The sequence below is a fragment of the Ruditapes philippinarum genome, unplaced genomic scaffold (assembly GCF_026571515.1).
Source record: "Ruditapes philippinarum isolate M1 unplaced genomic scaffold, ASM2657151v2 ctg7908_1_1_1_1, whole genome shotgun sequence".
Lineage (NCBI taxonomy): Eukaryota > Metazoa > Mollusca > Bivalvia > Venerida > Veneridae > Ruditapes > Ruditapes philippinarum.
The window spans coordinates 5,012-77,100 of record NW_026863693.1 but is presented as its reverse complement, the minus strand read 5'-3'; the positions used below and the strand labels follow the sequence as shown (position 1 = coordinate 77,100).

General features: G+C 31.4%; 3 protein-coding genes across 3 annotated transcripts; 2 read left to right on the top strand and 1 right to left on the bottom strand.

Moving 5' to 3' along the window:
• The first annotated feature begins 19,783 nt into the window (after window positions 1-19,783).
• LOC132723040 (uncharacterized) lies at window positions 19,784-21,366 on the top strand. Its single transcript, XM_060707707.1, has 2 exons — window positions 19,784-20,256; window positions 20,919-21,366. Exons 1-2 carry the CDS (start codon window positions 19,809-19,811, stop codon window positions 21,347-21,349), a joined length of 879 nt encoding a protein of 292 aa, XP_060563690.1. The 5' UTR covers window positions 19,784-19,808; the 3' UTR covers window positions 21,350-21,366.
• A 4,499-nt stretch (window positions 21,367-25,865) lies between these two features.
• Window positions 25,866-27,489, top strand: LOC132723039 (complement C1q-like protein 2). The gene is made up of 2 exons (XM_060707706.1): window positions 25,866-26,367; window positions 27,030-27,489. The coding sequence occupies exons 1-2, from the start codon at window positions 25,887-25,889 to the stop codon at window positions 27,458-27,460; spliced, it is 912 nt and encodes a 303-aa protein (XP_060563689.1). The 5' UTR covers window positions 25,866-25,886; the 3' UTR covers window positions 27,461-27,489.
• A 6,669-nt stretch (window positions 27,490-34,158) lies between these two features.
• LOC132723041 (uncharacterized) lies at window positions 34,159-48,536 on the bottom strand. Its single transcript, XM_060707708.1, has 7 exons — window positions 48,491-48,536; window positions 48,003-48,116; window positions 38,612-38,743; window positions 37,740-37,768; window positions 37,002-37,572; window positions 36,562-36,746; window positions 34,159-35,506 (listed from the first exon to the last, which is right to left on the bottom strand). Exons 1-7 carry the CDS (start codon window positions 48,534-48,536, stop codon window positions 34,604-34,606), a joined length of 1,980 nt encoding a protein of 659 aa, XP_060563691.1. The 3' UTR covers window positions 34,159-34,603.
• Between the last annotated feature and the right edge of the window lie 23,553 nt (window positions 48,537-72,089).

The following is a 72,089-nucleotide window of genomic DNA, read 5'->3' as shown; positions in this document are numbered from 1 at the left end:
CACAGTAATTACCTGGCGCTTCATTAACTTTCGTAAAGGATTGGATAATCAGTCATATCTAACAATATGTCGATATGTTAAGTTCACACGTCAGTGAGGTAAGGTGTAATGGTATAGATGCCGGGCTAACGCTCTGAAGGTCTTTGGCTCGATTCCTAACCAAAACCATGTCATGAAGATACATTTCTTTTTAATTACAAGAATTAATTCAAAATTTTCTTACTACATCTGGTTTTAGGATACCTATAGGGTACTTTTTTATACAATTGAATCTTAAAGAGAATCATGGCAATTTCCAAATTATAATTTAAAAAAGTGGCTGATTCAGGATCCGAACATACAAATAAACTTACGCGAAAGACCTTTGGGGGACTTTATATTTCGACCTTTTTAGTGTTTTTTCGGTTGAATGGTAAGTAAGCGAAATAATGTCAAAACAAAGAAATATAACATATTTCTCGTTGTGTTGCTCTTTCACGTTAACTAGGAGTTAAATAAAACACTAAAACCTGATTTTTTGAAGAAATTTAAACTTAAAGTCTGAAAACAATATATTAAAACCAATGAACAGTATCAGATTATGTAGATGAGTTCATTTTGCCTACTTATAGTTACTGTACGGATATATTCTAAAATAGATTTCTCAAGACATTGTGTTCCTTAGTACTTAGTAGTTTCTATATAATATTCATCCAGATCTATTGAATAAGATTATACATAAATAAATTAGTGAAAATTTGACTCAAGACTACTTTGGATAACTAGGAAAATACCAAACGACCCCTGTAATATGAAAACTTATTTCTTGTTGAAATTTTACAATACCCCTCTGGAGTAAAACCCTGAATCCACATATGCAATATTTGTCTTCTATAAACAGAAACTTCTGGTGACCAAAATGACAGTGTTGTTTAAGCTAGAGTAGAGCATCATACTACTAATCTTGAGATCATATGTTCGAATTTCACCTCTAGTAGGATTCTCTTATAGCTATGTTCCATTCTTGTTGAACTTACATATTGAGCGATATACACCCAAGTTTTATATTTTTCCCAATCTGTGTTGTTATCAAACGCCCGTGCGTTTTGTTTTTTGTTTGTCTTTTTTGGAAATTTCTCTTTATTTTTGATTGAGTTAGCTTTGAATAAACATTGTTATAATGATAATAAAGGCTTAAATAATGTTAAGAAAATGTCCAATTAATTAAAAACCCCTTTCCAGCAGAGTCAGTTAAAACTAAACATTTTTTTTACATTTATATAAAAATTATGTCTCGTCTGCGACTTGGCTTTTGTTGCACAACGGAAGAGTTGATATTCCTCGGTATATTATTTCTTAGCTAGTAACATTCATTTATTTATGAATCTTATATTCATTTTAAATTGTGAAGACTAATTTTGACCCTATTAATCAGATTTTTGCAGCGAACCATTGCCTACATTTATAAACTATACAGTAGTATTGAACTTTTGTGTATTTGACCGTGAAAAAGAACATTTACAAAATATATCGCTTTAGAAAAAGATTTCTACTGTCTTATTTTATTCAGTATAGAAATAAATTGCATATTTCTGCAAACAATAACATATATCATTTACTATTATACGTAGTATTATTTATACATACAACACATAGATAAATATACAACGAGAACAATGTATAGCGTAAGACACGTCATGTCCCAATCCTTTTATTTTCTAACGCGTTGGTGAGCTTCTGAAAACTGGTGACATGCTTTAAAGTGCGTTAAAAACTGTTAAAGACAATAATTTAAGATGTTGTCTTTGTATTATCGTCATACAGATCATTTTAAAGCACATTTCCTTGATTATATCTCAAGTTAAGTAATGCTGAAACAAAAAAAGAATAACTAAAACAAAAAACTTGTTACAAAAGGTAATACTTCCAATCTTGATTACAATAGAGACATCTGGTTTTGTTTTGTTTTTTCTGTTTAATAGTATATAAGTTTTAAGTAATTTAATACAGTGTTAAAGTTATACCTCTGGCAATTTCTCCTACATTCAATGCATGTACTTGATATTATTTTCATATATATAGATAAAGACAACAGTAGTACAATTAAATGACCCTACATCGTTTAGATATCCCATAAATCCCTGGTTATAGCACAGAGCTATATTTGACCTTCGACCAAGGACCAAGCCGGGCTTTCAATAACGTTCTCAACGTCAAAATATCAGCACAAATTTGAGATTTTTCTCTAATCAGAAACTGAGATTAAGATTTTTATCAGTTTGAGAACGTTATTGAAAGCCGGGTCTGAAATCTAGCCGAGGTCTGCAATCCATTCTGCTACGATTACTAATACAGACAAAAAATCTGAAGCAGTAGACAGGTGTGATTTCTGACAAAATACTTATTTTCCTAATACTAAATTTAACAAACATTATTCCAATTGAATATCCCACAAAACAACTGCAACCCTGCTATTATTGGTTATCAAATACTCACTGTCTCTTCGCCAACAGCTTTTATACAGGTAAATTATTCTACTTAAGTATCTTTGTTGAACATTTTGTATACAATGTACAATTCTTTACAACATCTCATCAAATTGAAAAGGCAATTAAAAGAAAGTGTTAGTATAACTTTGATTAATTGTCTAATTAGCACAAGTATTTTGTTTTATCAATATTATTATTGGTCATGCGCTATCCTACCAAGTAAATACATGTAATATATACTTAAAACCTCCTACAATTCTTCTGTTATCATTATTAATAAAAAAAACATCCTCAACAACACTTTTCTTTTCAATTATTAAAAACCATTGAATAAAGATTATGATTATTATTATGAGGAATAACAGCTTGATCAACAGCATAATCATCATCATTACAATCAGTGTAGTTGCTCACTTTTACTTAAAATGTGATATTTTACAATAACAATGACCACTTTTATCATTATAAGAACCAGTTGTTGGATGTTATCATCATAATCACTGCAATTGCCATGCAGGGATAGACAATATACAGCTTGAGCTGTACTCAAACCAGGGACCATAGGAATTACTGTTATTAAACTTAACTCACTAGTCAGGGAGGCTTCACGTTTGTTCCCATTAATATAGTGAATAGTTCTAGATTCTGACACACTCCTGTACTTGGAATTTGTCCTGTCATATTGAAACAGAGAATGAACACAGTGACTCTGTAGTAGCATACATGATACAATCACGATCCCCCTTTATGTGTCAGAGAATAAAACTAGAAATGTGTCAAAAGGACACTCCACTGTTTTGTCAATCTTATGACTTTAGGTCAAATATTTTTTTGGGACACAAGTTTTAAACTAAAACTCTTTTGGGCAAGAATTTCACAAATACTGAATAAACCCGCAATGCCAACCAACATTTCTGTCTGTAAAGTTTCATGACTATAGCTCAAATACTTTTTGAGCTACACACGACCCAAGTTAAAAATTACATTTTTTACTAATTCAAGGGCAATAACTCTAGAAATAGTGGATAAGTCAACAGCGAAATAAGCTAAATACTTTTTTTCTGAGCTACGCACAACACAAGTTGCAAAAGTACAAAAAGTTTATGAAGTCAATTGCAATAACTCTGACAAAACAGAATAAATCCACAGTGCACAACTTCAAATGCTGATCAAGAATTCCTGTAAAGTTTCATGACCATAGGTCAAAAACTTTTTGAGCCATGTGCGACACAAATTAAAATTTGCAATTCAAGGACAGTTACTTTGACAAAACATAATAAATCCAGGTGCACAACATCACATACTGAGCAACATTCCTGTAAAATAACAAGAATAAAGATCAACAAGGCAAAGGCAACGTTCACAGGACGCCGCCCCCGGACACACCAAAGTGGACACAAAGGCGAAAGGAGCGGGACATGTAATGTGAATTAATATAAACAAAAACAGGCCCATAAGGGAATTAAAGGGAAAAGGGCTATACGGGTGTTATAAAGTATAGAATAAAAAGTATATGATAAAGTTTCATGACTCTAGGTCAAATACTTTCTGAGCTATCAATTATTCATCATGAATTATTTCAACTTTTGAGACACTTACCCTAAGTTTTGTGAGGAAGAGACGCAACATATTTACTATCATCATCAACAACATCATTGCAATCCACATCACTTTGCATTATATCACTATCATTTCTTCGTTGCAATCAACATACTTCCTCTTACCCTAACTTATCCCTTTGTATCATTAACAACGTATGGAAGGCTCTTTTTCTTTGAACAAGCTTAAGCATCTTCACCCTCTCCCTTATCTTGTACTCCTTGGAAAATCTATGGAAGGCATTTTTGAAAATATACCTTGCCCCTGAAATTAAATTCAAATTTTACCCCTTGCCTTGCACAATCTTGGAAAAGACATTTCCTGAAATAACCCCTTCCTCCCCCATCCCGATTAATTCTCTTTAAACGCCCCCAAACAAACACATACGTGTACACACACACACACACATACACACATCTATGGAAGGCATTTTTTATGTTTTCTCATGTTTTTATCGCCACATGAGCGTTGTTTGTGTCTTGTGGAGGCTTTAAAAAGTCGTCCCGTACATTCAATCAGAGATGTTATGCTTCCGATCCTTGAAGGTCGTTCAGCACGACATTATTGTTGTGTTTGGGATACTTTTAGTTTTCACTTTTCGGCATTTTTCTAGTTTGGTGGTTCCATTATTCCTACTTGAATAATGTTGAATCACCCTTAGGATATGTGGCCTGCTTTTTAAATTTCTCTTTTGACGTCTTATCTGTGATAAGCAGGCTTCATAAAGTTGTTTTTTATTGTTATAAAACACTCACGCAACATAAGCGTTCTAAAGAAAATTTGGTGGTATTTCGGTTCGTTTAAAAAATAATTTCCAGTCATCTTACACTTCCCTTAAAGAGAAATACCCGTGAGTCATAATATACGTAATCGGTTCAGATCGGAATATCCGTCCAAAGGGAACCCGTCCAATGGGCGGTAACGAGGCTTGCCGAGTTTCCGCACATGGACAGTTGCCGGGATTTGATATTCCGATCCGAACCGCAAAAATAATTGCGTCAGATATTTTTTCTTGCATGTTCTACCATATCCCATCATATCTTTATGATAATTTTTTACCTTAATAAAACAAATTTTCCTGCAAATCTATGTCATTGCACTGGTAACTATTTTCTTTCAACAGAGTACGAAATACAACTTCATTCATAACGGCGAAACTAGGTCATCCTAAACATGCAGATTCATTCATAAATACAACGTGTATAACACGCGACTCATCTGGCGCCCCTATGCCAGATGAAATTTCCGGCATGGGTAAAACTAACGGAAAGACCAGTCTGATATGCAAAAAAATGTAGCCTCCAGCCCTCCATAATTTATAGCTATCAATGTAAAAAGTGACGCTTTAAGAGAGGGTATCGCATCTTTTCGTACATTAGCCACTGCAGAAACAGGAGGGTCCGTGTCTGTAGATGTTATAGCACTTCAGTGTGCAATGGCGCTTTTCTTGCATAAAAATATACGTCTGATTTGTTAATTTCGTAATGTTTATCACGTGCTATTGCAAAATCATTTTGATGATGGAACTATTGAGTGTCAGTAAACGAAGTCATTTCTAAATAGCATCAAAATGGGGAAAACAGAATCCCTAAAGAGCGTTCAAAATAACACACAATTTGATAATGCCTGTTCATAGATCGTACTGGTAAGTGCAAGTAACCATCCACGCCCCCTATCACCGGCTTATGCAGAATTCAACATTTTAACACAAAACTGGTGAAATTCTGAATTTAAAAACATTCGCAGATGTGTTCATACAGCGGTAATCATGGAATCTGAAATATGTATTCATGGAACCTAAATTATGACACTTCCGCGCCATTCCATGAAAAGCGGCATATGGTCCCCAAGTAAAAGAAACGAAAAATAAAACAATTTTTTAGATCCTAAAGTTCCTTTTGTTATTCCCAAAGGTGTTGCAAATCTGTTGAGTCGGGTATTTCGTATTAACAACACGTTGTCGTTTATAAACTTTCAATTAAAATTTCTATTTGAATAAACTTCTATTACTTAATGTTTTTCTTGGAGCTTAACGACATTCACAAATATAATACAAATAAAAGAATGGCATGACAGTAAAAATGAACTAACACGAATAAAATTGAGTACGAAATAAATTGTTTTGTTTGTAGTTCTTATTTTGTTCTTCTTTAATTTTAAATAATCTTCTTCAGACTTTACAATTTTTTCTATTTAAAATACTTTGTATGTGACAACATATGCATATATGATTTTAATATCTCAAAAGTATAGTTTAATATATCAAAAAGACTCAATAATGGACTTCATATTATAATCCTTATGGTTTGGTTTTATTTCCATGTTTCCTAAGATACGATATACAAATAAAATAATTTTATTTAAGCCGATAATCTTGTTCAAAGATACTTCTTTAAAGATTTATTTCAAACGCAGTAGATTGAATTAGATGATTATATTTTCTGATTGAAAATAAGGAAATACAATACACAGAATTTCACGACAAACCTAACAACAAGTAGTTCTCAAAACAGCTTAAAACTAGCGATTTAAAAAAATATATTTTTATTTTGTTACAAGTATCCAACAAATTACAACGCATTCAAAGTTTAAAAGTAGCGTTGGTTTATAGAATTGTCAATATATGCACAATCACAAATTACGCGGATGAATATAACTTTTATCAATGAAAATGCTATTTTTAGCGATGTCGATTACCGAATACTTCAGAGCGTATTACAATAATAAATCTGACTGTCGAGTAGTGGAAAATTATTTATGTCTGACTGTTTTGGCGAGATTTTTGTGCCCCCACTTTAGTGGCGGGCATTTAGATTTACCCTTGTCCGTCCGTCCGTCCGTCCGTCCGTCCGAGCAAACATTTTGGGTTTAGGGGCTATATAACAGTAAAGAGAACAAAAGAGAACAATAGGTTCATTCCGTGATCAAAGGGTTTATGGGCTAGTAGCCCTTAAGTAACCCAAAAAAAATAACAAAGAAAATAGCCCCTAAACCCTAAATGTTGGAACGTCCGTCCGTCCTTCCGTCCGTCCGTCCGTGCGTTCACTTTTGTGTCGCACGTAACTCAAAAAGTATTTGACCTAGAGTCATGAAACTTTACAGGAATGTTGATCAGCATGTGTAGTTGTGCACCTGGGTATTTTCGTCAGGATATTTATTTGATTTTCAGAGTTATTGCCCTTGACTTAGTAAAATTTTGCAATTTTCAACTTGTGTCGCATGTAACTCAAAAAGTATTTGACCTAGAGTCATGAAACTTTACAGGAATGTTGATCAGCATGTGTAGTTGTGCACCTGAGTATTTTCGTTTGGATATTTTTAGTATTTTCAGAGTTATTGCCCTTGACTTAGTAAGATTTTGCAATTATCAACTTGTGTCGCAAGTAACTCAGAAAGTATTTGACATAGAGTCATGAAACTTTACAGAAATGTCGATCAGCATGTGTTGTTGTGCACCTGGATATTTTCGTCAGGATATTTTTAATATTTTCAGAGTTATTGCCCTTGACTTAGTAAAATTTTGCAATTTTCAACTTGTGACGCATGTAACTCAAAAAGTATTTGACCTAGAGTCATGAAACTTCACAGGAATATTGATCAGCATGTGCAGTTGTGCACCAGGTTTTTTCGTCTGGATTTATTTAGTATTTTCAGAGTTATTGCCATTGACTTGCAATTTTCAACTTGTGTCACAAGTTACTCAAAAAGGATTTGACATAGAGTCATTAAACCTTATGGGCAGGTTGCTCAGCATATTTAGATTTGCACTTGGGGTTTCGCTTGTGGATTTATCCAGTATTTGTAGAGTTATTTCCCTTGACTTAGTAAAAAGATGGCGCGGTGGGGGCACCCGTGTCCTATGGACACATTTCTAGTTCTAAATTATTTACATCAATGTTAAACAACAGGTTTATCGTGAACAAAAAAACTCAAAATTAATAAGGATTACAAACCCGAAATCAATGGAAACTCGAAAATTTGAATTACTTGATTTTATTCAGGCTTTCTTTGTTAAACTTCCCTGTGGTGCAGGGGTAACGCGCTCGTTCTGTTTTCGATAGGTCTGGTGTTCAAATCCTAGTCGAGGCAACTATTTTTTAAGTGTTTTTGTTAAGGAAGTAGCCATAATATGCAACGATAAAGTGTGATTGTCATAAAAATGAACATAAATGATTTTTTGATGCAACTCTAGTCATGCAAAATGTATGTATCAAACTCTGGTGCCTTGCAAGATGAATTATAGTACATAAAAATAAACTTATACAGGAAAATACATACAGATAAACAGTACGATTTCATACAGATATACATGTACAGTACGATTTAGATTGCAAAGATCAGAAAATACCACAGAGCTTGCAGCCCTTTGATTTTTAACTTGTCACGAGAAGTAATACAGAATTTAATTATCTTAAACGTACGAATATGTTTTTAACAACCTCGTTCACATCTGTGGACAAAGTGACATAATGATTTTTTATCAGCTTCAGGTCCACAAATGTGGAACCCCATTTAGTAATAAATCAAAATCATACAATCGTACAATTATGCATAACCATACAAATACACATCATATAGTAAATCATTAAACATTAAAAAAGGAGACATAAGATTTTCACATTACATTTTTAGTATTAATTTTGAAATTGATGATATATAAAAAAACGAAAGAAGAAAACAATGGTTTATAATTGAATTATATAATAATTATAAGCAGATGTATTTTGAGATAATTTTACTTTCATTTATATACAATTTATTTATTTATTTATTTTTATCCCTCGCCGAAAGGCGGCGGGGGATATAGAAACAGTCTCCGTCCGTCCGTCTGACCTTCCGTCCTTTCCATCCGTCCGCTCTCACGGGACGGTAATAATGTGACTAGAGGGACAATAGGTAACTGTTCTTTCTTTTTGATGTCATTCATTCCGTAATGCTTTAAGTGGCTATTTTCTTTTGTGTGGCTAAAAAGAACAATAGAGTAGCCACATTATTACTGTCCCGTTTGAACTTCCGTCCTTCCGTCCGACATTTTTGTCCAGAGCATATCTCAAAAAGTGTTTGAGGTATCAACTTGAAACTTCATAGGTGGATAGATCATATTGAGGAAGAGTGCATTGCACAAAAATGATAACTCTACCCTGCATAATTTTTCAGTTATTGCCCTTTGTAATTTTTCAAACTTCAGATATCAACTTAAAACTTCATAGGTGGATAAATCCCATTGAGGAGGAGTGCAGCACACAAGAATAATAACCTACCCTGCATTATTTTTCAGTTATTGCCCTTTGTTATTTTCAACCATCAGTATTCACATAGGTTTCAAGTCTGTAATCACTTCAGCCATCAGTTTTCATTACCAAAAGACCGCTTAAAATTGAATTATTCTGCTATACAAAATTTATATGTTCTTCCAATGAGCAAACACATTCGACGTGGGATTGCCATGTTGACAAGGCTTTTGGTCATCCCGTCCTCCAGAGTGTCCCCAGCAAGATATCCTAAACGAAAAGTGTATACGAAAAACAAATTAGGTCTTCCCTTGGGTAATTTAAAAGTATCATATAAAAGTATTATGTTATGTGTAGTTTACATATATGGTAAATAGACTATTGAACACCATGGACAAGGATTATCTCAAATATAATAAACCACATTCCATGTCTCCTAACATCACAGGATCTTTATATGTATTATTGCATAGATTAAATTTGTGTATAACTGCAAAAACAAACAAAAAACAAAACAAAATCTTGTAAAAGAAAGAAAATGACAATAATTCCATATACATTAGCATTGCTATGCTTCTAAAAAGCTACTATCAATTTCCTAACATATGTTAACTTATTTATTTCCCTTTATTAAAAGATAAGAAGAAGATATCCTTTATATGTATATTCTTATTGTGATGAAGCACTATTTCGGAATATAATTTATATAAAAACAAAATGGCAAAATGAAATATGGAGAATCCGGTTATCGATCCCGGTACCTCTCACAAACAAAGCGAGCGCTCTACTACTTGAGCTAATTCCCCATATACATATTCATAGCTGCACGTAAAGCTCGTTAATGTACATAAACGATGAATAAAGTAGAACAATTCCAATATTATATATTATCGTAGCACTCTCTCACTACTGGGGACAAATAATTATGGTAATTATTTGCATACTATATATTAAGTAGTTGATAAAAGGATACGTAATTGATAAAAACATACACTCGTTATTTGAAAATATATGTAATTACATGTACAAAGCACACAATCATATCTTTCATTTAAATGCCTCGGAAATGAATAAGTTTTTCATTTTGTAAAAAGGGCAAAGATGTGTTTTTATAATGTTTCAATAATTGATTTAGAACATGTGAGACGCAAATCATCTGAAAAAATGGTGTTGAATGTGAAACAATTCATGATATAGGTAGCCCAAATTAAAAAAAATGTATTTTAACTAAAACTGTACTTATTGCCAAAATGAAAAAGAAAGAAAAGGTGGCTCATAAATGTGGCCAATGAGTAACTTTTTAACATTGACATTGTAACAAGACACAAAAGATATAAAGCTATCGAAAAAATAAAATATACATGCAATAATATATTTTTTTAGACTTTAGACAATAGGCCTTTAAGAACAAATAGTTGTTTAAGAAAATGATACCTGTGTATTATAGAAGGCTTATCCTATCTTATATCAATGTACTGCAATTTGCTTTATGTATTATGTAAGGCTGTACGTGCTGCAGTTGCATTAAACGGTTCTTAGCAAAGTGGCGAAAAAGTAATGATATGAATATCACTTTGTAGAACGACAAAATAAGGACTAAAGATCGTCTTTGTTAAGCAAGATATGATTGGATATACTACAAAAGATGATCTTCGGAGGAAACCTTTAATTACCCAAATGAAATAGCTAATCCCGGGCGGATCGGATCCAGGGACTTTTCCGAACAACTGTTGTGACACTTGACCAGTAGATTTAATTATCCGTCCTATTTATATTTTTAATGCGTAAGTAACGCAATAGATTATGCAAAGAAGGAACGCGATATATTGAAGGTTTTGTCGACATTCTTTCTTCAATTAAAATATTTTCAAAAGTAGATATTATTCTCCGAATTAATTTCCAAATTTTTAATATTCATGATGAATAAATGAATTAATGTATTTGTTATTATTATTAAAAGTTATTCTTTCAATAGTGAACAACAATAGATTATATAGCATTTTGTTTGTTGTTGTGATGCTTTTGTTATTAGTGTTGTTCTTGTTGTTGTTGTTGTTGTTGTATTTGTTTTCCATTTTAACTTACATGTTTAATCCTCGGTAGTTTCAATTATTTTTCAGTTATTTTCCGACTTCACTATATAATTCAAACAAACAAACTAAAAACATTAATGTGGTCACGCAGTGCTTTACAAAGTTAAACGGGAAGTAACTGTTACATTCCTACCATCTCGATTCATTCTCGAGTTATCCGGATGCGTAATACATAGAGGATATTTGTTTGTTTGTGTGTAAGATAAAATAAAAATTACATCTTACACAACAAACAAACAAATTTTCTCTTTACTTTATGCTTAAAACAAGTTAAAAACGAAATTTCCTTAATACGCTAATATTGAAATCTGTTTTCCCCATTGTGAGCCTCAAAAAAGTCGAATTTCTCATTAAATACAAGAAGTCTTGGGGTGAAAAGAATTTGGACAATCAACGTTAAATGGCGGTGATATTATTCATTATACATTGTATTAATAAAAAATATGAATGATCGCTTGTTTTAATAATAAAAACAAACAATTCTGGTAGGAGAAAAAGTCAACCAGCCATCCATATTTTTGTTACTTACTGCGAATTTATATTAGACCTGGCTTTGTGAAATGTAAGCGGCCGCCATGTTTAAAAGTTGTGTATTGTATTTGATTCAGAGGGATTTCATTTGGATTTGTTAGTCATACACCTTTTTAAAAGAAAGAAAACTTATTTGAGGATTGTAACAGACAATAAATAAGTGTGGACAGATGTGTAAACATTCAAACAAAGGCTAGGAAATTGGAAAACTTGGAGGCTTAGGAACGCTGGGTGGTCACTTATTTTTCGGGCTGATGGCTGTCATTGCTTTTCAAGTTAACTTTCCATAAAGCATACGGCAGTTATTGCTCGTAGGATACTTAAATATGCCCAAATGTCATCAAGAGCAGTTTTGCATGTGGAAGGAATGTATTTTTCAGACTGTAAAAATGAGACAAAAAATTAAAGAGACGACTTGGTGATTGGTAATTTGAATGAATAGAAGTAAGTTTTCTTCTTTTTATTACTTTCAACATTTAAGTTATTTATCAATTTCAGCTTTGCTTTTCTTTAAACAGCCGGACATTGTCAGAATTGTCAGCAAAAATAAAATTGAGTTACCACATGGGGAAAATCTTTAAAAGTAGTTTCGTCATTGAAAAGTAGGAAATTGTATTGTGATAATTTTCACTGTGAAATTATCAAATATAATTTTCATGGATAAATCAGTGATCCATTGGAAAGCATAAATTAAATGTATGTTATGTATACACTCATTGATAACCTCGTGATTTTGGGTTATCTTAAACAGGTTAAAATGCTGGTTGAACATTTCCATTGCTTATATTAAAAGTTCATTTTGACACAAGTGATAAAGTCATCTCAAAAAACATTAAACAATAACTGATGACGTTAACATATATAAATGTTTGTGAATTGATATGATTATTTTACGGCTCTTTAATTAAGAAAGTGTTTAATGACGCAAGGTGAATATTTCAAAATATGAATGTTATATAATTATGTTTCTAAATCCTATTTTTTACATTTAAGCTATATTTATCTAAACTTACGATTTCAAATGTCTTCAGATTAAAAAATGGCATGCCTAAATATATTTTTACTTCATCCTCTTTCAACCAAATCATTGCTGTCATAAAACACTGAAACTACGTATTACTTGAACTATAATATTCCTGAATCATATTTTGATAATTACATCATTTTCTATATTTATGATGGGATAATGTATATATAAACAGTCAAAGAGCAAACTTGGCGGTTTGACAGTGAAAATGTCTATAGTTGACAGCAATATGTTACGCATAAATAAGACAGGTTGATTATAGAAAGTTTTTGTCTTATGAAGTTAAAACAGCATTTTTTTATAAATAGATAAAATTATTGAACCAAACACGGAGCATTCATATTGTTTCAAAAACATTTTAGACAGTATCTCGCTTTAAATCTGATAAAAAAACAGTTCAAAAATGATAAATTTGACCCTTTTGTCCACATTCTTTCTTGAATCATATTAGGAAAATCATATAATGCAATGACTAAAATAAATTATGAAACATTTTCATAATATCAAATGTAGATGTTATTCTCCGAATAAATTTCGAAAATTTTAATATTCATGAAAAATAATCAAATTAATGTATTTATAATTAATTATTATTTTCATTGTTGTTGTTATTATTATATTATTATTATTATTTCTATTATTATTACTATTATTATTATTATTGTTGTTGTATTATTATTATTATTGTTGTTGTTGTTATTGTTATTGTTGTTGTTGCTTTCCTTTTTACCTTACAGGTTTTAATCTCTTTAGTGTCAATTATTTTCAGTTATTTTCCGACTTCTCTATATAATTCAAAGAAACATGTTCACACAGTGCTTTACAACGTTGAACGGGAAGTTAATGTTATATTTCTTCCACCTTTATTCATTTTCGAGTTGTCGGGATTCGTAATACATGTATGTTATGTGTACACTCATTGATAACCTTGTGATTTTGGGTTATCTTAATCAGGTTAAAAATCATGGTTGAACATTTCCATTGCTGATAAAAGTTCATCTTCATCTTAACAAACATTAAAACAATAACTGATGACGTTAGCATATATAAATGTTGGTGAATTAGTATGATTATATTTAGGGCTCTTTTATAAAACAGTGTTTAAGGACGCAAGGTGAAGTCATTGTTTACACACATGAAATACTTGTATATTGTGTTATATTGTGTTACCGCTTATGTATAATACTAATATGAAACAATACTCGACTGTTTTCTAAAACTATTTCAAAATTATATTCGATAACCATATCAATTTTATTTAAAGATGAAATAAATGATCATGACATTTTTTCCAACATTCCCATCATCCTTCTGTATTCTTGAAAGGAAAAAAAACAAAGAGGCAAAAGCTCGTCACTCAGAGCACGGACCTTAAGTTTTTAGTATTATTATTATTAGAATAATTGTTGTTTTTGTTTTTGTTTTTGTTTTTTGTTGGTTTTTTATTGTGGTTTTTAGGGAGGGTCGGGAGATGGGTATTCTATTTCAATATTGTTAGTTTAAAAAAAAGTCTATTATATTTGTTTCTAATTCCTATTTTAACAATTAAGCTATATATTTATCTAAACTTTGATTTCAACTTTCTTTAGATTTAAAAACGCCATGCATAAATATATTTTAACTTCATCCTCTTTCAACCAAATCATTTTAGTCATGAAACAATGAAACTACGTATTACTTGAACTATAATATTCCTGAATCATATTTTAATAATTACATCAGTTCATATTTAAATTGAAAAGGAATATTGTTTCCAAAAACTAATGTAATGCATTAATTATTTGCTTTAGTACTTGATGTTATTAAAAATAAAAACGTTTAAAGTTAAACTGTCTAGTTTAGTCCTAAAAAAGGGATGATTTGTTTTCCAAAATGCTCCAAATCGGACTCCAAAACAAAATGTACCCATTTTCAGGCTTTTTGGCGGGATTTTCGGCGGGTGTGCTATGGTGTAGTTTTTATCCTGCCATTGTATATATATATGTCATTAAACCACGTGATTACAATGTACTCATGACTCAATATTTATTTTAGGTTAAAGAGCACACTTTGCGGTTTGACAGTAAAATTATAGTCGATAGGAATATGTTACGCATAAATAAGACAGGTTTGATCTTATGAAGATAAACAGCATTTTATAAATAAAAAATATTTAACCAAAAACGGAGCATTCTAATTGTTTCGTAAACCTTTTAGACAGTATTGCTTTAAATCTGATATAAAAACAGATCAAATATGATAAATTTGAAAGCAACACTATGTTCGTATATGAAATGCAAAAAGCTGTTAGTACAATGAACCACTACATAAATAAGAATAAGCCAACTAAGAAAGCTGCTCTTTAAAAAGTTACAGACAGGCAAAATACACTATTATAAACCATTCATTTTCTTTTTTTTTCTTTTTTTGTTTTCTTTTTTTTTTGTTGTTGTTGTTGAGAAATTCGATTTTATATCTTGTTTCATTGCTTCCAAAGCTTACTGTCTATTAAAGCTATTTAGTGATCAAAAAATATTTCAAAGGGAAAGGTTGTTTGTTATTTGTGTTCGACTCTTGCGACACTTCATCATTTGGCCCACAGAACATTGCTTAATGACCAAAATCTTAATATAATGGCCTGGGAAAAAAACTCTAGACTTTGTAACTACATGTATTTATAGTTATATAGATATTTAGCCTCATTACATAGAATTCTTTTGCCCTCCCCAAAGGTTATACAATAAATTTATGACAAAAATAAACTTAAGATAATGTTATAGCAAACGACAAATGCTATATCACATAATCATTTAGCCCCCCCCCCCCCCCTCCCCCCCCCAAAAAAAAATATATATATATATATATAATGATTATATTTTATTACGTTATAGTGTATAAATGGTCACTTTATCCGTTTTAACCAAACACTTCAGCGGACGAGGTCATAAAGTATCCATGCCAATAAAAACCTTTGTGTGGTTTTAAAAGACCTCCCTGATTCTGCTCTAAATTTTTTTACCTGTTTCAATATTTAGATAGTATCAAAATAACTACTAGAAGATGGGATATTTGAATGGATACTGATTTTAAGTCATCGAAACGTCGATTCCAAAATACACTTATTTTCGCTTTTATTGTTTCTTACATTATAAATCAAGATTCTGTAAAGTGGAGTGGTGTATAATGGAAAATCTGTAAAACAATAAATTACTCTGTTGATAGTATTTAGTTTAATATATACGACAACAAACCATGAAATAGTTATATATCGATGTTGTTGGTATGATGTGTGAGATACATGATCCGATATAAAATAATTATGTACATGTATGGAGACGATAAAATGTTCCAAAACAAAATATAATTATTCGTCAAATGAATGATTCTACGAAAAGCCCGTATAACTATAGCAGCATTTTCTTTTTCAAGAAATATTGTATAAGACTATCGAAATGATACATTCCCATTGTTTTTATCAATATTTGAAATTCTAATGCTCATTGTGCCTTTTGTGGACCAATCTACTTTAAAAGAATTTTATTACACTAAGTTTGCCTGAAAACTGCAGCTAATGTCATTAGCATGTACACGATAACCAATCAAATAATAAATTTATTAGAATATATAATATTAACAGGGGTACACACATGACATTTACACGAACGGCAAAACAAGTACAATATAATCTCTTTTCTTCTTGACAACATATATTCATGTACACTCAGTGATAATCATATAACTACAATCATTTTATACTGGTGTAAAATAATAAGAAATAATTAAAATACATGATAGATTCATAAAAATACAGCACGTTTGTGTTATATAATTGTAAAATTACAAATTGATTTAATTATTTACACACAAGAAGTGCTCTGCTTTATTAATTCTTGTATTAGCAAGATCTAGGACAGTTAATATGGTCGCGACCGTTTATGCATGGCATGTCAGAAAGCGTTAATACTGCACAATTCCTCTGTTTTAGGATATCCAATTAACACGAAGTTACAAAAATGCAGTATAATTGCTAAATGTATTGGTAATTTCTTGTTAAGCCCCATAGTACATGTATTTCAAATTTAGAAAGGTTTGAAATTATAATTATAAACAAGCATTACTATAATAAATCGCCCATTCAATAACTTATAATATCTTAAAGAATAAACGAATAAATATGAATATCTACGAAAAGTATATATAAGAAATAAATTTATCAATTCATTCATGTGGAAGAACAATGCTTTAAGGTAATGTCAACTTTAACGTTTTTTCCCATTAAAATGGTCGTAAAATAACTATATTAATTGTTACAAAGTCATAAACGTGGTAATTGAAGAAAACAAAATATACACATATTGTCAAAGAGTATATTCAATGCATGTTATATGTGTTAATCAATACATGCAATCAATTATATGAGATAAAATAATGAAGCCCTACTTGATGTAAAGAGTATGGAATATAAAGAAAGCATTGATGCCCTACATAGAGTAAAGAGTATAAATGATACAAAATATGTGCCCTATATCAAGATATGTAAATGAAAGGTGAACATATACGTCCTATGTTAAGTTAAGTAAACTGATTCGAGTTGAGCGAATAGAAGAATTGATTAATAATTTAACTTTCATCGAATTAAGAAAAAATGGTATACAAAGGGATTTTCTACGTCTCACCAAGAGAATGAGATATGCAAAAATACATGAAAGATGCACAAAATCTCAGTAAGTTAACAAAATTAAAGATAAAAAAATTGCATTACATCGAGTTCTGTAAATTAAAGATGAAATGATAGTTGCCTGACATGAAATAGAAATTTTCTCAGATACAAACAGATGATTTACATCGAGGTATAAAAAATGAATTGATACAAATAGTTGTTTACTATGCAGTTAAACATAAGTGGTGATAAAAAATGTTCAATAGGAAAATATACAGTAGTTGCAATAGTATAACGTTATTTTATTTATTGTGTAAGCAAAGTTATGATGTTTTGAATGATTTGAATATATATAAATCGTTTTGAAACCAATATAAGAATCGAAAGTCATTAGCAACACACAATATTATATATATTTACACTCTTGCGTCCAAGGTGTTATTTGAAAGGCCCAATGAAATGAAATTATTTTTATTTCACAAATTATTAAAGCTTTTTTGTTTTTTGGAGTACTTTAATAGTTCCAAAAAGATTACATATTGGCCAATTACCATAACCATCTTTTTCTTCTGTGGCATTTAGTACGGTTATAGCGATTAAGTATTTTGTATAGAAGTCAAAATACAACTTTGTTTACTATTTTGCTTTTTTTTCTGACAAATTATTTCACATTCAAAGCGACTGTCCTCGCGTAATAAGCATATAATATGCTCTATATTCATTATTCAAAGGTTTAAAAAAAACGTTTGTTCTTTGAAAAGAAAAAAAATACTCGTTTCTGGGTAGTACTGTGCTTTAAATGATGTTGTTCATGATGATCATGATGATGATGATGATGATGGTGGTGATGATGATGATGATGATGATGATGATGGTGGTGGTGATGATGATGATGATGATGATGATGATGATGATGATGATGATGATGATGATGATGATGATGATGAACATGATGATGATGAACATGATGATGGTGAACATGACCGTCATGATGATTGTTCGGAAAATATCACAGAATTTGCAACTACTAGTTTTGATTGAACATCATCTCTTTGCGGTTGAGGAATGATTTGTGGATAGATCCTTCCAATCTTACCAGACAGAGCTTTTCTGAACAACTCGTCCTGTTTTGGTAGAATCTTTTCATGGGCTGGATCATAGTTCCCTTACTGTCATAGACATGGATGCTATCTGTTCCAAACACGTTGTCAGCTCGTACAATCTTTTATCATTTTGTGCATTAAGCAAACTGGCTGTGGTAAGTTCCAGCTCATTTCTTAGGCCAATGATGAGAGAGTTTTCTTCAAATGCGTATCCTCAGTTTTTCCTCCAGTTCCTCGATGTTCCTCTGCAGTATGCCCATTTGTATCTCTGTATTTGTCTTTTCAACTTTCAGCTCCCTGTTTTCTTTTACAGCCTCTTTATAATTTTGCAACGTTTCGTTTTGTTTCTCTAAAGTTTCTACTGATTTCAAAAACAGAACATCATGTTCTTTCTTCAAAGAATTCAATTCATATTCTTTATTCTTTAGATCTAATCCATTCACATAAAAATTCTCGCTGATTTTCGGTATTTCAGCCTCCTGTGAAGATCCGTGACAATTAAATTGACGATGCTGGGCCTCAAATGTGTTTAATGTTTTTCTCAGTCCTGTGAGTTCCTCTGATTGTGCTCGAATATGGTGTTTAGCTTCGGTCAATTGTCTGTTTAGGTTTGTATTTTCTCTTTCCAATTCTTGTTGATAGCCAAATTATTAAAAACATCTTATTTTTGGTGCTCTATTTCAGTTTTCAAAGGGTTATTCTTAAGGTATTAAAACTGAGATATATTTTGCTGCTTTTGCATTTTTGCAATAAGATCAGTTAAGTTAACTAGTATTTTGAACGGAAGTTAAAGTAATTGATTTTATTTGGCCACCTTAATGACAAATTCAGTGCTTTTCAGTCAGGTAATAAGCTTAATGCGTTTGCTTAATCCATTATTACAACATTATAAAACAAATATTTGCCCTTTCTACGCATGTAAAAATATTCGTATTTATTGCTAATGTGCCTTTAAACAATCAAGAATAAATTTGATATTAAATAAGAATTTGAGATAAGACACATGCTATCATTAACCTTACACGTAGAACTTTTTGTGAACATTCATACGTCATAATGTGAAATGTAGATTGATAAGAGCATTAATTCACTAATACCATTCCTAAACATTATCACAATGGTTCTACTCAAAGCTGTGTTCGTTTTTCTGTTAGTCATCTTTTCGAATTGGGTAGTTGTTTCTAGTGAATTCGTCAGTGAAAAGACCGCTGAATATGTCACTAAAGATGAGATGAACAAGGTGCTGGAACTAGTGAAAATTCAGGACCAAAGAATATCTGACCTAAAGACTGAAATGACAAAGAAAAATATGGAGATAAATCGATTTGACATAAGAGTTGCTGAGCTAGAAATGCGTGTATTGGAACAGTCAAAGAAAATTGCAGAATTAGAAGCAAACGACAAAAATGAAATTGAGCAACTGAGAGGAACTGAAACTAAATCGCAGCACACTTCGGGTGCACAATTAGCTTATTCTACTTCCAGTTATAGAGTAGATCAGGAACATAAAATCATAGAAGGTGAATCGACTGGCAACGAGATGAAACAAAGAGATGTAGCGACCGGTAAGCATTTTATATTGCCGAAAATTGCAAACTAAGGCGAATGTTACAAAGATGCTTTTTAATAATTACTTACGTTCAATAAATTTCAAAAAAATTGGCAGTAAATTTCATCTTGATAATTCCTCAGTCGAATTATGAAGTTTATACCTATGGTGGCTAATTTGTGTTATTCGTGTTTTGGCCCCGCGACCCCGCCAAGCGAAAAGTCGAGAATGGAGAAGCTGAGGCAAAAACACGTTAATTAGCGGGAGCACAGGGCAAAGTTTGATAAATAAAGCTTCGCCCGGCAGGGATGCGGAGCGAGATTTAAGAAATCAAATGAAAACGAGGCTAAATAGGGTACGATATGCATTTGAAAAATTGAAATAGACTTTTTGCACTCTTGAAATAGAAAACGAGGCTCTTGATTAGATCGTATCCAATAATGATTTCTATAAAACATTCCAAAAGCTTAAAGTTCATTTGTTATTTCTATGAGGTTTGAAACAAAATTTGATTTCATACTGACATAAATGATCTAATACATCCTCACAACAGAATGTAGTAAGAGAATCTTATAAATTTCTCATAACGGTGTTTAAATCGTTCATGAGATTATAATTGTCTAAATTTCGGACAAAAGTCGCCGGCCATACAAAAAGAATAATATTTTTATTTTTCAGGGCATTACCAAAGACGATCAATACAAGCACAAGTGGCATTTTCTGCTTACTTGTCTCATTTTCAAGATCATTTAGGACTCCATCAAACTATCAAGTTTGACAAGATAATAACGAATGACGGAAATGCTTACAATGCAGTGACTGGAATCTTCACCGTTCCAGTAACTGGAACATACGTCTTCATTTTCTATATCAACTCGTCTAATTCAAATGTTGTGTTCCGTTTGATGGCCAATAATGCCCTTAAAGCATCCGGTGTTTCAAGACCAGCTGTCCTTAATCAAATTAAAGATGTTCAAGGTGGAGGCATGGTTGTTCTACGTTTGAATCAAGGTGTTGCCGTTTGGATTGAGAACGCGAATGCAGATTCTATAGTTTACAGCACCGACGAAAACAGATGGGTCACATTTTCTGGTTTTCTTTTATACTAAAATTTAGTTGATATAAACTTTCCTTCTGTCGATTTTTTAAGTTTCTTACTTGATATAGCGCATAAATAACTGTAAGGAACAAACCTCTATTGTTATCATGATAATTGTAATACATGTTTCAAATTGGTAAAATTGTATTAAACTAGTAACTGAGCAAACTCCACTTAATTTACTGCAGTTAAAGAATATGCATTAATACATTCAATTGGCACAGTTGGCACAGTTTTATCCACGAGAAAAAATCTTTTGCACCATCGGTATAGGACATTTACTGACATATAAAAAATCATTCGTCAGAAAAACTCACTTTCAAATCACTTTTAAGTGTATCATGACTCACAAATGCATATACATTGCTGAAGAAAGCTATGAATAATGAAAAAATATTAAAAGGATCAGAGAATGCGGATGAATATTTTTAAATATACGTGGCGATCTTAACGAAAAACAAAACAGAAATATTCAGTCGTGGCTAGTATGTGCATTATCACAAATTAACCCCATTGTCTTAACATTGCAGGTCAATTATGTTGATTAGAATTCAATTCTTAGAGCTTTTTCTGCATTGAAAAAAGAAATCCGTTTCCTACCTAAACAATATACAAATATTCATACTGTAATACAATTTTGGAAAAATGTTATTCGTAATAATTATATGTATAGATCCCTTAAATATATTTAATTATTGTGAAAAGCGTGACTATTATCAAATTGTACGAGGATTGCCCCGATATAACTCGGACATTTGCTCTATTTCGTGCATTTTTGAACAGAAATTGATGAAAAAAATGACAAAAAATCCATATTAAATATATATTGTGTTCTAGAATAAACTTATGATAAATGAAACATTAAGATATATCTTGGGTCTCTATAACAGCTAAACATCACCAAGACAAGGCAGAGACGTTGTGTATGCAACATTGGACGTCAATTCTGCCAATTGACCAAATATTCCCATCGTGTCATTCAGAATCATTGTTATGCGATACAAAAGCCTCATGACATTTCAATGACGTAAATTGATTATTCAAATCATTGTAATAAAAATTCAGAACAAAGCAATACTACAAAAGCGGCAGGAGTAAAACAAGCCAGTATTCAATGTTCAGATCTCATATATTCAAATGTCATAAAAGATTTAAAGACTGAAAACAAGACATGGTGACAAGGGTCTTGGACGGAAGGCAACATAATCTATGGCGTTAGTGCAGAAAATCAAGTACGTTGTTTGCCAAGATCACAGATGGACAGTGCTCGATATTTGAAAATGACCGTGATTGTTCGAAGGTCTTTACATAAAGTTATTAACTGAACATTTCAAATAGGGAAGTTGAGTTACTACATTGAGAAAATATAAACAGAGCTGTTTAACAATTATGGGAAATGTAATAACTACTGGTGTTGTAAAAACACCATGACCTGCGCCGCATACAGTACCTTGTGTTCTTAGAAGGGTTGCCATTTCTGCAACAAATCATTAAATAAGTGTGTACAATAATTAAGTACATTAATATCTGGCTGCCGATAAACTTTGTGCCATTATCTTTTACCCTGTTCAATTGATAACAAAAGTCCACGTAATTCTGAAACACCCTTCGTATAATAAATACAATGGTTCTATTTCTCAGTATCTGTATTACATAAAATCTCAGTTTGTTCAATTTCTGGACGCACGCACATCGAAACTTTAAATTTTTGTAAATAAGAAATATTATCAAAAAATGTCCTTTCAATACGTATTCCTTTTTCTTACTAAAGTCAATCCTTTACAAACTTAAACATAATAGTATACTTTTATAAATTCTTCGTGACTCTATTATCATAAAAACAAAGCTGTATGAATAAAACAAGTCAATCTGTTATATAAAATTGGCAGCATATCACGATATTTGATAACCTTCAGAACGATGTGTTACTCAGAAATACAAAGGCTATAGGGAAAACGCAGTAAGAAACCGTTACAAATCTAAAACTTGAACTTTTCACCCCAAATGATATTTACATTTAACATTATTCCGACAATAAAAAGTAAAACATCCTTTGCCTAATCAATTTTATACCACACTTGCCTACCACGTTCTTTACTTTTACACACCTCCTCTATTGTTTGTGAAAGGTCTATATTTTTCGGATAGACCTGTTTAAACGAAAGAAAGTCCGTTATGAGGTCTATCTTTTGCACGTGCACAAGTCTGTTCTAGTCAGACAGACCCAGTCATGAAAATCACGTGAAAAAATAGACCTACCTGTGCGCAGACAACGAAAACATGAAATGCAATCGAAAATTAAAAATGAAAATAAAATAAAATAAAATTTAAATGATTGTCATAATATTCCTGACTTAAATAATCTGGATACATTTTTGAAACAAGATAATGTTTATTGAGTACACTTAACAATTATTCCAACCTCCCTTTATTAAATCTTTGAATGAAAATAATGGATAGCACATCAAAGTTAGGACATGCAAGTTAGGACATGCAAGTACTTAAAGTGTTTTGGTCTACAATGGGCACGTTTCAAATATCAACAAAACGATAGAAATGTATTAATCGGATATTATTAAAAAAATCTTGAAAAAGAAATGTTAGTAAAATTATAAGTGATTTAGTATAAAAATTCATATGATGAACGATCATATTTTATTCTACAACACTTTATAATCTGCTATATAAAATATAGTTTCGGATTATGTATAACAATATACATGTTTATATATGTAAGTCTTTCGTGGTCTGCTGGACATTTTCCCCTCAAACAGTAGCCCCCTCGAAAGTTTCCCCCTTTTTTGCAGTGGCGGACATTTCGCCCTTCATATCTTTGAAAGTGGCGGAAATTTGCCTCCCCCTGTTTTAAAAATGTTAAAAATATTTAATTGTTGAATTGTTTGTTACCGAAATTCATCGCCTACTGTCAAATAGTCGAAATTCCATTGTGCTTAAATACACAAAAACTCCCACGCAAATTTGTGAAAACAAAAAAGCATCCATAAATAAATATACCGTTTGCATTGTTAAATAACATATATAAAATTTATACACGAGATGACATCTAACAAGTGACAAGTCGTCACATCAAAAACAAGGGGACAAACGTCCGAGGGGGCAACTGTCCTGGAGGCAACTGTCCTACAATGTGCTATGTCTGATACGAAATACTATCAACATAATTATTTAATTCTTTAACATACATTACACACCCATTCATATTTTTTGACAAATTGCACGTTTAGCTCTTAAAGAGAAAAGCAGACTTAAATGCAAAATATATATTATATTTAAGCAGAACGTTGATAAAAGCTTACCTATATATGCGCTGTGTCAAATACAATTTTTGTGCATTACATCAAATACTTCGGATCAGCCATTGGTCAAGCCATAGTTTGACGGTGTGTAAGTTGGATATCGGCCGCGTACATCGATCTTTCTGTTTAGGAATGACCTTGTTACGAATTTCATGAAACACCTCGAGCGCTACGCTCTCTCGGTGTCACATGAAATTCGTGACCAGGTCTTTCCTAAACAGAAAGACCTCGTACTCGGTCGAAATCCTATACATAAATATAATGTTAATGTGAATGTTTTAAAGATTATTGTAAATATGTTGTAATGGTTTGTTTAAAGTTCTATTTTTAGAACGTTTCCCCTGTATTTTCCAGTTTTTCTTATTTCACATACATTGTGGATGGATAACATATACTGATATATTTACGTTGTCCTAGAATTTTCTTGTGACTCATTTAATGAAGCCTTATTTTGCTGGCTCTTAAAATGTATCTTATGATTTCTTCAAAGGAAATATTAGACATTAATTTTATTGGATTTTATATTCATCGGTTGATTTACTTTGAAGTATGGATTTCTTTTGTCATTTTTCTTCGCAAGTTATTAATACAACTTTCAAAAAAAATTAAAGGAATTATTCTTTTGAAAAGTTATTCTACTAAACTACTTACATGTGTTGTACATTTATTTATGACCTCGTGATCTCTAGGTCATATAACTTATAATGGCCGTTGATTTATATGTAAAACAAAAGGAAACTTCAAAAACACTTTTATTTCTATTTTTCAAAAGCATTAAATTATGGTGCTCTATTTCAGTTCCAGGTTACTCTTTAGTTACAAAACTGAGTCTCTTTTGTTACTTTTGCATTTTTGCAATTAGTTCACTTATAGCTTACTGGTACTGTATTGAAAAATAAAAAACTTATCTGTTTTCATTTCGCCACCTTAATAACAAATTACAATACATCCCGTGCTTTTTTCATGTAATAAACATCAAATATTATCTAAGTATATTATTAAAACATTATAAAACATGTGCTTGCCTTTCCTACAGAAGGAAAATTATTTATTTCATATTTATTGCTAATGTGCCTTTAAACAATTAAGAGTAACTTTGATATAAAATTGGAATAAAAGATAAGACACATGTTATTATTAACCTGTCACGTAGAACTTTTTAAGAACATTAATGTAGATTGATAAGAGCATTCATTCACTCATGTTACTGTATATCTAAACGGTATCAGAATGGCTATACTCAAATCTGTTTTCGTTTTATTGTTAGTCATCTTTACAAGTTGGGAAGTTGTTTCTAGTGAATTCGAAAATGAAAATATCTCAGAATTTGTCACTAAAGATGAGATGAATAAGGTGTTGGAATTAGTGAAACTACAGGACCAAAAACTATCTGAACTGAAGACAGAAATGAAGAGGAAACATTTGAAGTTAGATCGATTCGTCAAAAGAGTTGCTGACCTAGAAGTGCGTGTTCTGAAACAGTCAAGGGAACTAGAAAAAATAGGAGCACATGACGAAATTGAAAATGAGCGATTAAGAGGAATTGAAACTAAACTGCAACGCACTTCGGATTCTAAGAAAGACATCTTTGCTAATTTTACTTTCAATGCAGCCAATAATAGAGCAGGGAATCGAGAAGATGATCCGGAACATACAATCATAGAAGGTGGAACGGCTGGCAACGAAATAAAACAAAGGATTGTAGCCACCAGTAAGTACGGTATTTGATTATCCTGACAATTGCACTATGGCAAGTGTTTTAAAAATTCTTCCTTATTATTATTTACTTGCAATAAGACTTGAAAAAAAAAACAAAAGGAAAACATAGAAGTGCATTACATAATTCCGCAGTAAAATTATGAAGTATAAATCACATTTCAATAAAGCTAAAAAAAATGTGTATTTAAATGCGAAAAAAAATCCTTATGACGCAAAAAAAATATTTATAATCTTATACAAATATGGACATTTTAGCTGGTGAATATATAGTAATATCGCCCTTAAAAGCGTACTTGACCGCCAGACATACTCGTCTGTAAAATAACGGATTTTACCTACAATTTTTTTGGTAATTGGCCAGGATTAAAATGTAATAAATTAATATTATATTTAAAGAATGGATATTTAAGTAGAAAAAAACGTCGTTTGAAGAAAATGAAAGGCATATACATATACAGATCTCCGCTAGTTATGTAAAAACATATGAAAACGAGATTACATTGATGGAATTGTATCCAATAATGATTTCTATTGGAGCATCACGAGGTGCAAAGCCTAAATATACTTGGTTATATTTTATGTTGTGAAATAAGACCATAACTAAATTTCGGACCCAAGTTACCGGCCATACTTAAATAAGATGATATTTTTCAGGTCATAACCAAAGGAGAGCAATACAAGCACAAGTGGCATTTTCTGCCTACCTGTCTTATTTTCAAGAGCATTTGGGAATCCATCAAACAGTTAAGTTTGACAAGATAATAACGAATGACGGAAACGCTTATAACGCAGTGACTGGAATCTTCACCGTGCCAGTTACTGGAACCTACGTCTTCATTTTCTATATCAACTCGTCCAATTCAATTGTTGAGGTCCGTTTGATTGCTGATAATTCCATTATAGCATCCGGTACTTCAAGACCATATGAATTTAATCAAAGTAAAGATGTTCAAGGTGGAGGCACGGTTGTTCTACATTTGAATCAAGGTGTTTCCGTTTGGATCGAGAACGCGAGGGCAGATTCTGCAATTTACAGCAACGATGTAGACAGATGGGTCACATTTTCTGGTTTCCTTTTGTATTAACTTTAAGAAACATTGACTTTCTATTTTAATTTAATTTCTTATTTTTAATCCATTACATTACAGTAAATTATAAATACAATGAGACTGACAATGACAATCGATTTATTGATATTGACAACCGGTCCATAACAATAATTATTACATTATAATGCAATTACGTGACTGATAAAGCGCATAATTAACTGTAAGCAACGATCCTGAGTTGTTATCATGGTAATAGGTAATACATCTTTGGTTATATAGATTGGAATAAAAACTAATTTAATATAAGATGCTAGCATGGCACATAACTGGGCATATTCAGTTTTACTCAACTTTAATTGTATCCACTGTAGGAAAAAAGCATGCAGAAATACAGTTAACTTATACATCTTTAACAACGAGAAAATGTACTCCTTTTGCAGCATCGCTATAACTTAAACAAAGATCGACACATACAAGACTCAATACTTTAAAAAATCACACTTTTAATTCATCTCAAATGTATCATGATTCAAATAAAACATGTTCATTAATGACCAAAGTCATAAATGATGCATATTATTATGTATTGTGACTACCAAAAAGAAAGAAAAAAAACATAATCCAGAAGTAAGAACAAGATTTTGTAGACGTATGTATACGTTTTCTGCCCTTGGAATGACATCAAATAAGTGAATAATTCTGATTCAAGGGCAGGTAACTCAAAAGTGAAATCGATGACATCCTGCTTTATTTTGCTTGAAATATATCTGCCATCATAGTCCAACAACATGCCAAGTTTAAATAACACACTATTAACAGTTTATATTCTGCCTACTGGTGTATGTCTATATGGAAACTACCAAAAACGTCCGTCAGCTAAAATAAGCTTATGATAAATGAAATATTAAGATATATCCTGGGTCGCTATAACAGCCAAATATCACCAAGACAGGACAGTGACATTTTGTTTGCAAGATTGGACGTCAATTCTGCCCAGTGACCAAATATTCCCATCGTGTCATTCAGAATCATTGTTATGCGATAAAAAAGCGGTCGTTAAGGCAATTTTATAAAAAATACTTGATTATTCAAATCATTGTTATAAAACTCAAACCAAAGCAATACTACAAGCGGCAGGAGTAAAACAAGTCATGTTCAGAAAGCATATATTCAAGTGCCATAAACGATTTAAAGACTGAAAACAGGACAAGATTAACTGAACATTTCAAGATGTGCTACTAATAGAGCTATTAAACAATTATAGAAAATAAAATGAAATAACTATCGGGGTTCTAAAAGCACCATGACCTGCGCCGCATACAGTGCCCTTGTGTAGGTCGAAGAATTGCCATTTCTACAAATAATCATTAAATGTGTTTAAATAATTAATGTGTGTACAATAATTAAGTACATTTATATCTAGCTGCCGGTAAACGGTTGTGTCCTTGTTCAAATTATAACAAAATTCCACGAAATTCTGAAACATTCTTTGTATAATAAATACAAGTTCTATTTCTCCGTATCTGTTTTATATTAAATCTCATTTCGTTCAATTTCTGGACGCGAGCACATCGGAATTTAAATTTTTTGTAAATAAGAATTATTATAAAAAATGATCTTTCAATACGTATTCCTGTTCTTTATAAAGTCAATCTTTTACAAACTTAAACAAAATGGTATACTTTTATAAATGCTTCGTGACACGATTTTCATAAATACAAAGCAGGATGAATAAAACAAGTCAAACTGTTTCATAAACACGATAGTTGAATAACCTTCAGAACGTTGTGTTACTCAGTGATTCAAAGGCTTTAGGGAAAACGCAGTTACCGTTACAAATCTGCAACTCTTACTTTTCACCCCAACGTTATTTACACGTATAATTATTCCGACAATTAAAAGTTACTATTATATATCATCGTTTGACTAATCAATTTGATACCACATTTGCCTACAATGTTCTTTATTTTTAAGTATAATGTTAAAGTGTTTGTTTTAATGATTATTGTAAATATGTTGTGATGGTTTGTTTGAAGTTCTTCTTTTAGAACTTTTCCCCTGTAATCTCCAGTTCTTCCTATTCCACATACATTGTAGATGGATAACATAACTAAATTAATATATTTTGAAATTGAGGAGAATCTGTGTTGTCCTAAAAATTTCTAGTGACTCATTTAATGAAGCCTTATTTTGGTGGTTCTTAAAATGTATTATCTTATTATTTCTTAAAATAAAATCTAAAACTTTAAGTATTTTAGACATGAAAACATTGGTTTTATATTCATCGGTTAAATTACTTTAAAGTATTGATTTTTGTTGTTTTGTTTTTGTTTGTTGTTTTTTTTTCATTATTTTTCGCGAGAAATAAATTCCCCTTTCCAATAATTTCATTGATGGAAATATTCTTCTAATAACGTAATCTACTTACTATACTTTTCATCGATGACCTCGTTATATCTATGTCATAGTGGCCAACTTAAAATCAACTTCATATCTATTTATACGATAATTGTAATGATAGTGTTTTATTTTCAATTGCTGACAATAAACAAATGATCTCCACATTCAACAGATTACAAATATTTATATTTATGTGGTACATTTGATATGTTATGATGACGTTAGAATGTATGTTGCAAATTAATCCGACAGATGACTTATTAGGTTAAAAATAAACTTACACGTTTTAGGTTACTTTAGTGATGACAAGGTTGACATCTAAATAGTTTTATTTCAAACGCAGTTGTAGATGTTATTTGATGAATGTTGATGTCACAAGTCATGGTTTAATTTCAGTTATAAATAACATAATAAATCTCAAATCTAACGATCTCGAAAACGTATCTGTTGTATGGACATGTAAAAAACAAATTCTCACAAGGTCGTCATTTATTAAAAGCACACTTATGTGCGATTATTCTTATGATATCTGCCAACGTATCTGTAACTATTAGTTATGTATAAAAAAAACCACTCCAAACAAAATATACCGGTAACCACAAATCTCGACCATAGTATTTTACGAAATTATTCGTTTTTTAATCAAAGCAAGTGGTTTAAGATATTACATTATTTAATTCATAATGGTTATTATAACCGAATCGAAATAAAACATCTATTTTGTAACGTGTAAAGTAGAATATCTAGCTTTTTGGGCCCTGATGTTGCTACCTGTTTAAAATACCTTCTTACCAATGGCACGCAGCTAAGCGTATGTTTACTCATGATGATTTTAGAAATTTCGTTGGCACACAATTTGTCGACATTGGAATTTTCAGGTAGTTTTTCACGTTCGATAATTAATTTATCGTAAATGAGGATTTATCGTAAATGAGGATAGATGGCTCAATATTTTTACGGTTATTGAAAGATATATCTATTATGCTATATTTACACGCTTAAGTATGAACATATGTCTTATTTTTAAAAACTTCGAGAGCAAAATGTTGACCGTGTCGGAGGAATACGCTACGGCGAGTTATATACCTTGTATATATTTTATACTGCTTGATTTTATTGCTTGATAGAATTTTGTTCTTGGTGAACAATAGGTGATTATTTTATGATAATTTGATCATTATTTGCATGGCAAATGTGCCGAACACCTGTGGTTTCGATATAGAAAACGATATTCCTTGAACAGTATAAAATGAGTTTAATACACCCATTTAAAGCAGCTCCAAACTAACGAAGTATACTACATTTTGTCAATTTTAATCAATGCTTACTTAACCAAGCTACACAATAACAAGTACGTGAATAATTTCAAAAGTAACCTCGGAGGAATTCGATGACGCACTTGAAGAATTTTGATACCATATCTATTTCTTAATCTTATTCCGTGTTCGTATTTTTATTTAATTTCTTCGATTGGCAATGGCTCGCAATGATATAGTCGATGTTGATTAAAAAGGTCACATTTGAATCTTATAAAATCAAAGACTACGTTTAGGTACTTTAAAATCATTTCTTGTTCAATTATTACTTGCTCATTTATAGCATTGCATGCTCACATTAAATTGTGATGTTCTAATAATTATTTCATAATAAAATGCTAATCGCAAAAATAAGTATATGCATTCAAAACATCCTACATTAATCACTACAGTTTTTTTTCTTTTCTTGTAATTATAAGTATTAAAATATCGTGACAAAACAATATTTCGAAATATAAATTATATGAAAAATGGCAAAATGAAATACTAGACCGGTATTTACCGTTGACTTGAAATTTTATTTCATGTTTTAAAATTAACAGACAAGCCACACAAACACGAACATTTAGTAATTAAATTTAATTGCAAACGTTTCGGCTATATGCCTTCATCAGTGCAAAACATAATAAAATTACCGGAAGCGACGTCAAAACGGAACACGCGTTAAACGCGCGAAAAACGTAATGGCGTTTAGCGGCAAAACTATGATAACATGTAGAAACAAATATTTATGCTATAAATAAAGCTGGTACATGAATTTTTTTTTTTTATTTCATGTTTTATTCACTTTAGTTTCATTTATTTTCCGACTTCTCTATATAATTGAAACAAAACAAATATATTTATATGTCTACGCTTAGAAATAACAAAGTAGAACGGAAAGTAACTGTTATATTTCGGCCGCCTCGTTTCATTTTTGAGTTATCGGGATTCGTAATATGAAATGTTTTCACTCACTGATAACCTTATTATTTTAGGTTCTCTTAATCAGATTAAATTGATGCTTGGAACTCTCCACATATGTACGTATATTTCACATGCATTTTGATGATTTTTTCATACACGTCATATGGAAATAATCTAATTATTATTGGACAAGAAAACTTAGTTTGAATAGATGCTTCCTCTGTGATAGTATCGAGGGACATGTCGGACTCCGATCACATAAACCCATGTGTTGGATATAAAAACTTCATAAACTTTTGTAAAACAGTTTCCTCTCCAATATGCAGATTAGCCTACCTTTCTCGCCGAAACAGTTTGCATGGGCCCAGACCTGGTCATTTTACGCTTGTGAAATCCTTTTTATGACTCCTGTAAGAAGTTTTGTTTCTTTTAAGACTTTCTCTACTGCGAATAAACTAAAATTTCACTAACCGTTAAAATGATCCTAATTTGATCAAAGTTTAAGTATTGATCCTTTCAATTCCTATGAACTATTTTCATCAAAATTCAATATTGTACTGTTGGCACGGAAATTGAAAAAAAAAATGAAAAGTGACCCAATTTCAGTTCTCAACAACCCAATGTGTCACTTTTCAACAGGGTCAAAATTTTAATGTTACACCCGTATAAAGGCAAAATGTAGGCACAATTTACAGGAAAGAACGTTTGCATTTCAATTATCATATGCGCAACGTTTGGATAGCACCCTCAGCTTATTATTTCATTATACATGTTTGACATGTTTAATATGCTGTAGTTATTTGGGACCATTTAAAATCAAATCAAAATTTTTGAAGCGAGGAGAGTACGAGCACATTTCGAAAAGAAGCGAACATGCACACTTTGCTTGAATATGGCGAACATCCTCCCTCACATTTACTTCGGGAATCTGAAAAGAGCTTCAGTGAGTCATATCTATAATAGTGTTTAATGTTGGAAGGCAAAGGTTTGCGAAATAAGTGGGAACGTCGCCATATTCAAGCAAAAGGTTGATCGTTTGCTACCATTCGCAGTGTGTTGTGTCGCTTTAAACTATATTTTCTTCTCTTTTGTTCACTTTTTCATTTTAATAATCATGTGAATAAATCACATATTCTATTTTTTAAATGATGCAAAAATATTTAGTAAACGTGTAAAAATATGTGCTTAAAATGACATTTTCAACAATTACAACTCCCCGCTTCAAAATGTTTGTATTGAATGTTGTTGATAATTCCAAATTTATATATCGATAGAAGGCTGACGATTCGAGATGTACGGTTAGCTTATGATAACTGAAATCTAAAACTGTAAAAATTACCCCCAGGGGTAAAGGTCATTATGCTCGTTCGTTTTTGTGATCACGGAATATTTCTTGTTCATCACTCTTGCTTGACCTCAGCATGGCGGAGTGCAAAACAGATGCCACCACTGTGCCACTCAAAATAAAGATAGCCCAAGGACAAATCCGTGCCTCCTCTTTAAATCATTCACCCCTACAAATCTTTTCTTCAAAGATGGCTCAAATATACCCACAAGGCAAAGTGAAAAAACCCCTGAAAAAGCATATTTCCCAGTTTTTAGATTACATTGGAAGTTTTAAAAAGTGAAAACAATTTTTGGTGCCATAAAACAAATTTCTCCCCTTTTAAAAATTTTTTTTCAAAAAAAGGCTCAAATGTTCAACAAAAGGCAAATATGCAGAAACCCATGCCGCTGCTGTGCAAACTAAAGGTCAAGCCCAACCTTAAAGGTAAGATATCAGTCAATTTTGTGTCCACATTATCAATCCTATACCCTTTTGGGCATTTTTTATATATGGCTTAAATGGGTTTTTTTTCTAAACAAGGCAATGTCCAAAATCTATTGTGCCGCTTTGTTCGCTAAAGGTTACCATTGAAGAGCAAAATTCAAACATTTTGTGTCTCATCAATAAACATTAATTCTGTTTAAATGTTTATATAAACTTATAAGAAGTAGTTTAGTTAACCGTTTGTTATTTAGAAAAGGGTTCGATATGTCAAACAGACCTTAATAACGAATGTACTTTAACTTGTGCAGCATGTATCATCATAATTAATAATATTACTGGTTTGCTATTTATTTAATGATACAGTTTAGTATAAATTATCAATTAGAAAAAAACATTACCTCACACACTCACTAAAAACACAAAATCAAAACTATTTCATCAGTTAAAGCATTAAACATATTTAACTCAATTACAATTTAACAGAATCATAAGTATTCCTTAACAAATACAGCTATAAGACATGTTCCCAGTTATATATAACTGGAAAGAAGCCTTATGTATGAACGTACATACATTTCAAAAAGTTTTTTATACCACTTTGTATTATAAAGAGATTATCCGATATAAAACTTTTACTAATAGTTTATGTATCTGGATAAACAGACGCGTTACACTTTTCTGAAAACCGTTTTTATAATTTTCCCTTTATCTAATTTGGATGTTATAAACGTAGGGCGTAAATCTTTTAAATTGCTGTATATATGTTAATATCCAATGACCAGTTTTTCAGCAAAGCTCAACTTGTTTTCCAATCCTTTCGCTTATTTGCCGGAGACCACTCTGCAATGGTACTGTGGCATATCGTCCCTTTTTCCTTTTTATATTTTGTTTATCGTCTTCATCTACTTCTGTGTAATTCATTACTCCCATAATCATTGAAATTGGTATGACACATTCCTGCCCTGGGACATCAGTACAGGCAATAGCACCGCTATCACCAGGTTGAGAGAATCTTTCTCCTACGATTCCTTCCCCATCTGCAATGTCTTCCACTAGAATAAGACTAAAATCCATTTCTTCTGTGGACCTATACTCTGGCACTGTTATTATTCCTTTACCAGGTTTTGATTTAGCTCCCCAAATATGTACTTTCCGTCCAACTAAGTTTTCAGATTCAATGATACGTTTGTCTCCAGAAATTTGTTTACCACTGACTGTTTTAAACCTTGTGTCGCATTCATCTTTTCTTATAGAAAGAGCCGCTGCTGCTATATCAAGTTTGCCACATTCCACAGTGCTGTCTATAACCTCACCAACGCTTTTGGGTTCACCGCCTTCCATTACATGCAACCTGTTTATTTGATTACTTGCTGGCACTAAATGTTTGGAGAATAGTCCATACATCACTATCTCCTCGTTTTGAGTTTTGGTTTCTTTGGCAAAGCAGCCAAAACTTCCATTGTTGACGTAACCAACAGCGATGCTATCACCAGGTGTTAAATACTTTTTAATTGACATTGGAACGAGTTCGTACTCATAGATTTTGAAGTCGAGTAAAACTTGTCGGAGCCTATTTTGCTTTTCTTCCCTAGTAAAGGTCTGAACATCTTTCACAACAATTTGTAGTTTTTGCATTCGACATCCAACACCACAAATACCTTTAAATGTTGAGGACAAGTGTCTACAAATCTACACAATTGAGAAAATACAAATATGTGTTAATTACTATATTTCTGTAATAATAATGAAATATTTCAAGATATTAAGAAAGTAAAAATATTCTTGTAGTACTTTACATGAAATGTTAGATTAAGGTATGAGCCTCCTAGTGGGCACTATAAGGAACTATAAATTGACAACATAGGTCAGTTATATATCCTTAAAAGACACAATAATGCAAAATTTAAAGTAAAGTAAAACTTGGCTATTAGAAGGGCTCTTTTTAAGAAATGAGAAACTCTCAATATTCTATTTTATAATCATTATGAAAAAATGCTTTCCTATAGAACATTTTTGAGAAACAAATAATAGCATTCAGCGAACAAATGACCCAGCAAAATTATTGTTTCTACTCAAAATGTTTGAAATATGTATATAAATGTTACCCTACCCCACCCATTTTAAGTACTTCTTTGATCATTTTTCTACTTGGCGGGCCTTATTCAAAATATTCCTAAAATTTACTAAAATCAGGGGCTGTTTTCAAAGTTTGCATAATTTTTTTTTAAAAGTATATTGGTTGCGCTTGTCAAATATAAAGTACTTTTACCGTCTAGTTTTTATTTTATAAGACTTTGAAAATATCAGGTACCATATTTGATAAGAAATTTGGCACAATTTAGCCAATAAATACCAATAATAATTTCATAATTAAAATGAAACACTTTTTTCTTCTCAAGAGTGATATGAGAGACACAAATAATGTTCAAAAAAAAAGAAAGAAAGAAAAAGTTGTCGCTTCTGGGGCTTGAACCCACGCCCCTAAGTTACAATGCAGTTGACAGTAGTTCTAGCCTATTTGAATACTCTTCAAAGTGGAGGTAATGCATTAGGTGGATCATACCTTAATAACTTTTTTGTATTTTGACCTCTTAAATAATTTACGAGATGGATTGTAGAGTGTGTAATATATCAAGAGACATTACGTGCACTAATGCTGCCTTGTTTTGTTTACTTTAATAATCCGTGTTATAGTACTAGTTAAAAAAGAAAACATGTTAGGTTTTCAAAGTAAACAATATTACCTCTTTTAAGTCAAGGTCACTTCTGTATTTTGGAATGTTCGGAATATCGTCAATACTGACGTCACTCATATTAAAGAGTCCTATAATCTCTTCAAAAAGACAATCTTTAGTTTCCGTCTTAAGAGTTGAAAGCATATCTTTTTTAAGAAAGATAATTACATTTGTCTCATTGGTCTGCTCGTCATCTAAAAGGGTAATTACAAAGATTTAGAGTCGATATACAAAATTGTATATGTTTAACTTAATACGTATAATTATATTGACAAGTTATTGTAGATAAATGTTATTTTATTCACTTTAGTCATAAACTAGACAATACATCATATGATAAAGGTGTTTATATATTTAAATATTTAGACGATACATCAGTATTCTGAAAAAGCTACTAATAAACGTGTTTGATGGCTACTTATTTAACACGTATTATGTCTATTACTTGCCTGTTATTGGTTTTTCTTCATACTCATCCCTATTAGTTGCGTTTTTGTCGAAACGGTTACGTTCAATATCCCCTCCTAATGCACCACAAACTGGCTTGAGACTTTGAAAAAGCCATTCTTCTAAGACTGAATCTATCTGTTTCCATGCGATATTTTTTTGAATGGCATATGTGTTTTGGCATCGTTGAATAGATTTTTCATCCAAGTCAGTATTGCCTAGGATAAATGTCATGGTTGTCCTGTGTCTTATTGCTGTCAAAATGTGTTGATAGTTCACAGGTATTATAAAGCAAGAGACCGCCGATTGATCAATGGATTGAACAAATTGTTCAAGGGAGCCACCATCTCTAATTGTTCCTTTCTTAAATATTTCTTGAAGAAAATCATCGATCATTTTGTCATTTTCAGGGGTGGTACATACATAAAACAAAATATATCTGCCATCTTGTCCAATGCAGTTTGATTGAAGCACAACTTTATATCGCATCACAACATCCAACATATTGCTCAATGCAAACTCATACCTTGGAAACTCACTCGCCTGAACTTTTATCTCTTTTATGCGAATATCCTGCAAATTTATAAGATAATTAAATCAATGATTTTATATGCCGACCAATCCAAATCAATTGATGCTCTAGATGTAAACACAAAAGTGTTGTTAAATGCAAAGATTATCAAATTATTTCATTATAAAATATTTGTGTCGTTGACATTCTTCAGCTGCAATTTACTTACTGAAAATTTTCCTTTCTCCTGCTTGTATTCTGAAAAGATAAAATGTCGGCAAAAAACTGATAGCCAATAGATATGGCTTAGTCATTTATCTATTTATCTATTTATGTTGTAAGAAGTTGTAGAATATATTTGAACATATATTTAACATTGCATAGCAGTGTATACTTACAAACTCTTGATGTTCAACAATTATTATACTAAATGTATGTAAATATTTCTGTTCTGATAATGAAGTACTGAGGCGCTGTCTAAAAAAAGTCTTGCAAGAAAAATAAGCAGCCATATAACATATACTCAATGAAATGATATTTATTGAAAATCTGTTAGTGCTTGATATTTTGACAATAAATTAGTCCAGCATTTGATAAAAAGATTAACAGAATTATGATACGATTTCCGTTTCCATAATATCTTTACTTTCTTGCTCATTTTCGTAATATGTCCGTCTTTTATTTGCTTCAGTAGGATCTTAGTAAAGTTCAGTGACACTGTCGTAATCTTTTGTCCAGGGTGAGCCTTTAATTTATAATAATGTACATTTTATTTATTTTTTTAGATTTCATATAATTATACATTCTTCTCCCTAAAATGAAAATACTATGAAACACATTTTACAATGACTGGTATAATTTTTATTCCGAATTATGAATGACTCCGAAAGTATATCTAATTTGCAGAATGCGACAACACTGTTTTAAATTAAAATGTGAAACATGCACTTTTTAACTACTTTGACAATCATTAACAGACGGTTTGTTATATTTATAAAAATGATGTGCTAAAAGTATTTTACTGATGTACTAAATTGTAATACATATATTGTGATAAAAAAAAACTTTTCAAGGATCTATTTATTATAAGTCTTTTACAACCTTCTTCTATTTCATCTTCAATACTGACTAAAAGCTCAAGTTCTGTGTAACCATCAGAAGTTCCAGCTTTGTCTGCACCGGATGTTTCCAAAACATTTTTGCATGTCAAGACATTAATGTCATGGGCACGGCCTAGCAAATAAAATTTTATAAAATGCATTGTAACTTTGTATTTTACGTAAGTATTATCGTTCTGTAAGAGCTAGTCTTTGTAAATATTGAAAATAAATTCACAATTTTTTGAAGACATTATACATCTCTGATATTGGATAGTGTTAAAGTACATAATAAACAGGGTATTAACAATATAATTGTGGGGAAAAAGTGTGATACACCAAAGACTGTTTCAATATCTTGACTTGTCCTTACAAGCGATACATTCAATATACATGTACCAGATAGTTTAGCTTCAATTTCTGTTGAACACATGGATGCGGCTGATAATATACCAAAATCGTCTGCATATTTATCATAGAGTATTTTTGCGTAACATTGGTCTACAGCCTGTATTTGCAAAATAGCAGCTCATTTTGCTATGAATCAGTTGGACAAATGTATTCTAAAGTAGAACATATTACGAAACACAGACCACGCATTAATATCATGGCATAAAGTACAGACAGAAAGTTAATCAAAGTGCTGAAAGCACTGATGGGGGCGCAATATGTTGCATACAAAACTTCAAAGTTCGAGATTTGTAGAGCAATCTATTTCAGGTGTTCCAAGCTGATATCATTCCTGTTTTCAAAGTAAAATAAGTGCCCATTTTGTATAGTTTTACAATATAAAAGTATTGCCTCCAAATTATTGTCAAAATACCAAACATATACTTACAAACCCAGGCAAAATGCATTTTTGATATCATATATATCATAAAAAAATATTTCAAAATATGAAATTGAAATTTGTTGGGAAACTATAGTTGTTCAAGTTTATCTAAATTTTTCTTTCAACCAATTTTCATGTGAAGGACTTCCATATGTGAGTGTATAATACATAAATCAGTGCACTAACTATATTTATTCCAAGAAATGATTATGTAAATAGAAAATAAACAGAAAATTTAACTGTCTATTAAATATTTCTAAAATAAAACCAGGACTGTAAGAACAAAATTATTTTTTGTAGAAACATTCAAGCGCAATACATAATACATGTGAGAATGTAAATTGGAATGGATACATATACTGTAGTTGGCATTGAAAACAAGAGCCACTACCTAGCTTGGGCTATGCTCTGCTTTTTCTTATATAGAAAGTCAAACACAACAGTTTGAGAAAATTGAAGTACCTATAAGAGTACTCCTATAATACATCAAATTTGAATTTAACTGTCAACACATTTAAGTAAATGTCATAGTTGAATGATAAGTGTTGTTTTGTCCAAGAAAGAATCAAATCATAGACAAAAAGCAAAGTTATGACAATGTGAGCAAATTAAATTGTTTAACCTTGGAGGTAATGGTCAGTTAAAGGTCCAATTTATATCAGAATAATTTAACATGTTGGTTTTGTGTTTGTTTGTCCGAGCATGAATCAAATCTGTAAAAAAATAACAAAGTAATGACAATCCTAGCTAATTTCAAAGATTTTTTTATCAAATAAAGGTAAAGGCCATATAATATATGAACTTAAAGGGATTTTGTCACAAAAAAACATATGTCTTCTGAAACTGTGTATGGTTCTGATCACTCCTTTGAATTTGGCAGAAATCCAGCACGCAATTTGACATGTGATAAGATTTTTCTATTTTTAACCCTGGGGGCCATTTTGTGCAGTGAAGCGAAACATGCCAGCAATGTGCACAACTAGGAATGGAACTGTTCACTCCTGTGAAGTTTCATTGACATCTAACCAGCAGTTCTATCTGTAAAAGCCAGACAAGATATTTATATTTATAGCTCTGACAGCCATTTTGTGCAGCAAAGTTAAACTTGCTGGCGATATGCACAACAAAGGATAGTACTGATCACTCCTATTAAGTTTGGTTAAAATCCCACTAGTAGTTTGACTTGTGAACAAAATTCTTCTATTTTAAGCTGTGGCGGTCATTTTGTTCAGTGAAATGGAACTTACAGGCAATGTGCACAACTATGGATGGTACTGATCAATCCTGTAAAGTTTGTTTGAAATACCAACTGTAGATTGACCTGTAAAGGTCGGACAAGATTTTTCTATTTTTAGCTGTGATGGCAATTTTGAGCAGCGAATCGTAACATGTCAGTGATGTGCATAACTACGAATGGAATTGATCACTCCTGTAAAGTTTGGTTGAAATTCCACCTGTAGGTTGACCGACAGACGGACAGATGGCGAAGGCAAAAACAATATGTCAAAAATTAAATTCAAGGTCAAGTTCCATTTAATCTTCTTGATTGTCAGAAGGAGTGTCTGTGACAGAGTGGTCAAGGTTGTTCTTTCCACCAGTCATGCTGGACAGTAACCATATTATGACATTCACTGTGCTGATGCATTGTAAAAATCAAAGCAAAAAAAATAAAACATTTAAGAGTCAATGTGATATTGAGTTTGATTTTCTTTTATGTCCTAGCCTACAAGTTTGAAGAAAATAAAAATTCAAAATCAAAGTTCATACATTTGAACTTGAAGGTCAATATAATTCATGAATCAATGTCAACTTCAGTCTGGTCTTCTTAATGGTCTTGTCCAAAGAATTGTTGTGTCCAAGAATGAAGACAATCCATTAAAAATAATGGTTTAGTTTAAAGTTTCTGGTAAGCAACATGTGCAGGAACAGCAACTTGACTGTAGTAGCTCGAAATTCTTTTATTAGCTAAGCACATGCCCTAATTCATATCAGCTGCCTATATGTTTCACCTTTTTCAACAAAATTTGTTTTAAATAAAGAAGTGTTATAATAAAATTATGCAACTAGTGACTATCATACTAACTAACAATTATCAAAAAGCATGTAACACAATTTGCCGAAATTTTGATCAGAGCTACATAAATTACAGATTTTTGCTATGTCAAAAAAGTGTATGCAAAGGAACCAAATACATATTTCCAAAACAGTTTAAAATGATGGTGTCACACTGTATAAGTTATCATACTATTAACATAAACCTTTGTAGGAATCAAAAGTAGGCATTCATAGAAAATTCTCATATCATATTCTGTACATTTATTGGCAATAATAATTTTTCTAAATGAATAAATATAAATGAAACTTCTTGTGAGATTTGCAAAATAGTCAAATTTATGCCCTTTCAATTTCAAGGGTTGTTTTAGCTTAGCATCATAATTTCTATGCAGATTTAGTCCTAACATTTTTCAAATAAATCTTCTATCCGATGGGCACGCCTAACAAAGATTTAAGAAAATATTCCATATTTTTCAACTTAAGGATACATTTTCAAACAGTAACAAAAACTAAAATTGTGATCAAACAACAATTTCTCTATGAACCAATTACATTTAGAATTAAAGCTCCATGACTCCAGATATGCCAAAAGAAATTCAAACTTGATAAAAAAGATATTAAGAAAAGTAAAAAGTGCAATAAAAACCTTACATTATGTGCCATTAATGACTGATTTTGCAATATTCAAATGATCACCATATTTCTACTGTGTGACTAACCCCGGGCTATTTTTGCATATTTTGGCGTCTTTTTGGTAAATTATAAGGATTGTGTCATTAGCAATATGTACAATAGTCATAACTTTCTTTGTTAACTTCACAATATTTTACTTTGAAATACATTTTCAAAATTATCATGAAAAATAACAATAACCTGGAGGCATGCTGCTTCAAGATAAAAAAAAACATCCTATTATATAATTATAACATACTTGAGTATCTTTATAGGCTAGAAAAGCTACCAACAGCAATGAATTGAGAGTTATGGTAACCCCAGGCCAGTGGGGCCATTTTCTCTTTAAGTTTAAACATTACTTTTGTACTTTTAGATTAGTTTAAGATAGAATACATTATCAATTTTAATTTATACTTATTATAGGTATTCATTGGATTGAATAATAAATCATTCCTTATTTAAAATTAAATGAAAAAGCATGGAAAAAATATTTTCAAGATCTAGTAAAAATCTAAATGTTTTTAAAATCTAGTAAAATCAAAACTATACAATAAATATATTAATAAATATACTATAAGAACATTATAACAATAAATGTATTTTGGATAATACACTCTAAGCTGAAATATTTTAAATGGGTGTGGTAGTATAAATGTTTGTAAATATTGTAAGTTATCTATCAATATGTCTGTTCTTAATAAAAGAAACTTGCACTTGATATTTTTCTGTACAAACAAAATTTCAAACATTGATAAGTTAGCTCATCTTATTGGTGATGAACTGGCGCCTCTATATACAAATGTGGTTCTGTTCAATCATAGGTTATCTCATGTTCTTTGTGATAAACTCTCACCTTGAAGTTTATAAAGTTCTGTTCATACATATTTCAAAAGTAGGCAAGTGGTGAAGTACTAGTGGCTCATTATTGTTCTAAACATATTGTGATATTTCAAATATTGGAAAATTATCTCACATTTTTAGTGAAAGACTGGTGACTAGTTTTCTCCTGAATGTCATTTCTTTTTCTAATTAGATTAAGTCAATTTACTATATTCATGAGGTTTTCGACATCACATCTAAGAACTCATTATCCTATTATCCACCATTGCAAAGGGCAGGCAGTCTCCTGGTTTTCCAATTTTTTTCAGTTCTAGTGTTTCCGACATTAAGAAAAATATATCTTCCCTCATCACTCCTGCTATTACTGTTCTATCATACAAGTTCCCCCTGTTTCCTGAAAAGTGAATTGCAGAATTAAAATTTCATTTTTTTCAAAGGGGGGGGGGGGGGGTGGCGGGGCACTTTAAAGCACAGGTTATATGCCCAATTTCCAGCTTTACTGGTTGAGGAAGACATCGGGTGCCCCTATGTTGTGTATGATTTCAAGCACTAAACAGCACCCGAGTACAACCATCAAAAAAATGAGCTGGATAGCTTTCTCACATGAAAGAATCCATAAACCTTTGCAGAGCTCAAACCTACAGCAGTGAAAGGCAGTTGGCTTAATGTCTAGAAACTAAACCAATCAGCCACAGACACCCCAAGTAATTTTATCTATTTGCTAAGCAGCAATTTTTACAAAATTATTTAAATTTATATCATTCTGATAAACTATAGACAGCAAAGTCAAGATAAGATTATCATATATGTCAGACAGCTTACTGTGAATATTCAATATTTTAATGTGAATTTTCTCGAGGTGAAAAGGAAAGGAAAGCTTAATTCCTTGTCACAATTCTTCTTGCTACCTACTTTTGTTCCTAATTGCTAGTATAAGATGTAGTTTAAATACACTGTTTTTATTAATTTGGCTTTTTGTGACAATAGACTATCCAGTGACAGAAGCTCACTGACTTAAAATAAACTGTCCTGTGTCGGTCTTTAAACAAGTCAAGAATAAAAAGACTATTACAATATAATTAAGAATATAAATATTAAGAAATATCATATACTAATACATCTAAATAATAATGTACCTCTTCCTTAAATGCCCATGCTGTTGAAAGAAACATTTTCGCATTTATTCACTTCAAGGTTAGTCAGATTGACAGTCTCACATTTTAGCCTTTATCTCTCTTGATTCCATCCTCATTGACCCTAAAGCATCCTTAAAATCTATATCCTGCCCTTCACATTCACAAATCTGAAATGAACAGAAAGTTGGAAAGATAAAATATGATTATTATGAGATATACATATAGTATCCCAATAATTATGTTAGTTCATATCAAATAAATAATTTAAGAAACAATTTGTTCAAAATTGCCTTAGTACAAAGATTTTTAAACCAAATCTATGATATAATAAAAGAGTAAATACATTCTTTATTTCCAGTCATGTAAGCTATAATTCAATTTACCAAGTCATAGGACAGGTCTAGTATAGTAATTATAGTGTATATGCAGTATGTACTATATGTCTTTACAATCTACTATACCGTCCTGAAATTTTAAGAAAACAACTATCTTTTACATCCATTTCTCAGAAGTTGCAAAACCAAGTAAATGAAATCATTCTGCACAACTTCTGATCACAAACGCTTCAAGGACATTTATGAGTGAATCAGGTCCTATCCTGAAAGACTGTGTTGTTCAAGTTTGAAGACATTAATTCAAAAATAACAGAGCTATAGCCACTAATAGCAAAAAAATAAGCAAAATTTAGACATTTTACCTTGAATGTTAACATAAAGGTCAAGTTTAGTCTGGTCTACTTGAAGGGTTGTTGTGACCAAGTATGATGACAATACATTAAGATCTGAAAAAGTTATGAACAAGGTTAAAGTTTGTTGACAGCAAGGGGAAAGCCGTCATGACTGTAACAATAATATTTTGGTACGTCTGTTGAGCCTAGCCGTTCTGTATTTTTTCAATAATAAATAAATGTAATGATAAAGTCAGTAACTTCCAAGTCTTCTTACATGTTTACAAAGAATTAACATATATAAAATTTATATTGTTTCTTAATAATTCTTTGATGATGTTCAGCCATTTATATTATAACAAGATATCCGAAAGATCTATCAGAAATAAATTGAGCTCTTATGCAAAATGTAAGCAAACATCCGGCATGAAATTTTCAAGTAGCTAAAAGTTAAATTATTATAAATACTTTGTCATAATCCAACTACAGCTGGAAATTGACCCACATGTTTGATTACAAATGTTTAAATCAATATTGTCCATAGAAATGATTTAATAATTTTCAGTCTCTCTTTGCGTTTTCACAGAGACTTAAACTATTCATTCACACCATGATTTTCAGAAGGAAAAAATCTTCTGATCACCAAACAATAAAAATTAATATACCAACTGTAAATTGTATATGATATTCAATAAAATCTTCTTTTAGAAAAACAAGTTTGCGTATTATTGTTTTAGGCACCTCATTTTTAAAATGCTGTACGGCTAGTCTCAACAGCGAGTATATGCTTGTCGTATGTGACTCACATTTGTCAAACAATACTAGTTTATACTGCTAGCCGCTGCCATTGTAAATTATTCCTTCCTCTACCAACTCACATACTTCCATCAACAAAAATTATGAATACTATTAGTATAATAATCATATAGATGTGAGACGATAAAAGTAATGATGACTAAATATGATGTATATAAAATTCCGCTGCTTAAGATGGGTTGTTTTTATTGATTGTTTGTATCAACAAAGGTAATTAGGTAAGCTTCATCACCGTATGATGACTTTTAAATTTTTGTTTAAAGTGAAAATTGATAGTCATCAAATTATTCTGAATATAACATACTGTTATATTTAATAATATAATCAGTAATCTTATTATTATTGACCTGGGGTTTTGAATTTTAATACAACTACTATTTTCATATAAATGTCTATAACTTTACAAAGAAAAAATCTATATAATTATGGACTGACCATAAATATCATGAAATCCTACATCTGATAAAGGCAAAACTGTGGAAATCAGATTTACATGTATGAAATAACTTTAATAAGTAGATCTGAACTTTAGTCATATTGTATAACAATTGTAATTATTACAAGTCCTTTAAAATTTTGGGAAGAGTTAGACAAGTGCCTAGTCTGTTGAAACGGACTTCTTTCACACTATTTTATGCATTATTAATCACTTCAGGGAAATACAAAGGGATAAAGTAATTGTTATACCAGATTGCATTATTTTTCAAGGTAAAGTGAAATATAAACAATGAATATTCAACAGTGAACAAAATTTTGCAATGTTTACCTGCTTACCTTGTCGACATGGTGATTACACAAATACGGGAAAATTATGTACATGAGAAAATAGACAAGTATGTATTCGTATTTCATATGCATTATACAAAGTTCATACAATATATTTGCACTTTTGAAGCATTTCATAGCTTATCGATTTGAAAAAAAAAACCAACATATTGCAATATTTTGTTAGTTGTTGCGTTTTATGATAGTAAGTTCACTTATGACTAAATAATGTTGGTACTCTATTTATGCATGTTCTTTGACTCTAATTGATAGGATTTAACTCATTACAGGATTTGGGCAGTACCTCCAGTAACTTGCAAAAATCATGATCACAAAATAGAAAACTATCATTTTTCGCCGATTATTATATTTTTCCTGCATACCATGGAAAAGTTTTGGACCAATTTTGTCCAGCTTAGATAGCTAATAGAGATGTGTTCAAAAGGTAGTTAAGCATCCCCAAAAATGTAATAACAATTTAAGAAAATATCTTTCCACATTTAGGAGTAATCCAGATATTAATCAGTTCACTTAATTATGTGGTTTCAACAATAAAGATTGATAAAACAAACCAATATATCAATAAATTGAAAAGTGGACCGAGTTAGAAAAGGGCCGAGCTGACTCGGGGACCCAAGTACGTTTTTGGGCCGAGCTGACACTGAATCGATGTAATGCACTAAAATTTGCATAAATAATAATCATAATATCAAGCGAAATATATCAAAAGCTTTACCAGATTGGGAAGAAAACTTGATTCTACATACGGAATAGATTGCACCTAAAATATCAACGTAATAAAATATAATCAAACATCTTGACCTGCTGTTTTTTCTGTAAACACTAAACAGCAAAATATAGGTCGTTTTCTTGACGATTTTGCTAGACCTACTGATAAATGCAAGAAAAAGCAACGACGTAATTAAACAGTTATGTATACAGGAGATTAAGTGTTCGTATAATAAAACTTACAACTCTTTTAAACACCTGGGACTTCCTAATCGATAGCAAATCTTCTCAATCTTTCTCGGTATATCTGGCCGGCCAAGATGGCGATTGCGGGAAAATGACGTCAGACAGAAAATAGTCCGTATTCATACACATACATTTTTTTCTCTGACATTCACACTTTCTAAGCATTTTAAGCTTAAAGTTATCCAATTTGAAAATCGTATTCCATTTTATCCTGAAGTATTGTGTTCTCTGGTTATGACTTAAAAAAAATTGGCACTAAATTTATGTACGTATTTTGGCTTTCATGCATCGGGAACCAGACGGTAGAAAAAATAAACTGGTTCTCTTTAAATTTTACCGACTGCTGGCGTAGTAATATTAAATCGCGTAATGCAATGATATATTTAATTTTGTGATAAAAGGAATTAAAATATAGTAATTAAATGACCAGTCAATTTTGAAATAGATAAGGTATTATGATTATATGAATATTATAGCAAAATATTGGAACTATTTTTGCTCCGCGCAGATAGCCTAAATGCGTTCAAACCATAGTTAGCTGAATTTATCGTAATTACACTGGGGGCTTGCGCCCCAAAAATTGACGAGTTGTACTTGATAAGCAGGTTGTTCCTTTAGTATAAAATGCACATACCCATTTCTTCTCTCTTAATCCTCTTCGCTGGCGGGTCATATTGCTCTAAACAGTTCATATTGTTCTCAGTTTCCTTGGTACTTACGTCTTCTTTTGCTGTCAGTTTCTGACTGACTGGAATTAAAACCGTTTGTTACATATAACGTTAAGTAAAAGTTAATCAAGGTACCAGGAATGAAATATTCAACAGGATCTTATTAAGTATTCCATACTTCGAATGTTTGGAAACATTTGGTCAAAAATATTAAGAAGCAATGTCAGTATATACCAATTAAGTCAATAGGTCGAATATTGAGTCTAATTGCTTCTCACTGCTGATTCAGGAATAATGAAGGTAAACCGTCACTTGCGGAGAAATTAGTACTTTTTGGAAAGCCAACTAGTTGGACTGAGTACTTTAAGCGAAAGTGCTAAAATTGCTAGGATTTGTTTTCCTAATGTAGATAAGGTCAATATACTGTTTATCTGTATACTTACCCTATATTTACAGTTGTAATCACTGTAGTGAATAGCTATCTGTACATTTTCATTCATTCATTCATGCATAATCACATGGAATTGTTTGAAATATGAAATGTTGAAATGATATTGAATTTGTATATTAATTTATGTTTTGTGGCTGTGCAGGTGGTTAAAACTAATTTACCTAAACCAAGAAAGTGAGGAAGTCGGTAACATGGTGAATCAATGGAACGGTCATTCAGCACAATGAAGAGACTGGAAACATGCAAGAAAACAACCTTGTCTTGCTGCAATGTATTTCTCTTCTGAATTATTATATAATTTATTAAGATATGAGCGTCTGATGGGGCGTTAAATATGCTTTCAAAGTACACCAGATTGTGTTATTTTGCATCTAAAAATAAAACATTACTCGGGAGAAAACCCCCGAACCCCCTTAACATAGAGAGGGAAGGGGGACACCCCCTCCCTTAACCCTTCTTCAGGGTGTATAATTCGTTTTGGCCTCGCCACTGATATTTATTCTGACTTATATCTTTTTCCAACACTTCGTGCAATCGAACAGACCTCTTCTTATAACGGAAGCTCTTCTAAAGTACAGACTATTTGTGTTAAAATGACCAATCGACATTGTTACTAAACTACCGTAATTTGTAAACGCTCCTACATCCTTAACTTTAGCGGTAGTAAATGTGAAAACAGAGGGCCTTCGACCGAAAAATTAAAAAAAAGATAAAAATATTTCTGTTATATTGTTATAGATATGATATGCAACATCTACATGTAGAAGGAAAATCCTAAATCGGAAGTGCTCTCCCGCATTACGTGCGTGGTTCTCCGTTCCACTCTATGTCAATGTATGTGAAACGGATGCCAGAGAATACTTCCGGTAGAAAGTACCTTCTAAAAATTTTCTTTTTTAATACAGGCACATAGGACTAAGTTCGACTCGCGGAGTTTATAACCATTAAAAACTATGTAAAATCCAATTTTACGAACCTGTCTAATTTCTGACTTTCGGGCTTTACTGCGATAGTTTGCGTGTACATAAGGATCTGTTCAGTTTTGATAGAAATATATATATATTCCAGTTTTTATAGAAAGTTTTATTTCGCTCCGCCCAAAGTAAAAGATAATTTCTAAACTTAACGATATACTGAAATTAAATTTGCCTTTCTAAATTAAGCATACTAATAGACTCTTACCCTACATGTATAACATAGTTATATACATAATGCTATTACGTTAAAAACATTAAACTATACCTAACTTACCAAAATAAGTAATAATTGTTGTCCAGAAAGATAGATGCAAATGACGTTTTAAGTTAATGAGACGTGACCATTGTTTTACTATACAAACGCATTTGTACATAAATAAATGATAATGGTTTGGCATTTTATATGCATATTTTTCTTAGACATATGATAATTAATTTTATTATATACCTGTAAACTTTCTTTAAAATACATGCAGTTTTTGACTCAAGAATACACTTGAATGAAAAGAAAAAATCCGTATCATGTTAGTAATAAGGTATTGGAAATGTTGAACTATTTTCACGTTGATTCACATTTTAGCATTTGGAAACGGGAACCACCGCTTCGGTGATGATTTTCTTTTTTTCTTTTGACAGCTATATTTCAGTTTATTTAATTTTTTTTTGTCTCAAAGGTATATTACGAAAGCCTAATAGTGTCAAATAAAATAAAAATAAAAATGCAAAGGCGTTATAACATGAATAAAGGCGTTATTACGCGAATCAAAAAACGTAATTACGCAAATCAAAATGCGTAATAACGCGAAAAAAATGCGTAGAAACGCGAATGAAGGCTATATAACGCGAATATAAAGGCGTCATTACGCGAATAAAGGCGTTATAACGCGAATCAAAACGCGTAATAACGCCTTTATTCGCGTTATAACGCGAAAAAAAAGGCTTAATAACGCAAATCAAAAGGCGTAGTAACGGAAATAAAGGCGTAGTAACGCGAACCAAAAGGCGTAATAACGCAAATCAAAACTCATTATAATGCCAATTTAATACCATATTCATACTTATCAAATGACCTAGTAACGTGATAAAGGAAGAACAATATTGATCTGAATTTATTGCTCAAGATATAAACTCGTATAGAATAATATAATATACATTAACAATAACTATCATTCTACGAAAGCCTAATAGTGTCAATAAATATATAAAAAAATGCAAAGGCGTTTAAACGCGAACAAAGGCGTTATTACGTGAATCAAAAGGCGTAATTTCGCAAATTAAATGCGTAATAACGCGAAAAAAGGCGAAGAAACGCTAATAAAGGCGTTATAACGCGAATCAAAACAAGTAATAACGCCTTTATTTGCATTATAACGCGAAACAAAAGGCGTAATACCGTAAATCAAAAGGCGTTGTAACGCGAATAAAGACGTAGTAACGCGAACCAAAAGGCGTAATAACGCAAATCAAAAGGCGTAGTAACGCGAATAAAGGCGTAGTAACGCGAAACAAAAGGCGTAATAATGCAAATCAAAAGGCGTAGTAAAGCGAATGAAGGCGTAGTAAAGCGAACCAAAAGGCGTAATAACGCAAATTAAAACGCATTTTAATGCCAATTTTATACCATATTTATACTTATTAAATGGCTTAGTAACTTGATAAAAGGAAGAACAATATTGATCTAGATTTATTGCTCAAGATATAAATTCGGATAGAATAATATAATAAACATTTACAATAACTATCATTCCATTTGCACAGTAATAATGCAAACTATTTTTCATAAACTAATGAAGACTCTTTAATATTTGCCAATATAAGATGACTTGGTGACTTATAGGTCATAAAGTATTACCTCCTTCAAATAACCATCCTCCTATGAAGTTTGAATATTGTGGGTCAAATGGAACTTAAGTTATGCTCTGGAAACCAAATTGCTAACGGACGGACGGACAGGCGGACGGACGGACGGACGCCAGGGGATATAACATAATATGCCCGAAATTCTTTCGATGGAAAGCATTGTTGGCACTATACATATAATCTCACAACCTGCACCTTTCTTACATTCTGAGAACCAAACAAATTCAGCGCCTTCTGTGCTTTGATTTAAATCTTTTATCAGGAAATGCTTTCGTGAGATTAGAGGTTACTATCACCCAACTATAGATACTTTTCGATAAAGACAAATAAGACAATGTCTCCTATAATTGTAACTTAACAGAAACAATTTTACCCCTCTAAGCATACCTAACAATAATTAGAAATAATTTCGCCCTAATGTGACTTACGTATATCTTAAGGTTTTTCCAAATCTTGTCACCTTATATTGACAAATATCAAAGAATCTTCATTAGTTTATGACAAATTGTGTGAAATATTACTGCGCAAATGGAATGATAGTTATTGTAAATGTTTATTATATTATTCTATCCGAATTTATATCTTGAGCAATAAATTCAGATCAATATTGTTCTTCCTTTTATCAAGTTACTAGGCCATTTGATAAGTATAAATATGGTATAAAATTGGCATTAAAATGCGTTTTAATTTGCGTTATTACGCCATTTGGTTCGCGATACTACGCCTTTCGTTTAGCGTTACTACGCCTTTTGATTTGCGTTATTACGCCTTTTGTTTCGCGTTACTACGCCTTTATTCGCGTTACTACGCCTTTTGATTTGCATTATTACGCCTTTTGGTTCGCGTTACTATGCCTTTATTCGCGTTACTACGCCTTTTGATTTGCGTTATTACGCCTTTTGTTTCGCGTTATTACGCCTTTAATCGCGTTATGACGTCTTTTGATTCGCGTTATAACGCCTTTATTCGCGTTTCTACGCCTTTTTTTCGCGTTATTACGCATTTTGATTTGCGTAATTACGCCTTTTGATTCGCGTAATAACGCCTTTATTCGCTTTATAACGCCTTTGCATTTTTATTTTTTTTTATTTTATTTGACACTATTAGGCTTTCGTAGTATATCATAAAAGAATAATTATTATATAAAGGATTTCTGATGTCATCACAGCGTGGAAAAATTGAAGCTGTTGTTTAATCAATATAACCGAATATATCGTCCTTTATTTACAGGAATAATAGTGTATTTGAGTTTTATACAAACTTCAGAAATTCTTTCATTGCAGAATGTTTACTATTTCAACAATTAGCAATACATGCCGTTTCACAACAATGAAATAATCGTTTAAACCACTATGTTAACTTTTTAATAATTATTTTAATGTGCAAACGGTTTGAATACAATAACATTTATAATGGCTCATTATTATAGCAAAAATGTAAACACTGTTGGCCTCTGAGTTATTATTTATATTCTATTTTAACCATTATTGACTTTTTTAGGAACGGAGAAGAACAAATAGTACATAAGAAGAACCCATGGACTAATTGCCATAACAAGTAAATATGTTTATGAAAATTTGACTGAATGATATTTTTAACAAGCAAAACATATTTGTTACTCGGCTTGTATCAACAGGTGCTCGTATTACATGTTTTTTTATAATTTTGTTATACAGTTTAGTTTGTGACTTAAGGCAATCCGAATCAATAATGAATGTTTCCTGCATATCATTTTAAATTTGACAAGTATTTTATGGGACCCGGTAATTTCTTAAAATACAACCCTTTTGTACGAAGGCGTTATAACGCGAATCAAAAGGCGTAATAACGCGATTGAAGGCGATATTACGCGAATCATAAGGCGTAATTACGCAAATCAAAAGGCGTAATAACGCGAAAAAAGGCGTAGCAACGCAAATAAAGGCGAAGAAACGCGAATAAAGGCGTTATAACGCGAATCAAAAGGTGTAATAACGCGAAAAGAGGCGTAATAACGCGAATCAAAAGATGTAATAACGCGAATAAAGGCGTAATAACGCGAATCAAAAGGCGTAATAACGCGAATAAAAGCGTTATGACGCGAATTAAAAGGCGTAATAACGCCTTTATTTGCATTATAACGCGAAACAAAAGGCGTAATAACGCAAATCAAAAGGCAAAGTAACGCGAATAAAGGCGTAGTAACGCGAACCAAAAGGCGTAATAACGCAAATCAAAAGGCGTAGTAACGCAAATACAGGTGTAGTAACGCGAAGCAAAAGGCGTAATAACGCGAATCAAAAGGCGTAGTAACGCGAATAAAGGCGTAGTAACGCGAACCAAAAGGCGTGATAACACAAATTCAAACGCATTATAATGCCAATTTTATACCATATTTATACTTATCAAATGGCCTAGTAACGTGAAAAAGGAAAATCAATATTGATCTGCATTTATTGCTCAAGATATAAACTCGTATAGAATAATATAATATATATTTACAATAACTATCATTCCATTTGCGCAGTAATATTGCAAACCATTTGTAATAAACTAATGAAGACTCTTTGATATTTGTCAATATCAGGTGACTTGGAGACTTAAAGGTCCATTGGGTTACATGTCAATACAGTTACTCTGAATTCACATCATTGATTTTATATATGTCACTATAGTAAATGAATTTCTATTTTTTCTTATATCTTATATTATTTTATATGTGCGTCATATGTTCAATTATATACGGATATGTCCTGTATAATTACTTAATAACTGTAGTATCTTTTAATTATGTGAATGTCGTTCCTAATTACGCTATAGGTAATTGGGTATAGGTAACAAAGGTTGGAAAAACGTGAGACATACGTAAGTCACATTAGGGTGAAAGTATCTCTAATTATTGATAGGTATGCTTAGAGGGGTAAAATTGTTTCTGTTAAGTTACAATTATAGGAGACATTGTCTTATTTGTCTTTATCGAAAAGTATCTATAGTTGGGTGACAGTAACCTCTAATCTCACGAAAGCATTTCCTAATAAAAGATTAAAAAATCAGACTGTGGCCTCAGGACGTATCCGTACAGAATTGAAAATAAAACGCACAGCTTGATCAATTCATTTCAATCAACATTTTTCTTCCTATCTTCCATCATAAGGCCACGGTTTGGAATTTATATGGAATTAAATTAGCGTTATAACGCCTTTTGTTTCGCGTTATTAAGCCTTTTGGTTCGCGTTATAACGCCTTTATGTTCGCGTTATAACGCCTTTTGATTCGCGTAATTACACCTTTTGATTCGCGTTATAACGCGTAAAAAAGGCGTTAAAACGCGAATCAAAAGGCGTAGTAACGCCTTTATTCGCGTTATAACACGAAACAAAGTCGTAATTACGCTAATAAAAAGGCGTTATAACGCCTTTCTTCGCGTTATAACGCCAAACAAAAGGCGTAACAACGCGAATAAAGGCGTAATAACGCAAATTAAAAGGCGTAATAACGCGAATAAAGGCGTTATAACGCGAATCAAAAGGCGTACTAACGCGAAGTAACGCCTTTATTCGCGTAATAACGCGAACCAAAGGCGTAGTAACGCCTTTATTCGCGTTATAACGCGAAATAAAAGGCGTACTAACGCGAATAAAGGCGTATTAACGCGAATAAAGGCGTTATAACGCGAATCAAAAGGCGTAATAACGCGAATAAAGTCGTTATTACGCGAATCAAAAGGCGTACTAACGCGAAGAAAGACGTTATAACGCGAATCAAAAGGCGTGGTAACGCCTTTATTCGCGTTATAACGCGAAACAAAAGGAGTAATTACGCGAACCAAAAGGCATAATAACGCAAAACAAAAGGCGTTATAACGCTAATTTAATACTATATAAATTCCAAACAGTGGCCTAGTAATGTAAGATAGGAAGAACAATTTGATCTAAATAAATCGACCAATAAGAACGTTTTATTTTCATTTCTGTACGGATACGTCCTCAGGCCTATTACCTATAGCTTAATTAGGAATGGCATTCACATAATTAGAAGATACTAGATGTTATAAGGTAATCAAATAGGATATATCCGAAGATCATTGAACATATGACGCACATATAAGATAAGATAAGAAAGGAAAAGAAAAGAAATTCATTAACTATAGTGACATGTGTAAAATCTATATGTGATACATGTGAATTCAGATTAACTGTATTTACGTCCAGTCCAATGGACCTATAAGGCACCAAGACACCTTAAATTGGCAAATAATAAAGAGTCTTCATTAGTTTATGACAAAAAGTTTGCATTATTACTGCGCAAATGGAATGTTAGTTATTGTAAATGTATATATATTATTCTATACGAGTTTATATCTTGAGCCTTAAATTAGATCAATATTGGTCTTGCTTTCGCACGTTACTAGGCCATTTGATTAGTATAAATATGGTATGAAATTGGCATTATAATGCGTTTTAATTTGCGTTAGTACGCCTTTTGGTTCGGGTTACAACGCCTCCATTCGCGTTACTACCTCTTTTGATTCGCGTTATTACGCCTTTTATTTCGCGTTATAACGCCTTTATTCGCGTTATTACGCCTTTATTCGAGTGTTTATGCCTTTTGATTCGCGTTATTACGCCTTTTGATTCGCGAAATGAACAATTAACAATCAAAGATACAGGTGTTAACATTGATCATTTTGAACACCAATAGATGATTTCGCGCACCTGTAAATATTTATTGCCTTCCTGATTTGAAACTTATCATTTTGTATTCCACACAATGGGACCAAAAATGAAAAAAAAGTTTGCGAAATGTACCCTTAGCATATATCTACACATGGAGAAAATTACTGTTGCCAATATTTCTGCTAAGTGTAATTTCTCGTTTAATCTAAAAGACACGTCCCAGAAGGCAATGTGAGAAGATGGGGGGCTGTCTCAAGTTTGACTCATCAGACTAATACATGATGTTTTTTTTATAATTTTGTTTTAAAAGTGATATTTCTTATACATGTCAGATTCTTTTTCATTATTCTTCTTTTTTTCGTATAATGATATACAACAAATACTTACTTTGTAATTGCTAACCAATTCATCTCTGATACCTCCTCAGCGGATCAATATATGGCCAAAATGCAAATTAGATGCGACATTTATGAAAAAAAAAATTATAAAAACTTTTTATGTGGTTAAATTTCATTGCCAGATAATTAAAATTTATGAAAACATGCTTATTTGCAGGTTGAAGATGCTGTTTAAGGAAAATTTGCCACTTTCTTTGCTATTTTGTATAAATAGAAAAATGAATGAAGTTAATTAAGGAAGTGTCCAGTTAGGAGTATTGCAAAGAAAAATTACATTTTACGCCTCGGATAACAGTATTTTCCTCGGGATGATATTTTTACTGTAACCCACAATCCCATTTGTTATTTATATAATAACACCCAAAAGAGCTTATTTATAAACGTATGTCCAGATAGACTTTGATAAAAATCTACTTTGCATTAAGTTTCATACTGCTACATTTATTAAAGGATTGTTTTTAAATGGATGAAAAGAAATAAAGTACTGACATATTTAGCATTGAAAGACATAGCAGGCTTGTCTGTTGGTCATGTACCTTGTACCCTTGCTAGTAATTATTGAAGGCGTGTTCTATTTTGCAAGCATAACGTACTCACCCGTCATTCGTGAATTTTATTTCTATAGAGCTATCGTATTTAAGTTAAGTTTATTTTTCAAATTCCATAAGGCCACATGGCCCGTGAGGATACACAATACAATATATATATATATGTATGGCAAGACAGTGTAGAAAAATAAATTTCAAACAAGTTTTAAACAACAACGGAGAAGGTTTACATTCATTTGCATGTTGAAATATCTTAGTATATTAATAATCAATTTCTAATAATATCTTAATGTTTACAAAATTATGTATGTGGTGTATTCTATAAACTACCCCTGCTCTTCCTTGTCACAAAATAACTATGTGTGTTAGATATATGAGTCCTTACATACCAGTCATTTCATGATCTTGTCAAAACGAAGACCAACATAAATTATGAGTCTTTAATATTTTAGATAGGAATTTGCATACTGTAAGTATCCTGATCTTATCGAAAACGAAACACAAGATCAACATATAGCTTGAAGAGAGATATTCTTTAAATGCTCGAAATCTAATGCTCAGTTAAAAAGAATACAACAATATTATTCTGTAATGTATAGTCGTATGAACGTTACATCGTGACACTAAATTATTATTCGGAAGAAGAGTCGTGGAGTAATTTTTAGAAAACTTTAAAATTTGCTATCATGCATATATGTAATCATATACATATACACATACATATACATACATACACATATATACATACAAAATAAATATAATATAAAAGTTACACTTATGGACATCACGAAGAATGATTACGATTTGTATACAACTTCTCTTTTCTAATGCACATATTTATTACCAAACTTACGTGCTACACAAATGTTTTCAGTATTTAATAATTCTATGTGTTTTAACATAGTTGGTCTTTTCCAATAGTAAGTAGGTATTAAACGTTTTCTTATATCACTATATAGTTTACATTCCAATACAAAATTAAATTCGTCCTCTAGGACGTTACAACAAAAACAGGTTCTTTCATTAAATGGTGTACTATGGGGTTTAGTTCATCTACCAGTCTCAATATGAAGCCTATGAGATGATACTCTTAATCTAGTTACACTACTACATAATCTTTTCACATGAATAAAATTAAGGTATGGTTAAAATTTAAAGTCGGATATTTGTTTATAAAGCAGAGCTCTTCTCGAGTTATTTAATCTACACGACCAATTCTGTACGAATTGATCTGTTAATCTTTGTTTTACAATACATAAAAAGTAATTAGAGTTTCCCACACTATATCGGTTTCTGAAATAACTAATAGAAATTAAGTATATTGAAACTCTGTTTGTCTTAAAACATTTAAGTATATTTTAATAGGATAATTATTACTCGAAATGCGGTATATGCCATTTTCTTTTATCTTTCACAACTTATGTTAATCTTTACATATTTGAAATAAAACTTTTTGGGTTGAATAATTTTTAAAGAACAGATATGAATATTTTCATAGACTTTTGGAAGTTTGTAAAAAGGGTCTAAAACGTCATGTTAAAAACACAACGTGAAAGTTGCTGGTCATCACTGTGCAACAGTTCGGTCAAAATAAATAACAGGATAAAGAAAATATCATGTTTCTTAAGATAAGGGTGGAAAGTGAAAAATAAAAAAGGAAAGGAAATTGTAAAATGAATAATTTTAACAAAAACTGTTGTTGTCAGTTGTGTACAAAAAACTTACAAAAATTTATGTCTTTTTAACTTTCATTAAATTATCCGCCATATTTATTAAAGTAGAATGGTACTTTTAAATGGCTTTCATATAAATTCAAGTTGGTGGATTTTCGCACGAAACTTAGCAAAAAAAAGAAAACGCTTTTGATAAAGATGTTGGTTTAGTTAATAATAGAAATTGTTTCCAAAATTGAAAAGAAAAAATATTTTTGAACAATAACAAGGCTTGACTTTACCCCCAAATATATAAAAAAAGCATGTTTCACAAAGTGACATTATGCCCATCCAAGGGTTAATAGATAGTGAACAGAAATAAGTCTATATTTTGCCATTCTTCATTTCAATTTTATATAAACGATACAAAAACCATGTAGCCAAAAGAAATTTTTGTAAATATCCACCGGAATTTACCTGTAATGTGCAAGAGTGAATCAGTCTTTTTATATTTTAGGCAGATATATATCTTATCTTAACCATTTTACAATATCAATTGTTGGTCAATCACCATTATAAAAGATGAAATGTATAGTCACTTTCTGTTCAAATTCGCAATGAAATCATGAGCATAATGTCACTTTACAAAGAGCACAATAATCGACCTAACTATTCGGAGTTAAACTGCTGTATAAATATATCTGTTACTTGTTCTAGTGAAAATCCTAGCTACGTTTATAGACAAAAAATGGTGTATTGAACGCCTTATGTGTTTTGTAAGTTCAACTAATAGAAGAAAATATAATAAGTAATTTTAATTGAGTTACAACTTCCTAAATTGAAGCTAATCACCTTATACGTTATCAAACTGATTTTAATATACATATTTTAGCAGATCATGTAAAGTGTAAAATACAAACCTAGTTTTTCTTTCTGTTTTGATACCTCAATAGGATTAATCAGCACTCTGAACTTGTACAAACTTCTCTTTCTTACTTGACGCTTTGTTTTGTTTTACCTTTTCACAAAGCTTATGAATGTCACTGCTTTAATATAAAACTGATCTCTCCACTTTGTAATAAGCTTTCTTAAATTATTTGTTTAAATTAAAAGTCGGTTTATTATTTTATATTTTTTCAAAATAAATCAAAATAAATCATGATTTGTATATGATAATAAAAACGTATAACATACTACAAAAACAAAATGATTGGCGTCGTTAAAACCCCCAGAGTACTTGTCAATGTTAATGAATGCCATAAAGTTATGGAATGCCGTTAGGGCCATCGCCTATGAATAGTTTGATCTGAAACGCGATACTCGACAGTACGATGATGAAAACGCGAAATCACGAAACTACGATGGTGAAAACGCGACAGTACGATGATGAAAACACGACAGTACGATAACGAAAACGCGATAATACGACAGTACGATGGTGATAATACGATAAACTATCGTGATTTCATCATCGTACTTTCGCATTTTCACTATCGTTATATCGTGATTTCGCGTTATCATCATCGAACTGTCGTGTTTTCATCATCTTACTATTGTGTTTTTACCATCGTACTATCGCGTTTTCATCATCGTACTGTCGTGTTTTCATCAACGTAGTATCGCGTGTTCCCATCGTACTGTTGTGTTTTCCTCATCGTACTATCGCGTTTTCATCATCGTACTATCGCGTTTTCATCATCGTACTATCGCGTTTTCACCATCGTAGTTTCGTGATTTCGCATAATGAAATAATCAATAACTCTTACTAGCTATATTGGAATGCGCAAAAGGTGTACTCGTGGTGACCTGCAAAGCTAATACCTATGAAATCGTTCGAATAGTATTACGCATATTCCTCTCTTGCATTAACTGGAGTTACCGCACTGTTTGTTGGGAATAAACATAGAGCATAGAGATTGATTAGCTTCATTTTCGTGACGTTTCTTCTTATGACGACAAGGAAAGAGATGACATTATATCATATTCAAATGTCCTACATTGGTTCATTTATTCTGGGGTTTCATATTGTGATAACAGGGAAAATATTTTATTATACACATAATGTACTAATGAAATATTAAAAGAAAAAATTAAGAATATTGATGACATAAAATGCGTATTTTCTTTTTCACTGTAAAATTGTTCACTGCAGTGAAACATATACTCCTTTTTTAGTGGGATCTTGAGGACTATTATATTTTAAATTCTGCCAGTACACAAAATTTTAGGAAAAGTATTTCAAATTTTAATGTCAAAAAAGAGAAAATTTGTATATAATAAACAGAAAAGTGTTTTCTATAAAAACATGCTTTATTTTCATTTTGTGATAAATACATGCTTTATTTTCATCTTGTAACATGTCAATTATCATATTTCACTCGTGGCTACCACCACTCATGAATTATTTATATTATTCCACTCGATGAAAATAAATCATGTATTTATAGGAAAAAAAAACGTGAATATGCTCTATTTATTTTTGCTTATGATACCAAAGCAAAAAGAACATCAAAACTCTTGACTATTTTGATTATATGAATTATTTAACTCTTCATTTTGCATTATATTTCTTTTTTTTTTTCTATCTGTCAAATAACGTCAATGTACAAAAAATTAAGATCATTGAAACTATTTATAAATGAATGATAATTTATTTGATTTATTGTGCCCAAATTATAGGAGGGCATTTAGATTTAAGCATTTAGATCTAGTTTTACAAATTGTACGTGCAATTTGTAAAACTAGATTTAATGCTTAACAAGACTGCGCAATAACAAATACATAAATAATTTGAAAAGAAAGCTCGGAGGATTTCTAAGACGCACTTTTGAATAACATGTCTATCTTTTAATCATTTTCAATGTTTATTATTGCAATGATTCAAAAAAGCTAAGGTCGACATTGATCAAAAAGATTACATTTTGTGAACATCAAAATACAGATATAATACATTCATGCACGTTTATAGGATTTCTCTAACAGTAGAGGGCGTTGATTGATAAAAATCACAAACTACGTTGTTACGACTTGTTATCATTTCTAGTTCCATGAGAACTTGCCCATTTGTGTGATCACATTAAATTGTGAAGTTCTAATACTTGTTTCATAATAAAACGTTTTCGGTGAAAAATAATTGACGCACGACGCGAAAACCCCGGTCTTAATGACATTTTTTTTTCGAAATTTGGTTTTTATCTCATTTTTGTAGAGATTTTCTTTCTGAAAACTAATTTTAAATCAAAAGGTTATTTATTGAGATATACCTATTTAAAGAGCGCCATATATTTGAACACTTTATTAACAATTCTAACACGACCCGCATTTTTCCCTATTGAACATAGAAGAACAAAAAGTGTGTGTTATTATGCAAAAGATGCACAATTTGACGTTCTATATTTAGACATGTGACGTAATCATTATACACGTGACGTAACCACTAAAAATCCGACGCGCTGAAAAAAAGTTCGGAAACAAATCAGGCGCAATTTTGCTTAACTATCAAGTACCTCAACATTAATTTGTTAATGTCGTGTTAGAATCGAAATAAAATATATCCAAATCAGTGATTTTATCGCTTGACAACATCACTGTTTGTCGTTCGGATGCTCATCATTATATCACTCGGGATACCCCCTCGTGATATAATTCCTCGCATCCGAACTCCAAACAGTGATGTTATTGAGAGATAAAATCACTGTTTGGGATATATTATTTCTTAATGACGTCGAAAAAATTAGTTGACGTTTATTAATTGAAGAATTTTAAAGCGGCAATTTTATTTATCTTAAATCAATTCAGTTAGTTTGATCTACCTGTAAAAAAAGTTAATTTCAAAATTTATTTCAGAACTCAATTCATGTACACATATGACAATATGAGCTATAGCATATAAGCATACATTACATAAAGAGGCATAGCATTCACATGAAAATAATAATATTAATACAGTTCATCTTAACAAAATGGAGAAGAACACGCATTTTCAAGGACATTATAAACAAATATGTAGAAATCTATTATCAAATTTTGTGATTATTTCCTTAACAAATAAACAAAAATTACTGTATTCATTACAATGAGTTATACTCGTATTCATAATAAACTTAAAAGTTAATAAAATTTGGATGTCGTACATAATTACGATCTAACTTTCTTTTTCTTAGTACAGATTATTCATTGCATTCAAAGAGATAATGGAACTCGTGTCCAATACTTCCGGAGCTGTTACAAAGTGTAATATTTACGTAAATTTAAATCTATACCATTCCAACTTCCGGTTTCTACAGGAAGCCTGTTGTTTGTTGTTACATATCTTAGTAAGTTTTTCTGTGTATTTGATAAATAAGGTTCGAAATGGAATTTTTCTTTAAGTAATTTATAATGTTTACATTTAGTCGATTCTGTACAATACCAGTCATTAGAAATAAATCTGACAATTTTTGCTTCACATAAACAACTAACCGCTCATGATTAGGAAACATCTGATAGATTTTCCTCATTTAACAAGTAGATTTTTAATATGCTTACAGCACAGAAATATTTGTCTATTAACATTACTACTTGTATTATAAGTTTTAAGAGCAATTTAATAAAATGTGCTAGATAGTTTTTTTGGATGTCAAATATATACATTCGTATATAAGTTCGGCATTAAAGAGAAACAGACAATGTAAAACGAATGTATAAATTTGACATCCAAAAGAAAAGTAATATCTGTTCAGTACACTTATGCTTGATAATATGTCAGACAACAATTTGTAATTTAAATATGCCCTCTGATGTACAATTTTCGACAAATCCGACTAAATGTCAACATGTTGGTTTTTTGTACTTTCGGTTTCTACAACCATAATAATAAATATATAAATAATGTAGTGTTTGCTTTTGTACCTATAAATACCCTTATTTACTACATATATTGGAAATAAACTTGTCAACAACTCCCAGCATTAAATTACTATTTGTTTACATGTTTAGTTTCTTAGCGTAGGTTAGACCGAAATACCTCATCCGTTCTGTGTATTCATATATATTTGTGTTGGAGGTCCTTATCCGAAGACTGACGGAGAGGGCCGAAAAGTTGCGATTGCCGGAACCATGGTTATTTCGAGACTTAAATCAACTGTTTCTCGCTTTCGGGTGTTATTCTGGCCATCGCCGCACCCTGTGTGTCTGACTGGAACCGAATGTGCTGAATTTTTCTATCAAAAGAAAACGATAAATATCCGTAATGACAAACTTATTTCCTTATATGCCTCTATAAATTAACAATATTAAATACTACTCTATGCGCATTTAAAAACATTTTAGTTAAAAAGTTGGAACAACTTGGACAGCTCCGTAAACATAGTAACGTGACTGAAATTCACATACTGTTACTGTCAAATTGTAAAATAATAAAAATTAAGACCATCCTAACCTATAAATTTAATTTAATTATAGACAGACTGATATAGAATTTATCTTATGTTAAAATCTTTTACTAGATTTGGCTTAACTATACTCTTTAAGGACCGTGAATACGTTCTACTTATACGGTATGGACATTTTTGACTTCATGTTATTATAAAAATGTAAATAAAGTGATACACCCTTACACTTTCATGTATAAGATATTTACTCTTTCTATGGTACAGCAACTCCGACTTTAGAGTTAGGTTCTATTACAAACCGTTTGACCATTATATCATTGTAAATAGTTTGCTATAAAAATACCGAGTGTATCGACAAGGCAGGAGTCTAATTAACTTGATTCTGCAATGTCCAGTTTACCATCGACAGCAAAGCGTTAGGTCCGCTTGTCCCTTTACCATCTGGATCTATCGTTTGATCTTCGTCAATCAGGAAGTTGGGTTGTTGTACGATATTATCCGTCGTACTCCGAGTATCATCTGGATTTTACGCAGGGTTAAAAATATATCGGGTCCATCTGGTGAGAAAAAAAAGAGTCAAACTGTTATTATGACTGAAGGGACAAACTTTTCAACAGAGCTACGTGTGGCAAAACTACGCCGTAAACTCTCATTACCTATGAAATAACAAAAAAGAGATCCATAGATAAACATAAATTATAGTGACATTAAGCCTATGGTGGGTGAAAGGTCAAAGTCAACTTAAGATGTTTCCATAATAGGTTTCAATTTTAAATTATATATAATAGTCGGAATATGTCGTAAATACTCCGTTGTTAAAAGAGTTGTACGGACCTTTTATATTTCAGGCAAATTATCATATTTTTCATTATCAACTATTGTTCAATGGCAATTATAATAGTCAATGTTTTTAAATATATAGTCAATTGAACTCAACCAGACAGATTGAGCAGATAGCGGTAAAACAGCGCATTTGAACCTTAATTTAAAGCAACGATCTTTATAATTGCGGTAAAAAAAAATCATGACATCACCTGAATAGGTAACATATGGTACTAGTTATGCTTTTAAGTTCTTTAGTGTAGGGAGACACAGACAAACTTTTTATGTCTACGATTTGAATTTTTCTTTCAATGTTCTATAAATGTCATCGAAATGAAAACACTAAGCAGTCAGAGGAACAAAACTTTTCTCTTTATAAAGAATAAAATGGTGGTTTCACAAATTGACCTACGTGGGTCAGGTTATAGCATTTACATTTCAAAATAGCTGTTATATAGAACTATGAAAACGTTAAAGTATCTGTCAAATGAATGACTAATACTAATTTCAATCTAACAATATCTAGAGTACCTGTTATTGTAATTTCCAGAGGGTTTCCCAGTAATATGATTTATTTTAAAACTACTCAGTGACTCTGTCGGCGTCTCTATTTCGTTCAATATATGAAAATATAATTACGCTTCAAACCCAAAATATATAGTATTTATACAGAAATTCATGCTAGGACTTTAGAGAATGACATTTTAGCATGATTTGAGTAAATAACATCAAATTACTATTTTTGTCATTCATTTGCCTAGTATCCCTTTAATTAATTCTATAAAAATATACTATCAACTTGTTTTTTCTTTCTTTTCTTTTTTTTACATTTTTTATTAATCTCTCAGATCCCTTATGGAAGAAAAAAGTGTTGCATTTTAATTACATAATTTTTGTAGGTATTTATTTACTAAATAATGCCAAATGTAATAGCAAATATGATACCAGATATATTCAAGTTTAATAAAATAAAAACTACACGGTAAAAGTATTTTATATTTTGCAAGACCAACCAATATACATTTAAGAAAATTTAGGCAAACTTTGAAAAGAGCCCCTCATTGTGGAAAATTTAAGGGATATTTTAAAAAAGGCTTTTTACACATGGAAATGGTCAAAATAGTGTTAAAAGTGGGTGGGGTAGGGTTATATTTTTATATATATTAAAAACATTTTGTTAAAAAACAATCATTTTGCTTGTTTAATGTGTTACCTTTATGTCATTATTTGTTTCTAAACAATGAGCAATAGGAAAACATTTTTCATAATGATTATATTGTAGATTATTTAGAGTTTCCTCATTTCTGAAAAAAAAACCCTTCTAATGGCAAAGTTTTATTTCAGAAAAATGTCCGTATCATAAACCACACGGTAAATTTTGTTTAAATTTTGCATACAGGTGACATTTAAGGCATATAACTGTCCTATGTTGTCAATTTTACAGTTCCTTATAGTGCCCATAAGGGGTTGTTTACGCAAGAAGTGTGACATCATTTAAATCGCTGTAGTGCACATTTATTGGCGTGTCATTAATACCGTTTTTCTCGATTAATTTTTTTCACAACTAATTGAATTAAATTCCTATAATCAATATATATATGAATTCAATTCATCATAGATTAAATATGTTTCTATCCTTTTAATTATGTGTATTTTCTTATCGTGATGAAGAACTGTTTCGAAATATTATTTATATAAAAAAGGCAAAACAAAATATTGAGAATCCGGGTACCGGATCCCTGTACCTCTCACATGCAAAGCGAGTGCTCTACCATTTGTGCGAATTTCTTATTTAAGCTACATTCTCACTGATATCCCGGCAGAGCCCCATTAGACGTCCGGGTAGATCCGGGAACGACCGCAGTATGACCGGGAACAACCGGTGTACCAATCGCAACTACTCGACCCTTTCCGTCAGTCTTCGGATAAGAACCTCGAACACAATAGTATGAATACACAGAACGGATGCGGTATTTCGGTCTTACCTACGCTAAGAAACTAAACATGTAAACAAATAGTAATTTAATGCAGTTGTTGAGAAGTTTATTTCCAATATACGTAGTAAAAGTCCACCTAAAATAAGTGAATTCATAGGTACAAAAGCAAACAATACACTATCTATATATTTATTATTATGGTTGTAGATACCGAAAGTACAAAAAACCAACCTGTTGACATTTAGTCGGATTTGTTAAAATTACAAATTGTTGTCAGACATATTTCCAAGCATAAGAGTACCGGAACAGACATTAGACGTCAAATATATACATTCGTTTGACATTATCTCTGTTTTTGTTTACATCTGAAACCACGTGGTAGAAGTACTTTTAATCCATATTATTAGATAATATATATATAAAAATATATATAATATATATAATAATATCTATTATAGATAATAGCCGATGCAGTTCCGAATGCCGGTGTACATCCGTTACTCTGCCGACAAAGTCTGGGAAGATCCGGGAACATCCGGCATTCGACCCCGGATGGAATAAAATATTTAATATCACCGGGTCGGTCCGGGATGATCCGGGAAGTATAGCTTTGCCGGCTTCAGCCTTAGCTCTGCCGGGAACGACCGGGGTAACACCAGGGAAGGACCGTAGCTCTGCCGGCACAAACCGGAGATGATTCGGGGTATGATACATCCGGTAGAGCTACGGTAGAGCCAAGGTGAATGCTGGCAGAGCCCCGGTTTTAAATAAGAAAAAATATGCATCAATGTAATCATTTTCGCGCGTTTTCAATCCACCGGTGTTCTACCGGGGCTCTGCCTGGATCGTCCTGAGCTCTGCCTGGATCGACCGGGGCTCTGCATGGGTCAACAGGGGCTCTTTCGGCGTCATCCGGGAACGATCGAGGAAGCACCGGCATGAACCGTATCTTCACCTGGGCTCTGCCTTGATGATCCGGAGCGTATCCTGGGTGTTAAGTTGGGAATTACCGTAGTGCTGCCGGGGTTAGTGAGACCGCAACAATAATTTCACCCCGATCGTCCCGGATCATCCCGGTAACTTACCGGGATGGTCCTGGGCTTGGTCGGGAGTAAGTGAGACAGCAGCTTTAGGTATTCTCAGCTGCACGTAAAATCGTAAATGTACAAAGACGATAAATAAAAAAATCCATACAATATATCACCTTATCATAACTAAGGGTCAAATAATCATGATAATCATTTGCATACATACTAGTAATTGATTAAAACATACACTCGTTATTTATAAAAATGTACTGCTAACATTATCACATAATTAAATCTGTCCTTTAAAGGCACATTATGCCTCAAAAATGAATACATTTCTCATTTTGTAGACAGGGATAATGTTATAATAAAGGATGTATGCTTATCACCTGATGAAAATAGTGTTGAATGTGAAACAATTCATGATATAAGTTGACAAATTAAAACAGAATGTATTTGACTTCAATACAAATTTTTAACAAGAAAAGCATTGATGCAAAGCATCAAAGGGCGTCCAAGCAAGAAATGCAGAAAGTGAAGATGAACTAGTAGACATATGATGACAAGATATTCTTATAAACTTTTAAATGGTTAATTTGTTTTCGCCAGAATGAACGGACGAAAGACATTGTTCATTATGAACTTTGATTGGCATGCTAGAGATTAGAATATTACTTGTTATTTCTTTATGATCGTGATTGTTAATAGCAACGGATATACATGTATACCATCATTTATAATCCATATGTGTAACGCATGATCAACACCTTGTGGAATTGTCTCTTATTATGTTATCGCTATTATTGATTTCAAAGATTCAAAAGAAAATCTTTGCTATTATTGAAGACCCCCTATTAAGGTATCTGTTCACACTTAGTAAAAATATGACACTGGTTCTATTACCATGTTGATCATGTTGAGCATAATTGTTTATTATACAATAATTGTAATATCTATTTTAATATAAAATATACAGATTTTATGAATATTGCTTTCCTCTCTTTTTTGTGTTTTATGTGCTATTTTAATACTTGTGTTTTATGTGCTATTTTAATACTGAATTTTTACGTTTACTACTCTTTTTTTATCAAAATTGTAAAATAAATTTTAAGAATTCAATTGTCATATTGACCGACGATTATAAATCAAAACTTAACTGGAAAAAGTCAGTAAATTATTCTTAATCTTTCAATATATAATATTGTTTATTCTTAAACAATGTACATTTGTATTTCTCTATCATTTTTTAAATTATCAATCAATTGAATACTTCATAAAATCTAATTTGTAACTTTGAATAATTCCTCGGCATCTTTACTAAACACGAATAACAAATTAAATAAAATGTTTCAAAGTTGATAGTGTCATATTAATACCATAAAATGTACCTTTAGCTCAATTATTGCACTTATTTATTGTTTTTATCTCATAAAGATAAAATGAAACATGCTATTGTTTTTGTTGTTGGGTGTTTTCGAATTGTATGTTATGTATAATAATGAGTTCATCTGTGTTTGACAAACATTTATTTTGGAAAAAAACTTATTTATCTGTAAAATATTTGTTCTGTTCTGTTCTGTAACGATATCAAACATCTACTCCAAAACCGGGAGAGACCGGACAATAAACGTGTGATACTATTCGCCGGTTACTATAGTAAATTCCGGTCAAAATAGACCGGGAGAGACCGGGAATTACCGATAGCAGTACATCCCTCTATAAATAGATTTTCGGAATGTTTAGGTCATCAACTCATCATTCTATTTTAACATACCATAATAACCCACTGTCTACTACAAAATGATAAATAAAAAAAACGAAGACAGAAAAGGTTATTTCATGCATTGCGAAATTCTCCAGTTCGCTATTCATTGTACATATCGAGACATTATTTTTAATCAAGCACCCTCATACCGATCGGAATGATCGGCTTTTATTATGTGGTCATAATAAAAGGCTCGAGAAGTTGCTGTCGCCCATTCACAAAATCTGATTTCATTCCATAAGGGCGCCGCGCTTCGGCGAGGACGCCAATAAACTATAACTGTACTTATTGCCAAATGAAAAGAAACAAAAGATGGCTCAGAAATATGGTCACTTTATAAAATATATAGGAGAGATGATTTATTCAACGTGGTCAAGTGTCACAACACTTGTTCAGAAAAATTCCCGGATTTGATTCGTCCGGAGTCATATTTTTCATATGGGTAATAAAAGGTTTCCTCCGAATATATATATATAAATATATACTGTTCTATTGCGTTAGTAATATGAAATGAAGAAAACACGATAAATGCTTTTGTCGATTATACTAGGAACATCATACTGCGAAGTCTAAACTACATTATTAAATATTTTCATAATATTAAACGTACAAGCTATTCTTTCAATTATAAACAACAATATATTATATAGCAATTGGTGTTGCTTTTCTTGTTGTTGTTTGTTTGTTTGTTTGTTTTTTGTTTGTTCGTTATTGTCATTATTGTTGTTGTTGTTGTTGTTTTGTTTTCCTTACAGGTTTTTTTCTCTTTAGTGTCAATTATTTTCAGTTATTTTGCGACTTCTCTATATAATTCAAACAAACAAAAACATAAATATGTTCAGCAGTGCTTAAAGACGTTGAACGGGAAGTAACTGACTAACTATTATATTTCTACCGCCTCGATTCATTTTCGAGTTGTCGGGATTCATAATAAATGTATGTTATGTGTACACTCATTGATAACCTTGTTATTTGGGGTTATCTTTATCAGGTTAAAAATGATGGTTGAACATTTCCATTGCTGATAAAAGTTCATCTTCATCTTAACAAACATTAAAACAATAACTGATGGCGTTAGCATATATAAATGTTGGTGAATTAGTATGATTATATTTAGGGCTCTTTTATAAAACAGTGTTTAAGGACGCAAGGTGAAGTCATTGTTTACACACATGAAATACTTTTATCTTGTGTTATATTGTGTTATGTTATTGCTTATGTAAAATACCTATGTGAAACAATACTCGACTGTTTTCTAAAACTATTTCAAAATTATATTCGATAACCATATAAATTTTATTTAAAGATGAAATAAATGATCATGACATTTTTTCCAAAATTCCCATCATCCTTCTGTATTCTTGAAAGGAAAAGAACAAAGAGGCAAAAGCTCGTCACTCAGAGCACGGACCTTAAGTTTTTAGTATTATTATTATTATAATAATTGTTGTTTTTGTTTTTGTTGTTGGTTTTTTGTTGGTTTTTTTATTGTGGTTTTTAGGGAGGGGTGGAAGATGGGTATTCTATTTCAATATTGTTAGTTTTTTAAAAGTTTATCATATTTGTTTCTAATTCCTATTTTAACAATTAAGCTATATATTTATCTAAACTTTGATTTCAACTTTCTTTAGATTTAAAAACGCCATGCATAAATATATTTTCACTTCATCCTCTTTCAACCAAATCATTTTAGTCATGAAACAATGAAACTACGTATTACTTGAACTATAATATTCCTGAATCATATTTTAATAATAACATCAGTTTATATATTTAAATTGAAAAGGAATCTTGTTTCCAAAAACTAATGTCATGCACCAATTATTTGCTTTAGTACTTGATGTTATTAAGAATAAAAACGTTTAAAGTTTAACTGTCTAGTTTAGTCCTTAAAAAAGGATGGTTTGTTTTCCAAAATGCTCCAAATCGGACTCCCAAACAAAATGTACCCATTTTTCAGGCTTTTTGGTGGGATATTCGGCGGGTGTGCTATGGTGTAGTTTTTATCCTGCCATTGTATATATATGTCATTAAACCACGTGATTACAATGTACTCATGACTCAATATTTATTTTAGGTCAAAGAGCACACGTTGCGGTTTGACAGTAAAATGATTATAGTCGATAGGAATATGTTACGCATAAAGACAGGTTTGATCTTATGAAGATAAAGCAGCAGTTTATAAATAAAAAAATATTTAACCAAAAACGGAGCATTCTAATTGTTTCGTAAACCTTTTAGACAGTATTGCTTTAAATCTGATAAAAAAACAGATCAAATATGATAAATTTGAAAGGGAAACCCCATGGCAACACTATGTTCGTATATGAAATGCAAAAAGCAGTACAATGAACCACTACATAAATAAGAATAAGCCAACTAAGAAAGCTGCTCTTTAAAAAGTTACATACAGGTAAATACACTATTAAAAACCATTCATTTTTTTATTTATTTATTTATTTTTTTGTTGTTGAGAAATTCGATTTTATATCTTGTTTCATTGCTTCCAAAGCTTACTGTATATTAAAGCTATTTAGTGATAAAAAATATTTCAAAGGGAAAGGTTGTTTGTTATTTGTGTTTGACTC

Excerpts from the sequence above, each read along its gene's own strand:
- LOC132723040 (XM_060707707.1), top strand. The coding sequence starts at position 19,809 with ATGGTTCTACTCAAAGCTGTGTTCGTTTTTCTGTTAGTCATCTTTTCG. Across the intron at positions 20,257-20,918 it reads ACAAAGAGATGTAGCGACCG|GGCATTACCAAAGACGATCA; the intron begins GTAAGCATTTTA and ends TTTATTTTTCAG.
- LOC132723039 (XM_060707706.1), top strand. The coding sequence starts at position 25,887 with ATGGCTATACTCAAATCTGTTTTCGTTTTATTGTTAGTCATCTTTACA. Across the intron at positions 26,368-27,029 it reads ACAAAGGATTGTAGCCACCA|GTCATAACCAAAGGAGAGCA; the intron begins GTAAGTACGGTA and ends GATATTTTTCAG.
- LOC132723041 (XM_060707708.1), bottom strand. The coding sequence starts at position 48,536 with ATGAATGAAAATGTACAGATAGCTATTCACTACAGTGATTACAACT. Across the intron at positions 37,769-38,611 it reads TGAAGATGAAATAGAAGAAG|AATACAAGCAGGAGAAAGGA; the intron begins GTTGTAAAAGAC and ends TTATCTTTTCAG. Across the intron at positions 35,507-36,561 it reads GTGACCTTGACTTAAAAGAG|ATTTGTAGACACTTGTCCTC; the intron begins GTAATATTGTTT and ends TCAATTGTGTAG.